The 71197-nt window shown below is 40.6% G+C and overlaps 4 protein-coding genes across 23 annotated transcripts in view; 2 read left to right on the top strand and 2 right to left on the bottom strand.

Moving 5' to 3' along the window:
• Positions 1-2430: 2430 nt before the first annotated feature.
• On the bottom strand, positions 2431-24855 carry mitd1 (MIT, microtubule interacting and transport, domain containing 1). 8 transcript variants are annotated; one of them, XM_078221906.1, is made up of 9 exons: positions 24397-24820; positions 20345-20500; positions 17418-17519; positions 13683-13819; positions 13183-13269; positions 9648-9763; positions 6089-6149; positions 3831-3947; positions 2431-3476 (listed from the first exon to the last, which is right to left on the bottom strand). In XM_078221906.1, the coding sequence occupies exons 1-8, from the start codon at positions 24521-24523 to the stop codon at positions 3852-3854; spliced, it is 882 nt and encodes a 293-aa protein (XP_078078032.1). In that variant the 5' UTR covers positions 24524-24820; the 3' UTR covers positions 2431-3476; positions 3831-3851. The 8 variants fall into 8 exon arrangements, with proteins under 8 accessions (XP_078078032.1, XP_078078037.1, XP_078078034.1 ...); XM_078221911.1 differs by having other exon boundaries at positions 24356-24685; XM_078221908.1 differs by lacking the exon at positions 13183-13269 and having other exon boundaries at positions 24397-24657.
• mrpl30 (mitochondrial ribosomal protein L30) lies at positions 24855-46425 on the top strand. Of its 6 annotated transcripts, none has more exons than XR_013498876.1 (7): positions 25058-25230; positions 26873-26938; positions 28157-28240; positions 34239-34385; positions 37420-37492; positions 40218-40291; positions 40383-40566. XR_013498876.1 is itself a non-coding variant. In XM_078221914.1 (7 exons), exons 1-6 carry the CDS (start codon positions 25195-25197, stop codon positions 40495-40497), a joined length of 522 nt encoding a protein of 173 aa, XP_078078040.1. In that variant the 5' UTR covers positions 25058-25194; the 3' UTR covers positions 40498-40534; positions 43879-46425. The 6 variants fall into 6 exon arrangements, 5 of the variants coding, with proteins under 5 accessions (XP_078078043.1, XP_078078044.1, XP_078078041.1 ...); XM_078221914.1 differs by lacking the exon at positions 37420-37492 and adding an exon at positions 43879-46425 and having other exon boundaries at positions 40383-40534; XM_078221918.1 differs by lacking the exons at positions 26873-26938; positions 37420-37492 and adding an exon at positions 43879-46425 and having other exon boundaries at positions 25046-25230; positions 40383-40534.
• A 4067-nt stretch (positions 46426-50492) lies between these two features.
• txndc9 (thioredoxin domain containing 9) lies at positions 50493-55967 on the bottom strand. Of its 8 annotated transcripts, none has more exons than XM_078221920.1 (5): positions 55766-55967; positions 54138-54350; positions 53685-53803; positions 51996-52250; positions 50493-50947 (listed from the first exon to the last, which is right to left on the bottom strand). In XM_078221920.1, the coding sequence occupies exons 2-5, from the start codon at positions 54324-54326 to the stop codon at positions 50833-50835; spliced, it is 678 nt and encodes a 225-aa protein (XP_078078046.1). In that variant the 5' UTR covers positions 54327-54350; positions 55766-55967; the 3' UTR covers positions 50493-50832. The 8 variants fall into 8 exon arrangements, with proteins under 8 accessions (XP_078078046.1, XP_078078047.1, XP_078078050.1 ...); XM_078221921.1 differs by having other exon boundaries at positions 55762-55935; XM_078221924.1 differs by having other exon boundaries at positions 54613-55777.
• A 7551-nt stretch (positions 55968-63518) lies between these two features.
• Positions 63519-71197, top strand: part of eif5b (eukaryotic translation initiation factor 5B) — a 107939-nt gene continuing 100260 nt past the window's right edge. Inside the window, exon 1 of the mRNA XM_078221931.1 lies at positions 63519-63683. Coding sequence (XP_078078057.1) covers positions 63649-63683 — 35 coding nt within the window. The 5' untranslated portion in view covers positions 63519-63648. The remainder of the gene's footprint in view (positions 63684-71197) is intronic.

A 71197-nucleotide genomic window follows, 5' to 3' on the forward strand; every position in this document is an offset into this window, starting at 1 on the left:
CTGGTTGCCCTTGAGGTAGTGGTGGTGAGCTGTCTTTGAACTGCTACAGTCCATGTACTGTTAGGGAGGTTAAAAAAAAAGTTTTAAGGAAATTTAGGGAGCATTTTTCAGCAGTGGAGGTGTGATAAATAGGGATTTTGAGAAAGCAAGGACATGAATAGCAGGCAGACAAGGAAGTGACAAAAGAAAGCAAAGGTGATTAAAGTCACGATGCTATGAATAAGGCACATTGCGGGCTGTGCTCCTGGTTTTTTTTTCTCCATTTGTTAGCTGCAGCTTTCTGTTTTCTCCAGCAAGGAAATTGTTACTGGGCAGAAAACACTACCTGGCCTTGGTAATATGACCAAAGTGTCTCCTGTCATGGCATTGGCCCAGCTGATTCTGATTCCTGGTGAGTTGGTCCCAGCTGCTACAATGTTTTTTTAATTCCTGTGGAAGAAATTTTGGCTTGGGCAATGCCAAAGCATTGGCACTTTTGATCCAACTTAGTGACCCATCATCACTGGAATTTTTTTGTGAAATCTTGGCATTTGATTTTAAAAAAACATCAGTTTTATCTCTCAACAGCTGCTGAGACCAGTCTTATCTCGACAAATGACTGATGAAAGCAGTCTTCTGTGGGCTCAGCAGCAATATAACAATCTCACCTCACAAGATAGGAATCAATAGTGACCTACTCGGATGTTAAAAGGCACAAGCTTGTACACACATTTTGTATCATTTGACTGGATTGGTCTGTCATGGTAAGAATAGTTCAGGTGGCACCACATTAGTTATGTAATCTAGACTTAGTGGCAGTAGCTATTTTTGTTGTCTTTCTATGCAAGTGCTCCACTTCCCTCAAGTTGCCATTAATAAACTCCGTTACTTGTGGGGTGAACAAAATTTAGATTTGCTGCTTTGGGAACACACATGTTTCAGTTGCAGATGAACAAATGGTTATTATGGGCTCAGAAATTACTATGTTGAAACAAACATTCTGATGGAGTTCTGATTCTGATGATATTCTGAGCCTATACATACTGCAGCCATGGATTGGGTACAAGAAAGTTACAAAATGAATGCCTCTAGATGCCAGCCCAGTTTAATGTAGATTTTAATACTCCATTTGCCAATTTGACATACACTTGGATTCTACACGAAAGTGGTTTTAGGTGATGTATTTCTAAAATATTCATTTCATTTGTCATTCTAAGACTTATTTATATACAAACTGTCTGGCAGCAGATCCATGGAGAGAAAGGCAGTTAGAGAGGCAACCAAGATTGTTTTATTTAAATAGCCTCAATTACAAAGGGGTTTTTAACTCATTGGCCTCATGGAAAATCACAGAATCTCTGCAGTGCAGAAGGAGACCATTCGGCCTGTCGAGTCTGCACCACCCACAACCCCATATATTTACCTTGCTAATCCCGGCACTGGGGTTAATTTTGCAATGCCAATCAATCTAACCTGCACATCTACCGGAGGAAACATTCTAGACACAGGGAGAATGTGCAAACTCCACGCAGTCAGTGACCCGAGGCCGGAATTGAACCCAGGTCCCTGGTGTTGTGAGGCAGCAGTGCTAACCACTATGCCACCGTGCATAGTGGTTAGCACTGTCTTTAGTTTTTTACTCATGTGCCTATATTGCTTTGTGCCTCCATCTCTATGATTGAAGTTATTTTTATAGACAAAGGACTTTTTAATCTGACTTTAGAAAAACCTAGAATCCACAATGAAAATGCATTTTTTTTCATATGCTACCTTTCTTGAGGAAGAATTTATGAAGTAAAGCACTATACACTAATGTTTCCTCACTACTATTAGAAATGGAGACATTGACCCAGATTTTGTGGTCAGTGGCAAAGGACACCATTGACCTCAAAGTAGGCTGTCCAGAAAGATCTAGAGATGTCTTGGTGTGGTTTTCCTCTTTCCCGATGACAGTTTATTTCTGACAGCAAGAATTTTAAAAAGTGGCATTTTATCATAATGGAGAAAATTTACATTCCACAAATATAAAATTGGCTTTCCAGGACTACTGATGGTATTTAGCAGTAATTATGAATTTAGCATTGTTTAAAAATACTTACTCCTTGTTCAACAAGGTGTAATTTTGTCCAGGGTCTCTATGGTGAGAGGACCAGCATATTATACCAATGGATTTGCATTGGTTGCAGTCAGTAGAGGGTGAAGTAGGGGAGAGGTGTATGAACGGCATAAACCTCTGGAGAAGCGAACAATCACTTTACACGTAGATTCCAGATGTTGCTGTCCATGTCAGTTATGACTGCGAACACTGATAACTTACTTGTCATTACCACTGAAAATTTGGACCATTGATTCATTGTGGAAAGGGATAAAATGAAACTTGTAAATTAGCAGTTTTGGGTGGAGAAGAGGAGCCGATTAAGAATTATTTGAAGACCTGACATTGTTTTTCTTAAAATTGAATTTAATATGTTATCATTATCTTCGCTAAATTATTGTACACAGGAAGATGAACCAAATACATTTTTTTTTCATTCATGGGATGTGTGCCAGCAAGATCAGCATTTATTGTCCATCCTTAATTGCCCTCAAGTGGTGGTAAGCCTTTTTGAAGCACTGAAATCTTTGAGCTACTGCTGTCCACGTGGTACAGACACACCCACACTATTGTTAAATAAGGAATTTCCAGATTTTGACCTGGTGACAATGAATGGATAATGATGTATTTGCAGGTCAGGATGGTGTGTGACTTGGAAGGAAACTTGCAGATGGTGGTTTTCCCATGCACCTGCTTTCCTCGTCCTTCTATGGGTTGGATTCGCAGTTTGGAAGATGCTGTTGAAGACCAGTTGATAGTACATACTGCAGCCATCGTTTGCCAGTGGTACAGACTGAATGTTTAGGGGTGAATGGGGTGCCAATCATGTGCGCTGCTTTGTCCTGGATGGGGGTCAAGCTTCTTTAGTGTTGGTGGAGCAGCAGTCATCAAGGCAAATGGAAAATATTTCATTACTCCTGACTTATGCCTTGTAGTTGGTAGAAAGGCTTTGGGGAGTCAGAAAGTGAGTTATTTGCTGTACAGTATTTGTGACTGGTCCTGTTAAATTTCTGTTCGATTAGTTGATTGTATTGCAGAAAAAAAAGGCATGCTGTCAAAGCTTTTCATATTGCGTTCATCAGGACAGCCATAAGAATTTCAAATGATCACAATTATACGGCATGAGAAAAGGGTGCTGATTGCTTGTCAAGTCAACTCATCAGGGTGTTGCCACGGATGTGGACACTGTTTAATTATCTGAATGGAACGCTTTGCAATTGTCAGTAAACATAATTTGTGACACAATGGAGGAAGGCCATTGATGAAGAAAAATAGCTGAGTCTGGGACACTGCCCTGAGGAACTCCTGCAGCGATATCCTGACCTCCAACAGTCACAACCATCTTCTGTACTGGATATGCCACAGCAGAGTTTGCTCCTGATATTTTTGGTATGATTTGACACTAGAATGTACATATAAAATAAAATTTATCCTGTTAGAAGAAAAGCTGTGTTCTGTTTTCAAGGCCATTGTAATGCACCCTCACCCTCATTAAACCTGCTGGTGTTGCTTTAAAGTATTAGCTCTTGCACAGTTTATAGCAGCCATGCACAGGAATCAGCATGGAGTTACTTGGTCAGTGAATAAACTTTTAGTCAGCTTTTATCAAAGTTATTTTTTTTTAAAATCAATCTTGTAAAATTATAAGTTAAACAAGAATTTTTTTGGCAAAAAAAACAAATGGTGCTAGGTATTCAAATAATATTAATTTCCCTATTACAAATGTGCCAGTTTTATACATTGCATAATAAAGTACCCAGTATACAGGATCTGTGAATTATGAATTCTTTGTATGCTTGATATGGAAAATGTCCACTGTAGTTTCATGGCATTGTCTCAAGTCGAAATCACAATAACCAATTGAAAATCGGCCCTGGAAATATAAATGAAAGTGATCTGAGACACATAATCTGTACCATTTTATTAAAAGAAGAAAACTTTCCTCCTTTCAGTAATTAAACTTAAAAAAAAACATATTTAGTGGCATTCATGCCTTGGTCATTTTGTTGAATTTCTGACGAGCGTAGCTGCCAGTTCGTATAGAAAATAATTTAAACCGCCTCCCTTTATGTAACTTTAAGTATGAATTTTAACCTGAACTATTTATATTCTTAAGTTCATTGTATGATTGCTTATTTTTATTTTCATACACATTTCTCTGTTGCTATTTCCTGCTTTTTGCTTCTCATTTGTTGCTGCCATCCCACCTTAGGTTTTATCCTTTATTCTGTCCCTGTTTCTGATGTCCATTAGAATTGTCATGTTTTAGGATGTTTATCTTTCCCCACAGAAAAGATTCAGAGAAATAGTTTTAATGTTAATACTATAAAATTATCAAACATTTCTGATACAAATCGTGGCTGTCAGTAATTTGTAGCTTCTCTCAGTAATTGGAAAACATGTGAAACCCAATTTGTTAGCAAATCTTTGATCCCTATCTGTGAACACAGGTTTTGGAAACAGAAACGGTGGATTACAGAAGGAATCTTGTTTAAGTTAAGTAATTTAATCCAACGTTGGTGCGGAAAAGTGGGAAATGCTTTACTTTATTTGAACAGTACAAGGTATTTTTACGTAATTGAGTTTTGTTTTTGCAACCTCAATAAAGCAATGTATCCATACATATTAAGGCTCATCTTAAATACTTGTTCAGTCCATCTTCAGAGAACAAGAAGCACACAGGTGCAAAACACAAGTTCACATAAGAGATAAATATTATAGTTGTACTATTGTAAGGTAGGGTGAGTCAACTCTGAAAGCAAAACTTCTCTCGGGTTACTTAGCAATGACTAATGCTACAGCAAACAAGCAGCCACCACAGCAGACTCAAATTGCAATAACTGTTAACGACCTTGGACACTGAATTACATTGGTCTGAAAGGCAGTTCAAATAGATAACTTTATACAAGTTAACAAAACCAAGTCAGTAAACTATGAAAAGTCAAACGTCAACGAAAAGCATATATTTTGTTGTTGGTGTAATTGGGACTGAGGTTAAAAATTTGAATAGGGCATTCTAGTTTGAAATTTTAAAGTTGGAGGCTAAGAATACAGGAAACAGGAGCAACAGTGAGAATGAGAAGCGAGAAATGTGAATGAGACAATCGAAAGGGAAAAATCAGTGTTTGCATAAAGCAAATGAAAGGGGAAAGAACTTTGATACTCCTGAACTGGGAGAAACAAAACAGCTGGTCCAGTAAATGGGATCAGTTATCCACCATTTCTCTAAATTTTAACCCCTCCCTCCTGAGAGGAAAATAGGTAGCTTTTATGTTGGAGTGAAAATGTGGCTCATCTCGGGCTCATGTGAACTATCTGATCCAACCTCCAATAGCTGCAAGGGAGAGGCATGAAGTTGTTGTGTGCCTAAAGATGAGGGGTTCAGATTTCCCATTATTTAGTTTTGAGGAAATTGTTATTTATCCAGTACTGGATATTGAACAGACGAGAAGTCGAGAGGTGGAGGTGAGGTAGAGCTGGCTGTCATCAGTGTACATATGGAAACTGATGGTGTACTTTTGAATGACATCAGCACAGAGAAGCATGCAGATGATAAATAAAGAGCCAAGGGTGGATCCTTGAAGGACACCAGAGATAAAAGTGCAAGTCTGCGAAATGAAGCCATTTTAGGTGTGTTTTCTGAAACTGAGTAGAGGGATTGGAACATGAAGTTCCAAGGATGCAAGTTGTTTCGTTCCATATGCAGAATAAAATACAAGAATATCTAAAGAGTTCTGGAAGCATGGTCTTAATGACTTTGTATGAAAATAGAAAGTGGTTAGAAGAAGTTACTTCACTAAACAACATGCCGAAGCTGAATTATTTGTGTCTAGCAGACTCAATAACAATGTGTTTTGATATGTCATTAATTCACATACACAACAGAGCTCAATAACATCTTTCTTATTTACAATATTTAAACCGCATTTATGTATCAAATATAAAAATTTTCACTTGGATTCATTTTTAGCAGCGGTCTTAAAAATCAAACCTCCCTCTTTAACTGAAACAAACCTGTGTTTTTTTAAAGTAATCGAGTCCTCTTCCAATCTTGATCATCCACCCATTGTTAAATCTGTTATAGATAAACATTTTACTCAAACTCAATAAAAATGCATTTTTTTCAGCAACACAGATTTTCTAATTTCTCAAAAATTGCCAACTTCTTGCATTCATAATGCAACACTGCAAAAATGTTCAGAAAAGAGAATGTGAAAGCATAAGTTTGTAAAAGAGCTATTAAATGTTACATTTGAAAACAAATAAAGCTTAGAAACATTGAAATTTAACATCCCCATTCTACTGAAATCATTTAATATAATTTCAATTAGGTAACAAAGAATAAAATGCTGTAGAGTTACAGAAATCTATCTTGGTAGAGATCAGTAACTACTTTTTCCAACCCCCCTCTTCCCAAACCCCCCCCTTCCACTCAACCAGCAGCTCATCTGACCAACCACTCTCCCTCCCTCATTCACTCAGCAGCCCCTCTTCTTAACCACACCATCCACCCTGACCTGCTGAGAAGACTCGGATTCCATTGCTCTCACCCATCGAGACTTGTGTTCTACTACTCCCTGCAATCTCCTATCCCTTCCTTCCACAGGTTGCCAAACGCTTGAAAAGCTCAACCAAGTGGCCAGAGCAAAGCATATCCTTCTGGTTCTGCAAACTTGCTCCTGACAACGTAGGGACTTTCTAGACTTTGAGACTCACTCCTCCCAGCCTTGGTGGAATTGGAGATGGCAGTGTTTGGAGGTGAAGTGAAGGTCAGAATAAAAATTAAAAGGATAAAAATTCTATTATCCAAAAATCACAATTCTGCCAATTAGAGGCAATCGCTGTATACAAGATTTTAGCTTATACCCTATGCTTCTATTTATAAAGCCTGGTGTCCATATGCCCTGTCACCCTCAAATATATATATGCAATAACCCCATGGCGCGCTCTTCTTGCACTCCCTTTTACATTGTAAAAGGGGTGGCACAGTAGCATAGTGGTTAGCATTGCTGCTTCACAGCTCCAGGGACCTGGGTTCGATTCCCGGCTCGGGTCACTGTCTGTGCGGAGTTTGCATGTTCTCCCTGTGTCTGCGTGGGTTTCCTCCGGGTGCTCCGGTTTCCTCCCACAGTCCAAAGATGTGCAGGTTAGGTTGATTGGCCAAGCTAAATTGCCTCTTAGTGTCCCGGGATGTGTAGGTTAGAAGGATTAGTGGGTAAATATGTAGGGATATGAGGATAGGGCCTGGGTGGGATTGTTGTCGGTGCAGACTCGAAGGGCCGAATAGCCTCTTTCTGCACTGTAGGGTTTCTATATGAACCTTCTATATTTGTCTCTCCTCATTCTTCCTACTATATTGCATCATCTCGCACTTTTCTGTTTTTAATTGCATCTGTTGTGTGTCTGCCTATGTTCCACCTGCTTCTCTATATTCTCCTGATGTGCATTTCTATCTTCATCAGTGCTAACTACACTTCCAAGCTTTTGTGTCATCTACAAATTTTGAAATTGACTGGTACCCCCAGTTCAAGATACAAACGTAGATCAAAAAAAACTGACCACTGGGGAATACCACTGTCTCCCTCCCTCCATCCATTTGTTCCATGTGATCTCTTGGTTTTAATCTGCTGAGGGGGTCAAAGCTGAAATTTACAGGATATTTTTTCTTTATTGGCTCTTGTACCTTTTGCTTGTTCAGCATAGCTGGCGTGGGTAGAAAGGGGTCATTGAGCGAGGAAAGAAGTTGTTGTTTAGCCATGGTGGCTTATGGCTAATGATATGGGTCAGGCCTGTTGGATCAGTTAGTCTTTTCCTTTCTGTCAGTTTTATATGTTCATAAAAGTAAATCTGCTCAATCAAAGCATTGAACCTTACAGAGCAACAGAAACAATAGTCATCAACTATTAGGGCGGGGTGGGGGTGTGGTGGCGGGGGGGAGGCAATACTCAGACTTTTGAATTTCTTCCTTTTTGGGAGAAGAATAAGGGGAGGACATACATATCAAAATATTAAAACTTAAAATGGAGTACAGGAGCACAATGTTTAAAAGTAGGAAGAACATTATCCAAGATACCGTGACTTTTTGCAAGCTGTGCCCAGCATACCCTCTAATTCTATGCTTTTAAAACTCTATTCTAACTCATTTTAAACTCTAATAATGCTTTAATTCAATTTCTTACAGATTTGGTACAGACTTCTGAATGGACCTACCTCATATTAAATTGATCTTTCACTACACCCCAGTTATGAATGTAACACTACATTCTGCACCTTCGCCTTTCCTCCTATGTACAGTATGTTTTGCACAGTGCGCAAGAAACAATACTTTTCACTATATACTAATACATAAAGCAGACCAAAAGTCTGCTTCGACCACAAGTTAATGAAGCTATGAAAAGCATTTTTGGACTTTGGTAAGGGGATAAAGCTAAATTTAGATAAACTTTGATTAGGCTGCATCTAGAAATTGTGTCCAGTTCTGGGTCCCCTATTGAAGGTACAAAGTCAGGCCCATAGAAAGGATGCAGAAGAGATTCACTAAGTTAGTACAAGGAATAAAAACTTCAATTATGATTAGAATAAAGGTTAAGAGGAGATCTGGGTAGAGATATTCAAAAATTATGTATTTTGATTGAGTAAATATAACTTCACTGGTCACTAAGTTGGTAAATAGATGGCATAAACATGAAATAAACAAAAGGAAGGTTTGTGGAACAGTGTGTCTCACCAACTATAATAGCTCTTAAAAACAAAATGGATAGTAAAAAAGGGTATGTGGAAAGGACAGCTCTTTCAGAGAGACTACACAAATTTAACAAGTTAAACAATTTCTCTTTGTTCTGTAAATTTCTATGGTTCAGATTTGGCATTCTAGTTTGTTAATTTCAGAAACATTCCAACTTTAAATTGGAAACTGCATTCAATCACTAACCTGTATCAGTTCAGTGAGGGTCAATTTTTTTATCCAGGAGCATTGCCTGGAAACCATGCTAGGTGCTTTATTTGTGTTTATGACACTTAGCTCTCTAGTCCTCCAGCATATCTAACTTGTCAGGCTGCTTGTCTGAATCCCAGTACTAGATGTACAAACATTTTCTTCCAACTATTGGGAAGGCTGAGCTTATTGTCTTTGGCTCCTATCACTTATTTTGTTCTACAGTCACTGACTCTATTCCTTTTTCTTGCAATGATCCAAGGCTGAACCAGACTACTCACTGTATTTGCTCCGAGATGAGCTTTCAACCACATATGCACGCTCTCGCTAAGACTACCTATTTCTATCTCCATAATTGTCTGACTCTGCCCCTGCCACTATGTCTTACAGAGGATGTTTTACTCTGTTAAAGGTACAAAATAAAGTAATATCTAAGCATACCATGCATGCTCAATGATGAAGAAATTTGTTTTGTATAAGACAATGCTAGAGTAGTTTTAATAATTTTGGAGACTCGCGCATCTTAAAGGATTATATTGTGAACATCAGGACCAAATGTTTGAACAAAAACTGAACAATGCTGGAGATGACAATAATACATCAATTAACAAAAATACAGCGATGCTTTAAAGAAACTACCTGATTTCTCGGTCATGTATTGAAGGAGAGTAGTTCACTTCCAAGGTTACCCCATAACTCTGTAATGACTGCTTTATCTCTTCAAGGCTACTGCTCTGCTGTGAATTACCACCATTCTACAGTACATGAAGAAGATAAATGCATACTATCTATATATGTTGTGCATGACAGCAGTAATGTGATATTAGCATAAACACTCCTGCATACAAGTTTACAATAAAGCAGGCTTATTTATAGAATCATCATTAAGTATAACAAACTAATAATTTTTGATATTTTCTGAAGCTATTTTCTCAATTGCCCCCAATTATGTCCTTCTGTAGCATTTATTGACCACAACTGAGTAGGTGAATACTTTGTTATAGGCTTTCTATTTATCAAATATTTCCAGATAATAAATAAGAATTGCCAGGACACTCCTGCTTTCATATTAGATATCCAAATTAAATGCAAGTGCAGTGATTGATTGGACCATACTTCCGGATTTCTTAGTGGCTTGTTACAGGAAAGGAAGTGGACGAGGATGATTACATCATCCAGGCCGCATAGTGCATATTAAATACAGCTATCTTCAGGTCAGCAGCAGAGCAGGAACATCCATCGCTGACTGCAATTTAAACTGCCTATGTCCTTTTTACATTAGAACCGCAGGTGCCATTGACCAGAAACTGAATTGGACTCGCCATATTATTACTGTGGCTACAAGAGTGAGTCAGAGGCTAGGAATCTTGCAGTTAGTAACTCAACTCCTGATTGTCCAAAGCCTATCCACCATCTACAGGGCACAAGTCATGACTATGATGGAATACTCTCCACTTGCTTGGATGAGTACAGCACCAATCACACTCATGAAGCTTGACAGCCCCCAGGACAAATCAGCCCACTTGATTGTCACCTCCTCCATAAACATTCATTTCTCCATCACTAGGAGTGGCAGTGGTGTATGCCATCTACAAAATTCACTGCAGCAACTCACCAAGAATCCTCAGACAACACCAACACCATCTGAAAGGACAAGGGCAGCAGATGCATGCAAACACCATCACCTGCAAGTTTCCCCCCAAGCCACACATCATACTGACTTGGAACTATAGATAAAAGCAAAATACTGTGGATGCTGGAATCTGAAACAGAAAATGCTGGAAAATCTCAGCAGGTCTGACGGCATCTGTGGAGAGAGAAGAGAGCCAACATTGAGTCTGGATGAAGGGTCATCCAGAATCGAAACGTTGGCTCTATTCTTTCTCCATAAATGCTGTCAGACCTGCTGAGATTTTCCAGCACTTTATGTTTTTGTTTGTGACTTGGAACTCTCTCCTTACCAGCACCATGGGTCTACCTACACCACTGGGACTGCAGTGGTTCAAGATGGCAGTCCACCACCATCTTAAATGCAATTAGGGATGAGCAATAAATGCTGGCTTAGCCTGTGATGTCCAGATCCCATGAATGAATATATAAAAAAACTTCTGATCCCACTGGTCCCAACTCCGACAGTTATTCATCAATGAGCAGAGTCAGGAGACGTAATGGTGAAGTGTAACTATAGCAGAGCTGCTTCCTGTTTTTTGTTATGAACTGAAAACATACCCCTTATGATCTGTCTTCAATTCCTTGAATTAGAGATTTTAAATGGACGTATCACCCACAAAACTGCACAGCATTCCCCCCTAACAATTCTCATGCCCTCACCTCAACAACAAGTATCCTCCTTCCCTTACCCATCCTAACAATACCAAATGTATGGTTTGCTAAATTTGCTGATACAAAAAGATAGGTAGGAAATAAAGTTGTGAAGAGGTCATAAGGTCGCTGCAAGGGGATATAGATAGGTTAAGAAAGCGATTTAAAATATGACAGAAAAAGAAAGTGTGAACTTGTCCACTTTGGCAGGAAGAATGGAAAACAGCATGTTAATTAAATAGAAAGAGATTGTGGAACTCTGTGCTACACAGTGATCTGGGTGTCATGGTGCATGCATAACAAAATGCAGGTACAGCAAATTATCAGGAAGGCAAATGGATTTTTGTCATTTATTGCAAGAAGAATGGAATATAGAAGTAGGGAAGTTCTGCTAGAGTTGTACAAGGTGTTAGTGAGACCATATAGGGAGTAATGTATACAGTTCTGGTCTCCTAATTTAAAAAAGGATATAACTGCATTCGCAGCAGTTCAGAGAAGGTTCACTTGATTTAATCCTGAGATGAAGTTGTCTTATGAGGAATGATTGGACATGTTAGGCCTCTATCCTTTGGAGTTAGAAGAATGAGAAGCATATAAGATCCTGGGGAGACTTGACAAGGTGGATGCTGAACAGATGGTTCCCTTTATGAGAGCGACTAGAACCAGGCTATATAGTTTAAAAATAAGGATCTCCCCTTTTAGACGGACATTAGGAGAAATGTTTTCTCTGAGGGTTGTGAGCATTCTCTTCCACAGACAGCAGTGGAGGCAGGGACATTGTATATTTATAAGCCTGAATTAGATAGATTCTTGGCTGACAAGGGAGTCAAAGGGCACAAGGAATAGACAATTAGAGACCACATGACCTTATCAAATGTCGGAACAAGATGAGGGGATAAAAGGTATACTCCTGCTCCTAAATTAGACCCTCCCTCACCACCCAACAATACTTACTCCAGATTCACCCTCTTGGCTCCCTTCCCCTCAAACTATGCTCAATTCCCTCTCTTCCTGACAATGCTGACTCTTTCAACATCAGCCAAATAGGAGTCACTGATTCTGTGCGGTGAGTCATGCAAGGGGGGTACAGAGTTTGCATTGGGGAGGGAAAATGGGAAGAGTACCGTCATTGGGGATGGACGTTATCAGCAGGGAGGTTCTGTATTGGGGTTGTCCTGGTGAGGGAGCACTTTGACACTCATTAATTTATTTGGAGCTGCATTCCTTTACATCTGCGAGGAAAAGCTCCGAGTAAATCAGTTTTTAAAAAAAATGATAAGCAAACAGCTCAAGTCTATTTTATTATGGCCATCTAATTTTGCTGTTGTAGGTAATCATGCAGCATAAAACCCCAACTGGAAGATTAAACTTCATGAGCAATTGCCATGCATGTACATGGGACTTCCTCAGGGTCCCAGTGTACATCAGTACAGTCATTTGCTGCTTCCCATTTTGGAAGATTCAGACCAAAATTTGCTCTTGGGCTCTCTACCAGATTAAGGAATAAAAATCCAATATTTCTTGACTGGTGAAATATGTTTCCTCCTCCCCTAGGATATTTTCCCTTGTTCACCACATTGATACAGCTAAGATTGTGAACAGTGGTGTGTAGGATGTAAAAATATCTCAAATGTTTAAATGAACATTTATTCTCTTTGCAAAGAATTTGAGGGAATACAAATACACAGTTTATTAATTATAAACCAGCATTAGCAACATATATGTCAGAGGCAATGTTTATGTTCCAACACATTGCAGCATCCTCTGGTTGCAGTTCCTATACTGAATTTATTTCTGGTTTGCAATGAAGATCTTTTAACAGTTACACTATAATCCACAGTAAGTTACGTACATTATCAAGTGAAGTCAGTAGATGGATAGTTTTCACTTTGCAAGATCCTTTTAGAAGCAACTCACAAAATCTCAAAAAGTTGTACAGCTATAAAACAAAATATCACAATCAGTATGAATTGCACATTATAGTGTTAAGCTTGCCTTTCATCAAATTAAAAGCAGTATGCTTCAAAATTTTAGTTTACTTTCTTCTCAACAATTAATGTTTCAAAAAGATTTGGAAATTATTCCGACTGCAGCTGATATTCCCCAATTTAGTAGTTCTCCTTTCATTTATCATTGAACCAGTCGCATCCTGTGTCTGGTAAATTGGGTAAAACTGCAGCCTGAGAGACAAATTAGCACTTCCCTTAAATTACCAGCATCAAAATAATAGCATTTGGCAAATTGTTATCAACAGACTGACAGTATCAGTAATCTTGCCAACAAATTGAAGTTATGCTTTAAGTACATGTTGAAGCACTCCATTTCAAAAGGGAAGAGTATGACACTTCTCACCTGATGAACATGTCTGATGTATGGGTCTTCCACCCATACTTCAGTAACAAATGGGTCCAAATATGGTTTGAAAAGTTTTTCATAACTAAACCCAGTCGCATCTTCTGGAATTTTGATCTGTTCATGATATTTCCCTTCTGAAATACAGATAAATAATGAAAGGTTGTACACAAAAATCATAGTTTTAAAATAATTTAGTTAGACACCAAGGGTGGGATTTTCCGGCCGCGCTCGCCCAAAGGCTGTAAATTCCTGCTCAAGGTCAACGAACCTTTGCATGGTCCACCCCCACCTGCTACGATTCCCATGGCAGACGGGACGGGAAAATTCCCCCCCTAAGCCTTTACATGGTTTCAATGGGGTATTCTGCACATATGCATTACAACCTAGTTGATTAGAATTTTAAAATTTTACTTCATAAAATTAATTTGAAGCTGATACTAAACATTCAGGATACAGTACTTAAATCTATTTAGCATCCATTTCGCACACAAAATAAAAATATACCTTCCAAGTGTCATATTTGAAATCTCAGCTTGCAACATTTTAAAGCAGTTCAATTTTTAATGTGAATATTTAATGTTTCTTAGATGTCCAAAGATGTGCAGGATTGGTGGATTGGCCATGTTAAATTCCCCCTCAGGTGTCCCAAGGTGTGTGGGTTAGATGGATTAGCCATGGTAAATGTGTGGGGTTACAGGAGTAGGGCGGGGGTGAGAACCTGGGTAAAATACTCTGTTAGAGAGTCGGTGCAGACTCTATGGGCTGAATGGCCTCTTCTGCACTGTAGGGAATCTTTGATTCTATTGAGAAAAATGTGGGCACTGCTAAGCTATCTGTTTTTTGTACTATTAATTGGACTAAGTTTCACTAAATTCATTGGTTTGTTATCGGGAAGAAATGCATCTTCTTTTCAAAGTGTTAAAAGGTAATAAAGTTTCTAACATTCCTTCAAGTGATTTATTTTATAAAGGTTATTTTACACACTAAATGCAGAGACCTGGACAAATAATTCACAGAACCTTGGTTCAAATTCCACTATGAGTTTCAGAATTTGATTTCAGTTTAAAAAGAAATCTGGAAATTGAAGGGACAAGTCTCTCCACTTGCCCTGACTGAGTGCAGCTCCGACAACAAGAAGTTGACACCATCCAGGACACTTCATCCACCATCTTACACGTTTAGTCCTTTCACCACGCGTGGCAGCAGTAACAAAATGCACTGCAGCAACTTGCCAAGCCTCTTAACAGCATCTTCCAAACCTGAAACCTCTACCAGAGAAGGTTAAGGGAAGCTGACGAATGAGAACACTACAACCTGCAAGTGTCTCTCCAAGCCACAAACCATCCCAACTTGGAACTGTATCACCTAATAGAAACATGGGTGTACCTACACCACATGGACTGCAGCGGTTCAAGAAGGTAGCTCACCATCACCTTCTGAAGTGCAATTAAGGATGGACAACAAATGCTGGCTTTGTCAGGGATACTCACACCCCATGAAATTTTTTTTAAAAAACTGTCTGATTTATATATTTGTAACTTCCATGCAAAATTCATAGTCCCCTTTGAAACAGCGCAGTTAAATTTATCAAACAGCTGCAAATGTATTGTCCCATGTTAAATTGTTCCTATTTCCTTTAGTAGAAAAAAAGATGAAGCCAAATACCCCTTTGAAAGTAAATGTCTAAAGTGGGCAAGGAACAGAGGGATCTGAGTGTACAAAAACAACAATCACCATATACAGTGATTCAGGTTAATAAGATAATTTTTAAAATTGCACAGTAGTTCACCATCTAGAGGGATAGAACTGAAAAACAGAGAAGTTATGTTAAATTTGGATACAGTTGGATCATGCAATGGATAGTTTTGGTCACCATGTTATAAAGGGGATATAGAGACACTGAAGAAAGTACAAGAAAGATTTACTAGTGTAATACCAGAACTGAGAGGTTATACCTATCTGGAAAGATTGAACAGGCTACAGGTTGTTTTACCTAGAAAAAGGAAGACTGAGGTGTAACCTGATAGTGTTCTTCAAGATTCTGACAGGATTTATTCTGGTAGATGTGGAGAAGATGCAGGCAGGACCAGACTTAGGGATATAAATATAAAATAGTCAGCTATAAATCCAAAGAGAATTCAAAATCAGTTTCTTGGGTTAGAATGTGAGTCTCATTACCAAAAGTTGAGGCAAATAGCATTAATTTAAGGAAACTAGAGAAGCACACAAGGGAGACAAGAATAGGATATGTTAATGAGTTGAGATAATGAATTGTGGAATGAGATTTGTGAGTAGTATAGCACTGGCACAGACCAGTGGGGCTGAATAGCTTGTTTCAGTGTTGTAAATACGTCGTAATTTTTCAGCCAAACTGCTCTTGACCTGTGTCAACACCAGTTGTATGCTGTATAGGATAAACTCAAAGTGGCATCATTCAATATCTTTTTTCTTCCTAAGGAAAGCAAATGACCTCTGCTCAACTACAATGGACACTCATGCATCATTCACTGTCTTGAAATTATCCAGACAAACCATCCAAGCATTGTGCAATACTGCAAACATGAGCATTAATGTGCTACATCATCCACATGTTCCATTCGTCCTGTGCCCTCCCCTCCAATCCCCAAAAAATCCCCAGAGGGGGATAATTCCTGTGAGCATATTAGTTCCATGGGGTTAACAGCTGTCTAATATCACAGACAACTGCTCTTTTTGTGATTGTTAATAAGGTATTTGATCATGGAAGAACTATAAGCTGGGGCCAATCTTAATTCTCAACAGCAAAACATGTTTTCTCCAGCAAAAACAATTGTTCAGGAAGGAAGAACTTTGGCTGACAGTTTCCCCCCCACTTTCATTAGTCAGTGAATCCAATTGTATTTAGTACTTTCTTCAGATATGATCAGCTAATTCAGAACAGATCAGGAATCATATGAGGTATGGATTCCCAAACTTTGCCGTCATGAAGCCCTTTTGAATTCCAAAGAGTATGATAAAGAAACAGTCTTTTGTGATGGAGTTAAAACACAAAAAATAATTGTTTTCATGTAATAGGTACAAACAGTAAGACACCTAATTTATGGAAATCTTTATTATTTATTTTATGTATGCATTTAACATAATTAAGTTCTCAATTTAAAAAATTACTTAAGTCTTTAAGTACTGCTGGAAAGTTGGATTCTTGTATCAGACACACACACACACTGTCTCACACATAAACTCACCTGTACCTCACACTCTCACGCATCCACATACCTCTCTCTCAAACACACCCTCGCACTCACTTCTCTCTCTCATGCTCAAAAACAAACTCTCAACCCTCTCTTCCACCGCTCTCCCCAACACTTTGCTGTCTGCACTCACCCTGATCTGGAAACTTGAGTTTCGTGCTGTTCACAGCTCGTCCAGAGGTTGGATTCTGGAGAAGCCAGCCTCTAATTGAACAAGCAGTTTTGTAGCATTTTTCACATTTTATATATCAGCCCGTTCCACGGAGCCCAGTTTGGGAAAGCCTGGGATGAGGGATTTCCCTCATCTTTTTAAAAAAACGTATTATACCATTATCTGATTTATCTAATGAAGTATTTGAAATCCTTACAATTGATGCAGACATAAAATGTGGTCTTTAAATGATTACATCTGACATGCAACAAAATATCCCAAATACAGGAGAGGTAAAATCTCTTACTGCATTTGTAATGTGGCTTCCTTCAGGTTATTCAGTTTAGTTACCTTCTTTCTGCTTATCCAGGTATTTCTTTATTTGTTCAGCTCGATTCATGTAGTTTTCAATCTTCTGTCGAAAGTGGACTTTTTTTGTGTCATCTTTTGTAGCTATCAAAACAAATAAGTCTTCATTTAATCTGCCAATTGTTTTATATATGGTACAGAACATTTTGCATGCAGCATTGTTTTTCCCTGCTCTTTCTTGAAGTCATTGCCTCATGCTAGGATATGGTGCATGGATATTGTGGCACTCTAGAATCTCACCCAAATGGCTATTTCACAATAACAGTCAGAAAGCTGCTTGACATTGTGGAGGGGACAGCATAACTGAGGCCACTATTGTCCTTATTTGTGGAATTTCCAACATGAGGTCATCATTATAATGATCTTGCACTGGAATGATTGCTGTCATTTCCCTTCCAAGTCCAAGGATATTGCAGTGAACTGTCATACATCACAAATAAGGTTCAAACCCAAGATTTGAGTTTATTTGGCTCAGTATCATCTTAGATGGATTCACCCAATGAATAGTCAGAACAGCAAAGATGAATGATGGTACCCACATTATTTTGTATTGCAAGTTTAATATGCATAAACACGATCTCATCGTCACCAAAAACCACAGTATGAGTATTTAATAGCTTTTATACTGTAGAAATGTGATAGAGCAAAAGGAGTTATGAGCAACATGGTGGAGGAAAATAATTCAACTATTAGAAACTTATAAAATTCTAACAGGGTTTGACAGAGTACATTCAAAAAGAATGTTTCCAATGGTGGAGAAGTCCAGAATTAGGGGTCATAGTTTGAGGATAAGGGGTAAACCTTTTAGAACTGAGGTGAGAAGAAATTTCTTCACCCAGAGGGTGCTGAATGTGTGGAATTCACTACCACAGAATGTAGTTGAGGCCAAAACGTTGTCTGATTTCAAGAAGAAATTAGATATAGCTCTTGGGGTTAAAGGGATATGGGAGGAAGGGGGCAGAAAATCAGGATATTCAATTTGATGATCAGCTATGATCAAAATGAGTGGCGGAGCAGGTTCGAAGGGCTGAATTGTCTACTCCTGCTTCTAGTTTCTATGTTTCTATTGAGGCTAGAAGTATATAATATACTTGTTTTTTCTATTTTTCCTCAAGTAAATTTGGTGAGTTATTCTTTCAGATTACACTCTTCTCCAATTAGTTTACATGTGTTCAGTGTGTTTAACTAAATGTGACTCCCCCTACTATAAAGGCTTTGAAGAAAAGGTATCCAGTTGGAAAACTAGATTAGCGGATCTTGATGAATATTTTGGGATTCTCCCAAACAAATTCTCAGTCACTGAGAAAGTGCCCTAGTGGGATTCCCTCGGAAAATCGGGGTGAGGCCGGCAGTATTGCACTGAGTGGGCCACTGCGCATGTGCCAATTGAGCCACTGCGCATGTGCCGATTTGCCAGGCCGGCCTCCCCATCACTGGCCAGCCCTGCAATCCCCCATCATTGACCCACTGATCTCCCCATCACCCGCTCGCTGGCGTCCCAGAACTCCTCAGGCAAGCCCCAAGGCCCCCCCACCCCCTGCCAACCACCACCAATCTCCCCCTCCCTGGATAGCCAGTCCTGATTGCCCTTTTCCAGCCCTCCGCTTACGATTGTGATTGCAGAGTGGCAGCAGGTACTCCCACCAACCAAGCGGGTACCACCCCCCCATAGGCCCCTCTGGCCCTACCGCTTGGCACTGCCCGATGCCCAGTGAAGTGCCAAGGTGCCCCTTGGGCAGTGCCAGGGTGCCACTGCCCGGGGTTACCCCTTCTTAACACCATCTCCTGGGGGTGGCCTCGATGGCCTCTGTTTCCTACAGCGGGGTCAGCTGCCCGATCCCCATTTGTGGGAAGCAGTTGTAAACCCCACAGGATTGAACCACTCCTGGCGGGGAGGTGGAGATGCTAGCGGGCCCGGAGACTTCAGTCCCGGGCCCACTAATGAAATGGAAGTGACGATTTCCATATGCTAATCAGCTCCGCATCAGAAAGCCGATGACACTGGAAATCTTCAGCGGGTGACTCTCGGAACCAGTGGTGCCCAGCAGGAGGCCCGCGAAATGGCATCCATGATGTCACCCAGCTGGGAGAATTGCCCCCACAATATTTTACAAAAGCCAATAATGGACTCGACTTATTCATAATTATGTAAAAACAGGCATAAAATGTATCTCTGTTTACAATAAAGTATTAAACAAATAATGCTCTTGTCTTCTGAGATCAAAATTTTGGCTAAGTAACTTGGGTTTGAACCTTATTTGTGATGTATGACTAAGTATCTTGCCAAGTTATTGACAGTCATTGTCAGACATGGAGACTTTTTCATGTAGTTCATCCATAGATTCAGTGATGCATAATTCCTGCAACCATGCAAAATACACAAGGTCTGAGGAATCAATTGCCAGTGAATCACAAATGACAATATGCTTTCAACCCATACATATATATTATTCTGCAGAAGTCATTGACTTCAGATGAAATATTCTTCCACAATACCATCAGCACTTTGTTACAGTCCAGACTGTATGTGATGGAAGACAATTCAACCACAGAAGCCATCAGAGGTGAATTCTCACTGACAACCACATGCGCACTTTCCAGCAGGCCTCATTAATGAATGATCAGGAGTTGAATGTTTGGCTAATCTATTTCCTCCCATAGTCCAAGGTAGCTGGGATAGCTGTACTACCATCGTTTACATCAGTTTTATTTCTATTTTATGTCCTCCCTGATCAATCATATAATGACTTAATAATACAACACTTGCATTGGTCCACTCGTGTGGGCTAACATGTTATTTATTTAAAGTATGGGGAAAGAATTGTTGTTAATTGAATGTTCTACGACTCCAACTTCAAAGTATGGTTGATAGATCTATTTTCTATGATAATTCACAGAGGCTTTGTTACCTTTCAACACTTGCAAAAGAAGATCAATTCCTTCCTGATAACAAACCAATGAACTCTGAAAACGTGAGTCATTGTCTAATTCTATAGCCCTCTTCAGCACTGTCACAGCTGAATTCTCCTTTTCTGTCAGCGTATTCTGAGACATGGCAGCAGAATCTAGAAATAATAGACAAAGAACTTTATATAGCATATAAAATATAGAAAAATGTTCCAATGCACTTTATAGGTGAAAAATTAAAACGAGCAAACATCAAACCCTGGCTGGACACGGAATGAAAGACAGAACGTTTGATGACCAAGGTAGGTCTAAAAACAGGAACCTGATCTAAAGCCGGAAACAGAAGTAGAGATGTGAGGACATTTAGGGAGGTATTCCAAAAAATCATGGCTAAGTTAGCCAAAAGATCTGCCACTAATGGTAGCTTTCTCGAAGGTCAACCCACGGAAAGCAAATGGCCTGGATGGGGTACCCAGATGAACACTCAGATCCTGTGCGGATCAGCTAGCGGGGGTATTCACAGAAATCTTCAACCACCTCTTTACAACAATCTGAGGTCCCCATCTGCTTCAAGAAGACGACCATCATCCTGGTACCTAAGAAAAACCAAGCAGCATGCCTTAATGACTATCGGCCAGTGGCTCTGATTATGAAGTGCACGAATCAATTCCAGCCTCCCGGACTACCTGGATCCACTACAGTTTGCCTATGTCTGCAACAGTAGACGCCATCTCCCTGACCCTGCACTCAACCCTGGAACACCTATGTCAGACTCCTATTTATTGACTACAGCTCAGCCTTCAATACCATTATTCCCACGAACCTCATCTCCAAACTCTGTCGCCTGGGCCTCGGCACCTCCCTCTGTGACTGGATCCTGAACTTCCTAATTCACAGACCACAATCAGTAAGGATAGGCAAACAACACCTCCTCCACGATCATCCTCAACACTGATGCCCCACAAGGCTGTGTTCTCAGCCCCCTACTATACTCCTTATACACCTATGACTGTGTGGCCAAATTCCCCTCCAATTCGATTTTCAAGTCTGCTGACGACACCACCGTAGTGGGTTGAATCTCAAACAATGACGAGACACAGTACAGGAATGAGATAGAGAATCTGGTGAACTGGTGTGGCAACAATAATCGCTCTCTCAATGTCAACAAAACAAAGGAGATTGTCATCGACTTCAGGAAGCGTAAAGGAGAACATACCCCTGTCTACATCAACGGGGACGAAGTAGAAAGGGTTGAGAGCTTCACGTTTTTAGGTGTCCGGATCACCAACAACCTGTCCTGGTCGTTTCCCCCCCCCCCCCCCCCCCCCCCCCCCCCGCCGACACTATAGTTAAGAAAGCCTACCAATGCCTCTACTTTCTCAGAAGACAAAGGAAATTTGGCATGTCAGTTACGATGCACCACAGAAAGCATTCTTTCTGGTTGTACCACAGCTTGGTATGGCTCCTGCTTTGCCCAAGACTGCAAGGAACTACAAAAGGTCGTGAATGTAGCCCAATCTATCACGCAAACCAGCCTCCCATCCATTGACTCTGTCTACACTTCCCGCTGCCTCGGCAAAGCAGCCGGCATAATTAAGGACTCCACGCACCCCGGACATTCTCTCTCCCATCTTCTTCTGTCCAGAAAAAAATGCAAAAGTCTGAGGTCAAGTACCAACCAACTCGAGAACAGCTTCTTGCCTGCTGCTATCAGACTTTTGAATGGACTAATCTTGCATTAAGTTGATCTTTCTCTACACCCTAGCTATGACTGTAACACTATATTCTGCACTCTCCGTTTCCTTCTCTATGAACGGTATGCTTTGTCTGTATAGCGCACAAGAAACAATACTTATCACTGTATGTTAATACATGTGACAATAATAAATCAAATCAAAAACTGAGTGTATTCTACCGGCCACCATCTAGTGGAAAAGATATAGAGCAAATTTTCAGGGGAACTACAGAGAGGTGCAAGAACTATACAGGAATGATAATGGGGGACTTTAATCATCCTCACATAAACTGGGATAGCAATGGTGAAACAGCAGAGCAGAAAGAGGGAAGAGTTCTTGAATATCCTTTGTTTTAATTCATTTATGGGATGCAGAGTCACTGGCAGGAAGAGCCACATTTGTTGTCCATCCCCAACTGTCCTTGAGAAGTTGGTGGTAAACCACTGCCTTGAACATCTGCAATCTGTATGGTACAGGGACACCCACAGTGTCATAGAAGAAACCCTACAGTGCAGAAAGAGGCCATTCGGCCCATCGAGTCTGCACTGACCTCAATCCCACCCAGGCCCTACCCCCATATCCCTACATATTTACCCGCTAATCCCTTTAACCGATGCATCTCAGAACACTAAGGGGCAATTTTTTTAGCATGGCCAATCAACCTAACCCGCACATCTTTGGACTGTGGGAGGAAACCGGAGCACCCGGAGGAAACCCACACAGACACGAGGAGAATGTGCAAACTCCACACAGACGGTGACCCAAGCCGAGAATCGAACCCAGGTCCCTGGAGCTGTGAAGCAGCAGTGCTAACCACTGCGCTACCGTGCCGCCCGGAAGTGCCATTAGGGAAGGTATTTCAGGTTTTTGACTCATTAACAGTATAGGAATGGTGATATAGTTCAAGTCATGGCTTGACGGGGAACGTTTGAAGTGTGTGCATGAGAATTTGGGCCTGGAACATGCTGATCAAGCAAAGAGAAAGAAGGCATTGCTGGATTTGTTTCTGAAGAATGAGGTAGTCTGAGTGGATCAAACATTTAGGGAATTATGAGCACAGTAATGCAAAGATTAGGTTAGCTTACAAAAAGGACAAATCCAATGGGCTCAGAACTGATCTTTCCCAGATAAATTTGAACCAAAGTATGGCAGGCAAAATTGCAACAGGACAATGAACTGTGCGTAAGGAGATGTTCCGTGTATTGCTGAAGTTCTTCCATAATGAACAAGGTTGATAAATATAAATGAGAATCAGGTTAAGCATCGAAAATTCAGAAGGGAAGTGAGAAAGGAAATAAAGCGAAGCAAAGAGGATGAGATGAGACCTGCAATTAACATAAGTCCTAGGGGTAAATGTGCACAAATCACCGAAGGTGACAGGGCAGGTTGAGGAAAGCATTAAAAAGGTAAATGGGATCCTGGTTTTATAAAAATAGGCACAGAGGACAAAAGCAAGGAAGTTATGATTACACTTTATAATACACTAATTTGGCCTCAACAGTGTATTTTGTACATTTCTCAACACTGTACTTCAGGAATGATATGAAGGCCTTAGAAAGGGTAAAGAAAATAATTACAAGAATGGTTCTGGGACTGGAGAGGTTGGTGGTGTTCTCCTTTGGGAAGAGAAGGTAGAAAGGAGATTTGATAGAGGTGTACTAAATCATGAGGGGTCTATGCAAAATAGATAGGGATTAACAGTTCCTATTGGCAAATATGAGAGAGCATTGATATAAAGGTGTAAGGCCAAAGAACCAATGGTGACACAAGGAAATCCTTTTTTACTCAGCAAGTGGTTAGGATCTGGAAAGCACTGCCTGTGAGCCTGATGGAAGCAGCGTAATTGTGGCTTTCTAAAGGGAATCTGCTAAGCAACTAAAGATTTTGTTTAAATGTAGGGCTACTGGGAAAAGTCAATAGAGTGGGATGAGCTGAGTTGCACTTGCAGAGAGCTGGCATGGACACAAATGGGCTGTTTCTGTGCACAGACTATTCTATGACTCTTTGACCAACTTATTTGTCATCTGCTCTAATATCCCACATGACTGTCAAATTTAGCTTTCTCACACACCTGCGTTGTTTTCTGACATTAAAAGTATGCAACTGTCATAAGTTTCGTTTTGCGATTTCGTTCCCTCCAGCTAATTAATCCATTCACTTATTCCGTATAATTTCTCTCCAGCTATTGTCTAAAGTTTCTATCTCTCATTCCAGTTATTGTCAATAAGGTTTATATCTCTTATTTAAAGTTATTTTAATGTGCCTCTACATGCCCACCTCTCATTCTGTGCTGTTTATTCTTCTATCTCGGTACTCACTGCAGACCCTGAACCCTGTATCTCTCTTTCTGGTACCAGCCCAGGGTGTGGTGTTCTTCTTATTCCCGTCCACTTGAAGCAGCACCTTCCAGAACTCGGAACACACCCATAGGCCTCTCCTTTGCATTGGTCCCTTGAACGATCATAACAGATTTACATTTCGATCACCTGCAAAGACTTGGGGATAAAAATAACATTGTCCAATATGAATAAAAACAGAATTTCCGGCCTGCCCTCAACCGGAACAAGTGTTTACAACGTGCAAATAGAAAAAAATGACGCACGTGACGGGCTGGGCGGGGCCGGCGCTCTGGGCGGAGTCAGCGTCCGGCGCAAACTACAACAGAAAATGCTGGAAAATCTCAGCAGGTCTGACAACATCTGTGGGGAGAGAACAGAGCCAACTTTCGAGTCTCGATGATCCCTTCCATAGAGCGTTCAGGAATAGGCCGGCGCCCTGGGAGGTGCGGAATTTGGGGGAGGGGCCGGGGGCCAGCGTTCGGCGCGGGGGCGGGATCGGCGCGCGGGGGCGGGATCGACGTTCGGGCGGAGCCGGCGCAACGGGCGGGGCCAGCGTAAGGGGGGTGGGATCGGCGCTCGAGACAGGGTTGACGCACGGAAATCTCCACATCACGGAGGTGGGGCCAGCCCTTGAGGGGCGGGGTTAGTGTTTGATTGACGTGTGGTGGGTTGCTGTGGATTTAATGATTCGGAGCCGAGTGTGTGACCTTTTGGCAAGGTCTGAGTTTGTGTTTTGCACTGAGCAGCTCTTTGCTGTTGGCAGTTGTTCCAGAGGTGATGAGCGCCTTATGCAGAAAGATGAATCGACTAACGGTAGGTTGGCTTCATGTTGTAACTGCGCTTGCTGCTGTCTATCTTCCCACTCGAGGCCTACTTCCTGCAGTTTGACCCGCGATATCTCCCTGGTGCTATTGTAGCTTTCAGTGTCTTTTTATTGGCGATGAGGGCGGAACGAGTGTGTGTGTTGCTTATTTAAGAAATAGGCCTTCGGCCGCATGTGCTTGTTATAGTTCCGGAAGCTTTCCAAGTTACCTGTGCTACAGCGGCTAATAGTTTTACTACCACTGGTCCAGAGGTGAGGAAACATTGGAAAGAGCTGTTGCTTGCTCTTCGTTGACTCCTGGTGGAAAATGAATCGTGAGAATGTGATATTTCTCAGACTGCTCAGTTTGTAAATAGTCACTCTAGGCTTACACTTAGCTATGGTATTAGATAATCAGAAGTAATTGCATCTCAATTATAGAATTATTTAAACACCTTCAAATTGTTGAACTGCAGATCGTTTTGAGCATAAGGTCCTCTGTACTCAAACGCCAAAAAATTCTACGTTTCTGACAAATCAACAGCAAGAAAAGCCAGATCCCATTAAACAAAAGACACCACAGGCCAAATTAAAATAGATGAAGAATCAATGGTGGGACACAACAGACAGTTTTTCTATGGTTCTATTCCAAGTGCAGGTCAGTGGGACTAGGCAAAAAATGGTTCGGCACAGACAAGAAGGGCCAAACGGCCTGTTTCTGAGCTGTAATTTTCTATGGTTCTGTGGTTCTATGGGAGAACAAGGCTTCAGAATTTGAATAAGGTGCCTATAATAAGCATAACATGAAAGTCTCAGATCTGTCTATGGTTCCAAAGCCAATGGAACAACACCCTTCCCCTCAGCAGTCAGCTCCTAATGAACAGGTATGAGATACTCTCTCATTCGAGATTATTCTGTTTGAGCTCGTCTTCAATCAGAATGTTGTGGAAGTGATTCAGTGGATTCTCGAAGTCACCATGATTATAAAGCAGCTGTTGGTAAGATCTGAGAGCCAGTGGCATTCCACCAGAGGTATTACGGAAGGGGGTTTAATAGAACATAGAACATTACAGCGCAGTACAGGCCCTTCGGCGCTCTATGTTGTGCCAACCAGTGAAACCAATCTAAAGCCCATATCATCCATATGTTTATCCAATGACCATTTAAATGCCCTTAATGTTGGCGAGTCCACTACTGCTGCAGGCAGGGCATTCCACGCCCTTACTACTCTCTGAGTGAAGTAATAGTCCAGTGATATTACCACTATGCTACCATCTCCCCCAACTGGAGATGCCTCCGTGATTAAACAATACCAACATTTGAAGAGAACAGAGTTGGGTCCGTGCAGGAGAAGCCAGCATGCCACAAAGGCAATACCTTCATCTACACCTCCAATAAATATGTAATATTTGCAATTTGATCTGCAAATCAAGATTTGGCTTAAAATCACATAGGAGATGACACCAACTTAGACGGTGAACACTTGGTCTACATTCATCTAAATCTTGGGAGAATTCATCACTTGCTTAAAAACCTGTTGCAACACTGATCATTTGCAGGTTATTTGCCTGAAATATTAACTTTGTTTCTCTATCCAAATGCTGCCAGACCTGAGTGTTTCCAACATTTTCTTTTTTCATTTCTGATTTCCAGCATCTGCTGTATTTTGTTCTTGGAAGACCAGAAGTGTCACGGGGAAACAATCACCTGCAAATCAGGGCATGGACATAAATATCCTTTCATCATTATAAATTGAAATTTAATATTTCCAGCGTAGCACTGTTACTGTCATCACAGAGCAATGGGGTTCAGCAATAAATGTGGCCTTACCAGCACCACCCACGTGTTAAGAATAAACAACAAAAAAGCTGAAACCAAAAGCTGCTCATGTCATACACAATTGGTGCGCACTTCAAATATTTTTAAGTCCCCTTTTGTATTACTAAACCATGTTTGAACATACAAATTAGGAGCAGCAGTAGGCCACTTGGCGTCAGTTGCTGATCTAATTGCAATCTCAACTGTACATTCCTACCTACTCTGATAACCTTTAATCCTCTTGTTTATCAAGAATCCATCTAGCTCGGCCTTTAAAATGTTCAGGGACTCTGCTTCCACTGCCTTTTGAGGAACAAAGTTCCAAAGGTTCACCACACTCTTAGGACAGGAATGAGGAGAATTTCTTTTTCTCAATGAGCAACCCCCTATTTTAAAAGATTCTGCTACAACAGGAAACATCCTTTCCATGTTAACCCTGTCAAGACCCCTCAGAATCTCAGTATAGCGTATACATATTGACTGCCATATCAGGATAAGCAGCACAGTGATCAGCACTCCTGCCTCACAGCACCAGGGACCCGGGTTCGATTCCCGGCTTTGGGTCACCGTCTGTGCGGAGTTTGCACGTTCTCCCTGTGTCTGTGTGGGTTTCCTCCGGGTGCTCCGGTTTCCTCCCATAGTCCGAAAGACGTGCTGGTTAGGTGCACTGGCCATGCTAAATTCTCCCTCAGTGTACCCAAACAGGTGCCGGAGTGTGGCGACGAGGGGATTTTCACAGTAACTTCATTGCAGTGTTAATGTAAGCCCACTTATGACACTAATAAATATACAAAAAAGCTATAACACAAATGTAAATGTTGTAAGTTAAACTATTGGATTCAATAGCCATTAACTGGAACTAATAAAACATTTCAATTAAAATAAATTACCACGCTGTGCTATCATTTCATAATTTCATTGTGGCTGCATATAAGTAATGTTATTAATTTGAATAATAGTTGCTTTTGTGATTTCTTCAAGCACTACCATCAATAAACAAAAACTCAATTTTTTTCTATGGAATATTTTATTGAATAGGAAGCTAATGCTGAATTTCAATCTTTGGCCTCCTGTAATGTAAATGAATTATTTTTAAGACTTTTAATTCTTGTTTTGCAGAATTTAATGGAACAGTGTTTGATTCCATTATCGTGGCCTGGATTCATACGATTGAAATTTACTAAGGCTCGTATTCCAGAAAAGGTGAGCATATTGTCTAATCAGATTTGTTCATGATCCATTAAATATTGAAGTATTGCTTAATGTACTAATGAAGTCATCATTACAGCCATTACTGAATGAATGTTCTCTTATCTAACAAAGCTGCTTTGTAAACTCTTCTATTTTTTTCTTGTACAAGTCAACTGTCTGCATCACCTGGTGCCATCAGCAAATTTCATGGAAGTGCATGGGTGGTGAAGAGGGATGGAATAGAAGGCTACGTGAAAATAGTGACCACGTTTCAAAAGTACTTCAATACCTGTAAAGCAGCTGGGTCCATCTGTGGCAACGAAAAGCACCATATAAATGCAAAACTTTCATTAAAGTTGAATGTGATAAAGAAGGGTATGAGGAAAGAGTGCTCGGAGTAGGAAAAGTGATAAGGGTTGGTGGAGAATGTGTTTTGGGGAGGGGAAACAGGTCAAGACAGGAGAATGGAGGAGGAGAGAGGTTGGAGAAACAGGGAAAAATGGATTCCCTGGTATACCTGTAATTCTGTTCTTACCATCTGGCAATTGTTATCAGCATGGGAAACAGATGTCCAGCTACTTGTTCCTCCAGGTGGCCCCTTTGTGAATGCTTGTCTGAGCTTCAAAGCTTACTCATGGATTTGCTCAGTGGGGTTCGGTTTACAGAGATTGAAATGGAGTGTTAGCTTTGATGTCTATCAAGTTATAAATTATTCTTTGAATTTGTTTTTCTCAATGTCTTGTTTATTTGAAGAGTAAGAGGTGTGAAGTGAGGTAAAGTTTCTGTTATTGAAACTATGAATGGCAGTGTCTGTTTGACACTTGTATAAGGTTGTAAGAGCAACAGTTTTTAAAACAGATTTCTGTATGGATGTTTTGTCTCATGAACAGTTTAAAACTTGTTGTTGTTATACGGCTCATTGGTTCTCTACATAATGATTCCTGGGTAAGGAGGCATGGGTAAGAGCTTTTAAACTTGCCTCTCAAAAGGTTCCTGAATCCAGATTATGGTTCACTACTCTTCTGAGGGATCAAGAATCACAAGTCCACGAGAATCTGTCTCAACTTAACAAAATTTTGTGGGGGAGGAGGGGATGCATGACTGAGATACCAACCCTTGCAATGAAATCAGCCAGGTTGTGAGTGCAGGGTGTGAGCTTGCTACCTGAATATTGCCAGTGCCAGAAATTGAGGTAAGAATCCTGGAATCTAGTCCTGCCCACCATTTTTAAAGGCCTCCAGAGTTAACCTTGCAAAGATCCAATCCATAAGAGTAGAAAAACAAGGAAGTTAGGTCTAGATTGGCAGCTGTCTGTCTCATGAGACAATAGTTTGTGCCTTGATGGTAACTCTGTTAAAAATTGCCCGGTGAACCTCAGGAGCCACATTCTGGCATTTGCTACACTTGCACTGAGGGTTGAGAAGTTGCATGATTTGCTGTTTTCTCTGGTTTACCTTTGTGCCGAGCTGAGCTTTCTGTTTTTTCTAATGTCTTTCTGAACGGTCAGCCACCAGGGATTCCAGCCGAGCATAGATTGTCCACTTCTCACTACTGTGGAGCAGTGCACTGAGGACACAGACTTGGTTTACTTTGCAGTTTGTTGTGCTCTGTTCAACACAGTTATTCAACTTAGACATAACAGCTGCAGATTCCGCAATGCATGTATTCATTTCAGCATCAAGTGACAAAATGCTATTGGTTGTAGAGCCTCGATCAGTGGTTTTCAACTGGTGTGCCAGTGCTACGAGAAGCATGAAAGTGTGCTACGGCTATCGGCGCTGCTGCATACCTGCTCTTGCATCAAGTCACCCAACAAGCCTCAATCATTACCACAGGACCTCTTCAACTGGGGATGCAGTCATGCCGGTTATTTCTCTCCACTCAAGGAAATGTCACAGAGACTTCTCTCCATTTATTTCTCTTCAAATGAGTATCTGAAAGTCGAAAGGGAGTGACCGGCTGCAGTTTGCATTGTGAGGCTGCCGCAGGGGTTAATGGCACCAGCCAAGGTAGTTGCCATGGGGCCGGAGGCACTGGACAAGGTGGCCAAATTCTTCATGGAGAAAATACCCTGTGAGAAGCTGTGGCTGCTCCTCTGCTTACTGAGAGTCTTTTACTATGGGATTTTACAGAAGGCAGTGTAAGTATTTGGAGCCTGAGAGAGGACTTTTCTGAATGAAATGGCGGTGCAGCCTGTTCCTGGATCATCAGCATTGAGAGGGATTGATGAGATGGATTTGCAGCTGCAAACCCTGGAGTTGCCCCCCACCCGCCCTCCCGCTCATGGGTGAACAGACTTGTTTTGATTATAACTATATAATCAAATGAAATAATACATATATAGAGTCATAGAGGTTTACAGCATGGAAACAGGCCCTTCGGCCCAACTTGTCCATGCCGCCCTTTTTTTAAAAACCCCTAAGCTAATCCCAATTGCCCACATTTGGCCCATATCCCTCTATACCCATCGTACCCATGTAACTAAATGTTTTTTAAAAGGTAAAATTGTACCCGCCTCTACTACTACCTCTGGCAGCTTGTTCCAGACACTCACCACCCTCTGTGTGAAAAAATTGCCCCTCTGGACATTTTTGTATCTCTCCCCTCTCACCTTAAACCTATGCCCTCTAGTTTTAGACTTCCCTACCTTTGGGAAAAGATATTGACTATCTACCTTGTCTATGCCCTCATTATTTTATAGACCTCTATAAGGTCACCCCTCAGCCTCCTACGCTCCAGAGAAAAAAGTCCCAGTCTATTCAGCCTCTCCTTATAACTCAATCCATCAAGTCCTGGTAGCATCCTAGTAAATCCTTTCTGCATTCTTTGTCTGCACTCTATGTCGCAGTGCACACTGTTGACAGCTTTGGTTACCTTAATTATGGAGCTACTAAGAAGCGGGCCCTTTATAATCAAACCAGTTTTAAGAATACAAGATTGCTTCATACTCTGCTTCCTCTCCATTAATCAATCCTCTATGCATGTTAGTATGTTACCCCCACCCCCAACTCCATGCGCCTTTATCTTGTGTGGCATATTTATTTGAATGACTTTTGGAAATCTAATAATACTACATTTACTGATTCATCCTTATCTACGCTACTAATTACATTCTCAAAAAAACACGGGAATAAATTTGTCAAAAAACTTAATTTCCTTTTGTAAAGCTATGCCTGATCATATCATGATATTCCAAGTGCATGTTAAGACTTTCTTAACCAATAGTATTTTCCCAATGACTGATGTCAGGCTAACTGGCTTGTAGTTCCCTGTTTTCTCTCTCCTTGATTAACTTGAATTTCAATTGTATGTTGCAAATGTATCCAGTTCGACTGTAAGCTTAATAAATGTGACATTATGAGCAATGGATTCAGCTGAAAAAACAGTGGGTGTGCTGTGGAATTATTTGTCTCAATGAAGTGTGCCATGATACTGAAAAGGTTGGTAACCATTGACCTGGATATGTGAAGCTATCATCCTCCAGTATTACATTATCAGTGCTAATTGATGGTCGTATTGCAAAGTCCTGGACCATGACATTTGTCTTCCTGATGCTAATGGTCAAACATTTGCAGGTATGAGAGAGACAGTCTATTGACTCCGAAAGATGTTCATTGGTATGGAATGTATCAGCATAGAGCAACACACTGATGAGGACTTGGGGCACTTTTATCTTAAATTTTAGGAAGCCAAGGCTGAACAACTTGCCATCAGTTTTGGTATGCAAGTAGTCAACCTTTGTAAATGAACTGAAGGCAAGTAAAAGCAGCAAATGTGAGAAAATGCCAAACTGTGTTGTCACCAGAATGCAACCTTATTTAACCATATTGCTATTCTTAAAGGTTTCCAGTGCTGCACTGTCATAGCTGACCTTGCCCTCATTTTGTCACAGAAGGAGATCACACAAAATAGATTCAAAAGGCAACCAGTTTTCACCAGCTTAAATAGACTACCTCTGCTTGTATGATAAATATAAAACAGCCTTCTGAGAACCAGAACTTAGGAAATATGTCTGCCGTTAGAGGTGCCAGCTGATAGTTTATAGCATTCTTGTATCTAAGTTTGAAGGTTTTGGGTTCAAGTCTCAGGCCAGAGCACATCATTGTAGTTGATTAAAGTTAATGGGAAACCGTTTCCATTGGCAGAAAGATTGGTGCCCAGAGCGGACAGATTTAAAGCTGGTTGGCAAGAGCCAGAAGTGACATGAAAAAACATTTTTTGCACAGCAACTTGTCATGATCTGGAATGCATTGGCTGAAAGAGTGGTTAAAAAATTCAATAATAACATTCAAGTTGGAATCTGGTAAATATTTTAAGGAAAAAATCTACGAGTTTTGAGGGACATGAGTCCAGTTTTACCAAAGACAGGGCAGAGGTGTGATAGATGGAATAGCCTTCCTCTGTGTTATCATTGTTATTAGATTTGAACTGTCCGCACTTTGACTGAAGAGCTGAAATTTAGTAACTCAACTTTAGGACTTAAACCAAGGCCCCATTTTGGGAGTGCCACATAACTAATTAACTAATTGGAGGATAGCTAATGTGGTCTCGTTAGTGAAGAAGGGTAGGAAGGATAACCCGGGTAATTATAGGCTGGTGAGCTTGACGTCCGTGGTAGGGAAGTTGTTGGAGAGGATTCTTAGAGATAGGATGTATGCGCATTTAGAAAGGAATAAACTCATTAATGATAGTCAGCATGGTTTTGTGAGAGGAAGGTCATGCCTCACTAACCTGGTGGAGTTTTTTGAAGAAGTGACTAGAATGGTTGATGAGGGAAGAGCCGTGGATGTCGTCTGTATGGACTTTAGTAAAGCGTTTGACAAAGTCCCTCATGGTAGGTTGGTGCAAAAGGTTGGATCTCATGGGATAAAGGGGGAGGTGGCTAGATGGGTGGAGAACTGGCTTGGTCACAGAAGACAGAGGGTGGTAGTGGAAGGGTCTTTTTCCGGCTGGATGCCTGTGACTAGTGGTGTTCCGCAGAACTCTGTATTGGGACCTCTGCTGTTTGTGATTTATATAAACGATCTGGAAAAAGGTGTAACTGGGGTGATCAGTAAGTTTGCGGATGACACGAAAATGGCTGGACTTGCAGATAGTAAGGAACATTGTCAGAGGCTACAGAAGGATATAGATAGGCTGGAAATTTGGGCAAAGAAATGGCAGATGGAGTTCAATCCAGATAAATGCGGAGTGATGCATTTTGGTAGAACTAACGTAGGGGGGAGCTATACGATAAATGGCAGAACCATAAAGGGTGTAGATACGCAGAGGGACCTGGGTGTGCAAGTCCACAGATCCTTGAAGGTGACATCATAGGTGGAGAAGGTAGTGAATAAGGCACATGGCATGCTTGCCTTTATAGGACGGGGCATAGAGTATAAAAGTTGGGGTCTGATGTTGCAGTTGTATAGAACGTTGGTTCGGCCGCATTTGGAATATTGCGCCCAGTTCTGGTCGCCATACTACCGGAAGGACGTGGAGACTTTAGAGAGAGTGCAGAGGAGGTTTACCAGGATGTTGCCTGGTATGGAAGGGCTTAGTTATGAGGAGAGATTGGGTAAACTGGGGTTGTTCTCACTGGAAAGACGGAGGATGAGGGGTGACCTAATAGAGGTGTATAGAATTATGAAAGGCATGGATAGGGTGAACGGTGGGAAGGTTTTTACCAGATCGGTGGTGACGTTCACGAGGGGTCATAGGTTCAAGGTGAGGGGGGGAGGTTTAACACGGATATCAGAAGGACATATTTTACAGGGGGTGGTGGGGGCCTGGAATGCACTGCCGGGCAAGGTGGTGGAGGCGGGGACACTGGGAATGTTTAAGACTTATCTAGATAGCCACATGAACGGAGTGGGAATGGAGGGATACAAAAGAATGGTCTAGTTTGGACCAGGGAGCGGCGCGGGCCTGTTCCTGTGCTGTATTGTTCTTTGTTCTTTCTTTGTAATTTATTGATTTATTTGCATAAATGATTTTTTTTGTGTAAACAGTTTAATCTTCTTGGTTGTAGATGTTTGAAGTTGAACCATCTGATCATGAAAAATATAAAGGTAATCCAGACCAGCCACACCAACTGCACATCATTACTCGAATAAAATGTACAAAACGGCGTCCATATTGGGAAAAGAAAATTGTTCATGACCTTGGATTAGATAAGGTAAATTATCTTTTCTGTGTTGTCTATGTAAAAACCCATGTATTTGCCAGTCATATTGTAGTTAGTGGTCCAAACCCACAGAACGGACATTATTAAATCAATTTTGGAACATTTGTTTGCCTCGTGGCTCCAGCTCTAGTTCTGTCACATTGTATTCTCCTGATTGCCATTCAATTGCTGTGTCTAACCCATTCTATCTTTGCCCAAACTGACCTGCTGTCTTCTTGGCCATTCAATCCTGCAATAGTTTGCTTTCCACTTAATGTTCCTCAACCTTCTTTCTCTTGCTTCCTCATATTGGCACAGTGATAAACATTTGTTCATTAAAAAAATTCCTTTTGTCATTTATATATATTTACTTTTTACTTTTGTGTATTTGTGTATAGGCATGCAATGTCTTTTGGTTAGTTTCCATAGTTGGTTTTGTAAGATGTTAAGGCAGACCAGCATATCACAGGATACTTATCAACGAGGAGGGCTGTTGATTCATTGGTCCAGAAAGAGCTTGCTCTCCCTCACCCAATAACTGAATTTAATTGCTGCTTCAAAAGAGTTGGAAGGTGTTCTCGTATATCAGTGTAGGGTGTTCTCATCTACCACTGTGCTCAGGTTCAAGTGTTGATAATTCTCTATGTGACGAACATCAGACCCTGTGTCCCTTTGTCCTGTTCTCAATGTACTGAAAATGTACTGTATCTGGTGGCACAGTGGTTAGCATTGCTGCCTCACAGCACCAGGGACCCGGGTTTGATTCCCGGCATGGGTCACACTCTGTGTGGAGTTTGCACATTCTCCCTGTGTCTGCGTGGGTTTCCTCCCACAGTCTGAAAAACGTGCTGGTTAGGTGCATTGACCCGAACAGCCGCTAGAAGGTGGCGACTAGGGGAATTTCACAGTAACTTCATTGCAATGTTAATGTAAGCCTCACTTGTGGCGAATAAACTTTAACTTTTAACTTTAGTGTATATTGTTCCCAATATGCAGTAATATTAAAGATCAACTTTTTACTAATTTATTACTTTGTGTAGCTTTGTAAAACTTATCTCATGCCTTCTTACAGGCTGAAAAGTTCAGGTTTCTCTGATATGCCCTCATTTTGGCATGGTAAAATAGTGGTAATGTTACAAAATCCGCAGGCCCAGGATAATGCTTTGGGGACACAAGTTTAAATCCCATAGCTCACAGAATTTAATTTAAAAAGAAATCTGAACCTAAAAGCTAGTTTCAATCATGGTGACCGTGAAACTACTGGATTGTCTTTAAAAACTCATCTGCTTCACGAATGCCCTTTTAGGGAAGGAAATCTTTGTCAACATCCTAGATGTTACCATTGACCAGAAACTTAACTGGACTGGCCGTATAAGTGCTGTGGCTGTGGTATAAGAGTGGGTCAGAAACCAGGAATCCTGTAGTGAGTAACTTGCCTCCTGACTTGAAGCCTGTCCACCATTAACAATGCACACGTCGGGAGTATGATGGAATACTCTCCACTTGGCTGGATGAATGCAGCTCCAACACTCAAGAAGTGCACATCATCCAGGACAAAGCAGCCCAATTGATTGGCACCCCATCTACAAAATTAATTCCCTCCACCACTGACCTGCAGTGGTAGCATTGTGTCAGATATACAAGATGCAATGCAGGAACTCGGCCAAAGTTCCTTTGACAGCAACCACAACCACTACCGTCTAGAAGAACAAGGGCAGCAGACACATGGGAACACCACCACCTGGGAGTTCCCCTTGCAGCCACTCACCATCCTGATTTGGAAATATGTTGCTGGGTCCAAGTCCTGGAATTCCCTCCTTAAAAGCACTGAGTGTAACAAAATCACATGGACTGCAGTCGTTCAAGAAGGCAGCTCATCTCCACCTTCTCAAAAGCAATTAGCAGTGGTCAATAAGCCCAAATCCCTTGAATGAATAAATTTAAAAATCCTTACCCAGTATGGCCATGTGTGACTCTAAACTCTTCATTGTTCCTTAAAATTGCTTAGCAAGCTCCATCGTTGTACCAAATCACTATAGAAAAGTCAAAAAGGAATAAAACCTGATGCACCATTGGGATTGACCTAGGCACCGGAAATGACAACTACAGACTCTGCCATTTCCTCCTTACTAGCATTTGGGGGCTTGAGTCAGAATTGGGAGAGCTGTACCACAGACTATTCAACATCCTAAAATAGTCATACTCATGGAATTGTACCTTACAGCCAATGTCCCATTCTTCTCCATTACAATCCCTGGCCGTGCCTTGTCCCACTAATGGGACAGATTTATCTGAGGTAGTGGTACAGTGGTATACAGTCATGAGGGATCTGCCCTCAACATTGACTATGGACTCTGAAGTTGCATGAAATCAAGTCAAACATGGGTAAGGAAATCTACAGATTACCATCTACTGCCCTCTGTCAACTGTTGAATCAGTATTCCTCCAAGTTTGGAAGAAGCACTAAGGGTAGAAAGGTCATAAGAGGCCATGTAGAGACAAAGTCCCATCTTCACACTGAAGACACTCTCGTTTGTGTGGTGAGGCACTACCACCGTGCTAAATGGGATAGATTCAGAACAGAACTACCAGCTTGGGAAAAACAGGAAGTGCTGAGAGACATTCACAAATTAACTATATCCAATCACAATCTCATGGCATGTCCCTCACTTTATCACTACAATCAAGTCAGGCCATCAATCCTGGTTCAATGAAGTGACATGATGGGAGTAACATTAGATGAGATGTCAATCTGGCAAGTTTACAAAACAGAACTTGCCTACATTTCAGACGGCTTTTGATTAAGTCCCACATAAGAGATTAGTGTGTAAAGTTAAAGCGCAAGGGATTGGGGATAGTGTATTGAGATGGATAGAAAACTGGTTGGCAGAGAGGAAACAAAGAGTAGGAATGAATGGGTTATTTTCTGAATGGCAGGCAGTGAATAATGGGGTACTGCAGGGATCGGTATGAGGACCCCAGCTATTCACAATATATATTAATGATTTAGATGAAGGAACTAAATGTAATATCTCCAAATTTGCAGATGACAAAGCTGGGTGGAAGGGTGAGCTGTGAGGAGGATGCAGAGATGCTTCAGTGTGGTTTGGACAAGCTGAGTGAGTAGGCATATGCATGGCAGATGCAGTATAATGAAGATAAATATGAGATTAGCAAAAACAGGAAGGCAGATTAGGTGAATGACCATAAATTAGGAGAGGGGAATGTGTAATGAGGCCTGGGTGTTCTCATGCACTAATCACTGAAGGTAAGCATGCAGGTGCAGCAGGCAATAAAGAGGCAAATGGTATGTTGACCTTCATAGCAAGAGAATTAAAGTACAGGAGCAGGGATGTCTTGCTGCAATCACACTGGGCCTTGGTGAGGCCACCACAATGGGAATATTGTGCGCAGTTTTGGCCTCCTTATTTGAGGGAGTGCAGAGAAGGTTTACCAGACTGATTTCTGGGATGGTGGGACTGACATATGAGAAGGGATTGAGTCGGTTAGGATTATATTCGCTGGTGTTTAGAAGAATGGGGCCGGGGGTGGATTTCATATAACCTATTAAATTCTAACATAACTAGACAGAGTAGATGCAGGATGGATATTCCCGAGGGTGGGAGTGAGGGTCAAAGTCTAAAGGGTAAACCTTTAGGACTGAGATGAGGAGAGATTTCTTCACCCAGAGAGTGTTAAGCCTGTGCGATTCACTCCGACCGAAAGCAGTTGAAGCCAAAACTTTGTATGTTTTCAAGAAGGTATCAAATATAGCTCTTGGGCAAAGGGATCAAGGAAATAGAGGGATATGAAAGTTCAGGCAATTGAATTGGATGATCAGCCGTAACCATAATGAATGGAGAGAAGGCTTGAAGGACTGAATGGTCTACCCCTATTTTCTGTTTCTACGGGAAGCAGTATGCAATTCAGAGCAAAGCAATTGCACAAGCAAAGCTCTGCAGTCCTACCATATTTCATCATGAATAGTAGTGAATGATTAAACAACGAACTGGATGTGTCTCTTGTTGGAGATAGTCATTGCTTATCCTTCTGTGGCATAGATGTTACTTGCTAGTTATCAACCCAAACTGTAATGTTGTCTACGTCTCTGCATGCTGAAGTGGACTGCTTTAGTGTCTGAGGAGTCATGAATGGTACTGAACACTCTGTAATTATCAGCAAACATCCCCACTCTAACATTATGATGGAAGGACTTTTATAAAGCAGCTGAAGATGGACGAGGCTAGGACACTATCTAACCATCTCTCCTTGATGTTCAATGACTTTGTTTTGATCCTGGACCAGACCCCACTTCTGGTACAATCTGCGAGGGACCAAAGGAGACAGTTTGATATTCAAGATATTTACTCAGAGTAAAGCCAGCAAATTCTATTGATTTTGAACAAATAAACTTCACTATATAGGGTTGGAAAGAAAAAACAATTTACAATATCTTAAACTTGAATATTCAAGATTAATGAAGTACATATGAATTAACAGGCAAACTTAGTTGATCATACACTATATTAAATGGTAAATGCGATCAAGACAGGGTCTCACCAACCCACCCAAACATAATTAATCTCTGAGTCAATATATCTCTTAAAACCCTGCCCCCCATGTGAGATTCCACTTTTTACCTTTTGAAGATTTTGCCTTGGAATTCTCTCCTCGAGTTGCTCCAACTCAAATGGTCCCAACGACAGCCCACCTCATAGGGTTTCAATTTCTTCTCCAAGACTCCATTCCCCTGGATGCCCGAATCAGCACTCCAGCACCAAAGCATGTAGACAACTTTAGCTCTTCTGCCGCGCGAGAACTCTACTGCTTCAAAGGGTTACCTTTACCCCAGTGTTCTGCATAATGGAGTCAACAACTTTCTGCTGCCGCCTTAAATCTTCAGGGCCATGTAGATAAACCATGATCAAACTGAATGACAGAACAGGCTTGAGGGGCTGAATGACCTACTGAACACCTGTTTCTAATGTTCCTTCATTGTCACTGGATCAAACTTGGAACTCACTTCCTAACAGCATTGTGGGTTTACCAAATTACATGGATAGCAACACTTCAAGAAGGCAACTCACCACCACCATCTTGAAGGCAATAAGGGATGGGCAACAAATGCTGGCCTTGCTAGTTGTGTTCATGTTTCATTTTTTAAAAAACTGGTTAGATAACTTCAGTACAGAATTTCCTTGTGAAATCATAGCTCGACCAAGATTTTTTTTGGTTTAAAAAAAATTCAGTCATTGCAAATTCAGATTTTTTGGACATAACTATTCTACCTCCTGATAACTATAAAAAGCAATACATTCTTGTGTGACAGTGAGATTGCTTATTCTATTTGAGCAGCTTATTTCTGGTCACATTTACCTTTAGCAATCATAGTTTACATATTGAATATTTTCTATTGCTAGGTTTCTGGATAATTAAAACAAAATAGCTTACTAGTCAGTCATTGAATACATGCTAACCTAAAATGGAACAATGTACACTTTAGTTAACTTATAAATTGTAATATAGCTTTACACTTGTAAAACTTTTTGAGGTCCTAATATACAGCCTTTGCTACCTAGGATCAGAAGGAAGAGGAAACTAGTGATTTGAAAATGTCTCCCTATTTTCAAAGCACTGACTGGTGTGACAAAGGGGGACTTTTTTGATTTGAGCTGGCAACACAAAACCTATCGAGTTATAAGCAAGATATTTAGCATGCTGGTCATGTTAACTTAATTTCTGATGTCTACCATTTGGAAAGTAAATTTGTAGATGCAATTCAACTGAATTATCATTTAATGTTATAATGTATTATAAATTTCAAACAAATCCTTATTTTACCAGTCAAATCAACCACGAATCCATAAGAATGTTCCGTCAGTTAACAATAAACTAAAAATCATCAAGCATCTTATAAGGTTGGTGAATACAAATACAATAAAATTCAATTGTCTTGATTTTAAAATTGCAACTCAGATTTAGTGATAAATATTTAAAATATTTTTGCAGAGTGCAACCCCTGAAATTGCCACAGGGACTTCCAACAGAGCAGGAACTAGCTGACACTTGCCTGAAGAGCACCGGGGAATTAATTATAAGACGCCACCTGCAACCATTGGAGTAAAAAGCCACTGTGTCTAAAGCTGCTGTTTGTGTCTCATGTATGTGAAATAAATATTCAATTTCATATTTTCATAAAGTCAAATGTAAGTTTATTTTTTAAAAATCTAGTGGAAATACTGCTTAGATCATTCATTCTGCATTGACATTTAACTCCCTTACTGCACTGTCCATATACCAAACTACATGGACTGCAATACCTAAAGAAGACAACTCACCACCACCTTTCTCAAGGATGATAAGAATGGGCAACAAATGCTGACCTTGCTAATGGCATTCACATCTCATGAAAGAACTTATAAAAACCTTAAGTTAGATAACGTGATGAAAGTATGTAAACACAGATCTTTCAGATAATTACTTTTCCTTGTGAAATCAGCCCTTGCAAAGTTTTATTTATTTGTTCCTGGAGATGTTATACCAAAGCAAAAGTGTATTATAACATTTTGGTTAACTTATACAGTGACATGTATTCTACTTCAACATTGTATTGCAACCGGATGTTCAGCCCACTTCAGTACTTCCCAACAAGATAAAACAAGTTTAAAATTTTAATAGTTCATGTGTAATTACAGGAAGACAAAGTAATAGTTCAATGTTTTGAATCCCTTGCACATTTTAGAAAGCAGCTTTGTCATTTTAGTTGCATTGCTTTCTCTTCAGGCCAATAAGTTGTCTCATTTTTTCTCTGCCATCTCGGTTCAAAATTTCTTAAAAGACAGTGCTGAAAATGCTCAACAGGTCCGGCAGCAGCTGCAGAAAATGTATTGTTGACGTTCAGGTCAATAATCTTTCATCAGGACTAGATAATGATACAGATTAAGAGCTATTAGATACAGAGTTGAGGAAAAGTAGGCAGGAAAAAGGAGAGATTTGTGATTGGGTGGAGGACAAACATCAAGATGGTATAGGCAAAAGATGGTGATAGAGAAATTAAGTAACAAAGGGTATGTCCAGACTCCCCCTGTCTTCTGTTCTTGGCCTTCTACATTATTCAAATGAAGATCAAAATAAGCTCAGAATTGGATCTTTTTGTTATTGACAGCCTTGTGACCTTAACATTGATTAAACTTCAGCCCTTGACCATTGCTCCGAGGTGCTAGTATATGGGATGGGTGCACTAGAGCTATGGAAAACAGGGGAGGTTTTCTTTAGTATATCTTCACACCCAAACTGTTTTTTGTACCCTTTTGGGAATAGGGAAGTGGTGGATGGATTTCTGACCTGATTTGTCAGCCCATTGAACCCTCCGTCTATGGCCAAAAGCTCCTGGCTTTGGACTCGAATACAGAGCTTCTTGTCCAGTATTCAGGGCACTATCACTGCACCATAATACCACCTTAACAGGACAGGTATGGGCTGGATTTTCTCCATTGATATGCAATTAGCAGGGTGGTCTGCTCTGCTTAAATCTATGATGCATTCTAAGTTCCAAGTTAGTAAATTTGTTAAGCAGACTTTACTATGTATCTTCTGGACAAGCTTCACAAACATTGTGCATCTCTCTTTGCCTTGTGCTATCAACACTCGTGTTATATAATCACTTGCCCTACTGCAGTGACCATCTTTTTCGCCTGCTTTTACCTAGCTCCATACCTACTTAATATTGTTCATTAAGTTCTGATAAAAAAAATTATTGAACTGAAACATCAATTGTTTCTCTCTTCTGATATTGCATGATCTAAATATTTTATTTCAGATTTCCAAGTTCTGCAATATTTTGCTATGTGCTCATGCTTTTTCTGATACTTTTTTGGTACTTGAAAAATAAGCTGCTGATGCAAAATGTTGTTTATCAATCAAATGGAAGTAATGACCCAGATTTTACCGGAGCAGGACAATTTCCAGCATAGCTTTCAACTGAATTTTGTTTGACTGGCAGTTTTGTGGAAGTGCAAGATTGTGGCATGGGCAACCTGGTGAACTATAAACTGTTAACTCTATGTCAACAACAGTTAAGGATTAAGAAACAAGTTCAGTGGAAAAGAAAATAGTGAATTAGTCAAATTAAGTAGACAGTGCAAGAGTGGATTAAAAGAGGAAAGAAAATTAGAAGAGCATTAGCAATAGTATATTGACTATACATTGAAATGTAAAACAAATGCTAACTCATGAATTGGTGGGGACTTTAATGCACACAATGTTACTCAAATGTAAGTCCATTACTGGTCCTTTTCCATTCTGCCTTAACATGTCTGTCCTTTGAGACTCCAGCCCTACACTAATGTGCTTGGTTCTTAAACAGATGCATCAAACTATGATAATGGTTCAAGAAAGCAGCTTACCATGTTCAGACCTTATCAACTACACCCACATCCTGAATAAATGTTTATTATACAATATATGTTTAATCAATTGGCTGTAGAAGAATAGAAGGAAGAAAAACACATGGCCGTACTCCCATTCAGTGTTTCAGTTTGGAACATACCTACACAGCAATGGTTCAGCATGTCACCCAGTGACTATTTTGACAATGAAGTATCACAACCATCCTAATGGTAATGCAATATTCCATCCATATGTGGCAGGATCACTATAACAATCACCTACCAGACCAGTGACTACTTTTGCCTTTTTTCTCAACCAGCTGCTGAGGCACCATTCTAGCTGTGATGGTAAAAAGCAATTAATGAATCATGTTTATTTAATTATCTGTATAACTCAGTACTATAAAGGGTACAATTAGCTACAAAAGTGGCACTTAGGAAACACACAACAGCCAGCACCCATGGAACAGGAAGCAACATAACTAAAACAAAAAGAAAAATGTTCTTCCTCCCACCCTCATTTCAATCTAGTTGTTCCTCATAAGGTTAGAGAAGTTTTTGTAACAAAAACAGATGAATTGGCAGCACAAATAAACATCAGGTATTATGGCTGTAAGATGACAAAGTTGGGACCTGAATAATCAAGTCATTTAGGAAAGACGAAGGGATGGCTTTGTTAATTAAGAATGATATTGGTACAATAAAGAGATTACCTCAGTTTGGGTAGAAATTAGTAAAGGCAAGAAGTTGTGTGTGGGGCAGTATTAAGCCCCCCCACACACACACACAAACTAACCACACTGTAGGACAGGATCTACAGGAATAATGGGGGCTTGTAAAAAAACTACAGCAGTAATCATTGGTGATTTTAATCTACATAGAGATTGGACGATTCAGATTGGCAAAGGTAACCTGGATAATGATTTCATGAATGTTTCTGTGACAGTTTCTTAGAGCAGCACATTCTAGAGCCAACCAGCAAGCATGCTATACTAGATCTAATAATGTACAATGAGGCATGATTAATTAATGATCTCATAGTGAAGGTACCCCTAGACAGAAGTGATCATAATGATTGAATTTCATATTTCAAAATAATCATCATAAATACATTCCAGGGAGAAGAGGAGGATGCACCATCCATGACTAAGCAAGTTAAGAGTATAAAATTGAAAAAGCACACAATTCCACAAAGATTAATGGTAGGTCAGAAGATTGGATAGAATATAAACTTTTGCCCCACTAGCAAAATAGACCCCCTCAGTCTCGCAGCGGACACAGAGGAATTCATCAGGCGACTAAGACTGCGTGAGTTCTTCCACAAACCCCAAGAGGCCAACAGCGAACACAATGAGACAGCTAATGAACCGGAACAGCAGACAGAGAGATCCGCAGTGCAACCGAAGAGGAAAGAGTCGAATTGGACTCCTCCGGAAGGCCGCTGCCCTCGACTTGACATGTATGCCCAAGCCATCAGGAGGTGCGTCAACACGAAATTCATCAGCCGCACTCACAAGACAGCACCGAACATCACCCAAGCACAACGCAACGCCATTCACGCTCTCAAGACCAACCGCAACATTGTCATCAAACCAGCAGACAAAGGAGGGGCCATCGTCATACTGAACAGAACGGATTACTGCAAAGAAGTGTACCGACAACTGAACAACGAGGAACACTACAGATAGTTACCCACAGATCCGACCAAAGAACACACCCGTCAACTCAACACTCTGATCAAAACCTTTGATCCAGACCTTCAAAACACCCTCCGTGCTCTCATCCCACGTACTCCACGCGTTGGAGATCTCTACTGCCTCCCAAAAATACACAAGGCAAACACACCCGGCCGTCCTATCGTTTCAGGAAATGGAACCCTGTGCGAGAACCTCTCCGGCTATGTCGAGGGCATCTTGAAACCCATTGTACAAAGAACCCCCAGCTTTTGTCGCGACACTACGGACTTCCTACAGAAACTCAACACACATGGAGCAGTTGAACCAGGAGCACTCCTTGTCACAATGGATGTCTCGGCACTCTACACCAGCATCCCCCACGATGATGGCATTGCTGCAACGGCCTCAGTACTCAATGCCGTCAACTGCCAGTTTCCAGATGCAATTTTATAACTCATCCGCTTCATCCTGGACCACAATATCTTCACCTTCAACAATCAGTTCTTCATCCAGACACATGGAACAGCCATGGGGACAAAATTCGCACCTCAATATGCCAACATCTTCATGCACAGGTTCGAACAAGACTTCTTCACCGCACAGGACCTTCAACCGATGCTATACACTAGATACATCGATGACATTTTCTTCCTTTGGAGTCATGGTGAACAATCACTGAAACAACTATATGATGACATCAACAAGTTCCATCCCACCATCAGACTCACCATGGACTACTCTCCGGAATCGGTTGCATTCTTGGACACACGCATCTCCATTAAGGACGGTCACCTCAGCACCTCACTATACCGCAAGCCCACGGATAACCTCATGATGCTCCACTTCTCCAGCTTCCACCCTAAACACATAAAAGAAGCCATCCCCTACGGACAAGCCCTCCGAATACACAGGATCTGCTCGGATGAGGAGGATCGCAACAGACACCTCCAGACGCTGAAAGATGCCCTCATAAGAACAGGATATGGCGCTCGACTCATCGATCAACAGTTCCGACGCGCCACAGCGAACAACCGCACCGACCTCCTCAGAAGACAAACAAGGGACACGGTGGACAGAGTACCCTTCGTTGTCCAGTACTTCCCCGGAGCGGAGAAGCTACGGCATCTCCTCCGGAGCCTTCAACATGTCATTGATGAAGACGAACATCTCACCAAGGCCATCCCCACACCCCCACTTCTTGCCTTCAAACAACCACACAACCTCAAACAGACCATTGTCCGCAGCAAACTACCCAGCCTTCAGGAGAACAGTGACCACGACACCACACAACCCTGCCATAGCAACCTCTGCAAGACGTGCCGGATCATCGACACGGATGCCATCATCTCACGTGAGAACACCATCTACCAGGTACACGGTACCTACTCTTGCAACTCGGCCAACGTTGTCTACCTGATACGCTGCAGGAAAGGATGTCCCGAGGCATGGTACATTGGGGAAACCATGCAGACGCTACGACAACGGATGAATGAACACCGCTCGACAATCACCAGGCAAGACTGTTCTCTTCCTGTGGGGGAGCACTTCAGCAGTCACGGGCATTCAGCCTTGGATCTTCAGGTAAGCGTTCTCCAAGGCGGCCTTCACGACACACGACAGCGCAGAGTCGCTGAGCAGAAACTGATAGCCAAGTTCCGCACACATGAGGACGGCCTAAACCGGGATGTTGGATTTATGTCACATTATCAGTAACCCCCACAGCTTTCCCCCTGATCTTGCAGAATCTCACTAGCTGTTCTGTCTGGAGACAATACACATCTCTTTAACCTGTGTTGAATGCTCCCTCCACCCACATTGTCTGTACCTTTAAGACCTGGCTGGCTGTAGAGATTCGTATTCTAATTAGTATTCTGTAACTTGATTTCTGTGTCTGTGCACTGTTTGAGAGCAGATATCTACTCCATCTGACGAAGGAGCAGTGCTCCGAAAGCTTATGGTATTTGCTACCAAATAAACCTGTTGGACTTTAACCTGGTGTTGTGAGACTTCTTACTGTACTAGAATATAAAGAACAGCAAAGAATGATTAAAAGACTAATGAAAGCTAGATTGAAATATAAAAACATAAAGAGTTTCTGCAGGCATTTGAAAAGGAAAAGAGTAAGCAAAGTGAGCAGAGACTGGAGAATTAATAATGGAAAATAGGGAATTAGCAGACTAATTGAACAGATATTTTGTGTCTGTCTTCACTTTAGACCATAAGACATAGGAGCGGAAGTAAGGCCATTCGGCCCATCGAGTCCACTCCACCATTCAATCATGGTTGATTTCAACTCCATTTACCCGCTCTCTCCCCATAGCCCTTAATTCCTCGAGAAATCAAGAATTTATCAATTTCTGTCTTGAAGACGCTCAACGTCTCGGCCTCCACAGCCCTCTGTGGCAATGAATTCCACAGACCCACCACTCTCTGGCTGAAGAAATTTCTACTCATCTCTGTTCTAAAGTGACTCCCTTTTATTCTAAAGCTGTGCCCCCGCGTCCTAGTCTCCCCTGTTAATGGAAACAACTTCCCTACGTCCATCCTATCTAAGCCGTTCATTATCTTGTAAGTTTCTATCAGATCTCCCCTCAACCTCCTAAACTCCAATGAATATAATCCCACGATCCTCAGACGTTCATCGTATGTCAGGCCTACCATTCCTGGGATCATCCGTGTGAATCTCCGCTGGACCCGCTCCAGTGCCAGTATGTCCTTCCTGAGGTGTGGGGCCCAAAATTGCTCACAGTACTCCAAATGGGGCCTAACCAGTGCTTTATAAAGCCTCAGAAGTACATCCCTGCTTTTGTATTCCAAGCCTCTTGAGATAAATGACAACATTACATTTGCTTTCTTAATTACGGACTCAACCTGCAAGTTTACCTTTAGAGAATCCTGGACTAGGACTCCCAAGTCCCTTTGCACTTTAGCATTATGAATTTTGTCACCGTTTAGAAAATAGTCCATGCCTCTATTCTTTTTTCCAAAGTGTACGACCTCGCACTTGCCCACGTTGAATTTCATCAGCGACTTCTTGGACCACTCTCCTAAACTGTCTAAATCTTTCTGCAGCCTCCCCACCTCCTCAATACTACCTGCCCCTCCACCTATCTTTGTATCATCGGCAAACTTGGCCAGAATGCTCCCAGTCCCGTCATCTAGATCGTTAAAATATAAAGAGAACAGCTGTGGCCCCAACACTGAACCCTGCGGGACACCACTTGTCACCGGTTGCCATTCTGAGAAAGAACCTTTTATCCCAACTCTCTGCCTTCTGTCTGACAGCCAATCGTCAATCCATGTTAGTACCTTGCCTCGAATACCATGGGCCCTTATTTTACTCAGCAATCTCCCGTGAGGCACCTTGTCAAAGGCCTTTTGGAAGTCAAGATAGATAACATCCATTGGCTCTCCTTGGTCTAACCTATTTGTTATCTCTTCAAAGAACTCTAACAGGTTTGTCAGGCACGACCTCCCCTTACTAAATCCATGCTGACTTGTCCTAATCCGACCCTGCACTTCCAAGAATTTAGAAATCTCATCCTTAACGATGGATTCTAGAATTTTGCCAACAACTGAGGTTAGGCTAATTGGCCTATAATTTTCCATCTTTTTTCTTGTTCCCTTCTTGAACAGTGGGGTTACAACAGCGATTTTCCAATCCTCTGGGACTTTCCCTGACTCCAGTGACTTTTGAAAGATCATAACTAACGCCTCCACTATTTCTTCAGCTATCTCCTTTAGAACTCTAGGATGTAGCCCATCTGGGCCCGGAGATTTATCAATTTTCAGACCTTTTAGTTTCTCTAGCACTTTCTCCTTTGTGATGGCAACCATATTCAACTCTGCCCCCTGACTTTCCTGAATTGTTGGGATATTACTCATGTCTTCTACTGTGAAGACTGACGCAAAGTACTTATTAAGTTCCTCAGCTATTTCCTTGTCTCCCATCACTAGATTACCAGCGTCATTTTGGAGCGGCCCAATGTCTACTTTTGCCTCCCGTTTGTTTTTAATGTATTTAAAGAAACTTTTACTATCATTCCTAATGTTACTGGCTAGCCTACCTTCATATTTGATCCTCTCCTTCCTTATTTCTCTCTTTGTTATCCTCTGTTTGTTTTTATAGCCTTCCCAATCTTCTGATTGGGAAGGATATGAGTAACATCCTGGAAATAAATGTCATTCAGAAGGTGAAAGGTAGGGAGGAAATAAAAACAATTACAAACTCCAAGGAAAGGGTAGGACAAAAAATATTAGAACTAAAGTCTGACAAGGCCACAGGTCCTGGTGAACTTCTACGGTCTTGAAAGTGGCTGCTGGGATAATAGATGCATTGGTTTTAATTTTCCAAAATTCTGAAAGATCTCATCAGATAGGAAAATAGAAAATGTCCCTCTATTCAAGAAAGGAGACTGAAAGGAAATAACAGGAAAATGCTGTAATCTATTGATAAGCAGGACAGTTAGAAAATCTCACTGCAATTAGGCAGAGTCAACATGGCTTTGTGAAAGGGAAAGCATGTTTGACTATTTTGTTGGAGTTCTTTGAGGAAGTTACAAGCAACATGGATAAAGGGGAACTTATGTACTGTACTTCTGATTTCCAGAAGGCATTTGACAAGGTGCCATATCAAGTTACTATGCAAAATAAGTATTCATAGTGTAGGGGGTAACGCACCAGCAAGAATAGAGGATTGGCCAACTAACAGAAAAAAAGAGTAGACATAAATGGGTCATTTTCTGGTTGGCAAGGTGTAACCGGTGTAGTTTCATAGGGATCATGTTGCTGCCTCAACTATTTACAAATGGTATCAAACTTGGGTGAAAGGACCGAATGTATAGTTGCTAAATTTGCTGACAATACAAAGATAGATTGGAAAGTGGGTTGTGAAGAGGATGCAAGGAATCTGCAAAGGGACATAGATAGGTTAAGTGACTGGGCAAAAAATTGGCAGATGAAGTATAATAATTCTCCACTTCAGCAGCAATAGATAAGCAGCATGTTATTTAAATGGACAGAGATTACAGAACTCGAGATACAGAGGGATCTGGGTTTGCTGGTACATGAATCACAGGTAGTACACAGATACAGCAAATGATTAGGAAGGCAAATGGAGTGTTGTCATTTATTGCAAGGAGAATGGAATATAAAAGTAGAGATAAAAGCAAAATACTGTGGATGCTGGAAATCAGAAATAAAAACAAAATGCTGGAAAGACAACAGGTCTGGCAGCATCTGTGGAGAGAGAAACAATGTTTCAAGTCCATATGACTTCAGAGCTCTGAAAGAATCATATGAACTAAAAACATTAACTGTTTCTCTTTCCAGCATTTTCTGTTTTTATAATAAAGTAGGGATGTTTTGCTGCAGTTGCAAAAGGTGTTAGACCACATCTGGAGTACCGTCTACAGTTTTGATCTCCTTATTTAAGTTCAGACAAGATTTACTTGATTGATCCCTGGGATGGGAGGTTATCTTATGAGCAAAGTTTATGCCTATATCCATTGGAGTTTAGAGGAATGAGAGGTGACCTTATTGAAACGTACAAGATCCTGAAGGGGTTTGATCGAATAAATGCTGAAAGGATATTTTCGCTTGCAGCGGAGGTTAAAATTAAGGGACACAATTTACAAAAATAAGCAATCTCCCATTTAAGATGGCAATAAGGAGAAATGTTTCCTCTCTGAGGGTTGAGTATCTTTGGAACTCTTTTCCCCAGAGAGCAGTGGAGGCAGGGACTTTGATTCTTTTTAAGAAAGGAGGTAGATAAGATTTCTGACAAACAAGAAAATCAAAGGTTATTGGGGCAGCAGTGGAGTTGAGGTCACAATCAGATCCAGCCATGACCTTACTGAATGACGTAGCAGTCTCGAAGGGCAGAATGGCCTGCTCCTAATCTGTATGCAGTATTTAGACAGGAACAGGTTTGACAGTGATGCCCTACCTGATCAAAAAAATCTACCACTTCAATGTTTTTAAGAATAATTGCAAATTTCATTGCAGATAGCACCTAGAACCCTGTAACCTACAGGTCAACAATTCAAGACTTTGAAAATTAGCAAATGTCTTTCCAATTTATTATTAAGTATGATCTTCATTTATCTAATAAGTGATGCAAGTGTTTTGTAGTTGTCCATCTGCTACAAAAAATAGTCTTACAATGTAATTGTAGCAAAATAGGTGACTTTCTACCAACATTCATGGAACATTTAAAACAAAAACAATTCAGCAGTCAATATCTGACAGTCACTGTTTACAATGTAATTGTACTTGCAGTTTTATTAGTCTACAAAAATTAAAATTTGTATGGCATCTGGTAAAATTAAAGATTGACAATGGACAGAAAAAAAGACTAAATTTGAAGCTTGGATCAAGAAACATACTGAGAACAGTCTAATCATCATCCGAATCAGAATCATTGCTCCTTTCTCTAATTGCCCTTTTTTCCATCTTTGTGATGCATCCACTTTTTCTTTGCAGCTGGGAAGGTGGTTCCATCAAATTTCCACTAAAATAAAAGAATCAGATTTCAATCATTTGTTTTATTCTTGAACTGAAACATAAACTCCATTATGTACAAAGTCATATTTTGGAACAAGGTAAAAACAATTGCAACATTTACTTTAAATAGTGTTTTCTCTAAAGCAAGAAATCTGAATCAGAAAATTGCAGTCGTCTCTGGAAGGAATTATATGACAACTATCACTGGCAAAACAGCCTGTTTAACTTCGTAAAAATCTATAACAAACAGTGAACAAATGATGTTCACAGAGATGAGCTATCCTATACAAAACTGACTCCACTTTACTTTTAACTTTTCTACAAAATTTTTTAGAGTCTGTCAATTGGCACTTCACCAGTAGCTGCTGCCTTGTCTCAGTGGTAGCACTCACACTTGGAGTCAGAAAGATGTTATTCATGTTCCAATCCACAGATTACAGCAAATAAGTAAGTATGCAAAGCAATAATGACTCATTGCAGCATTATCAGAGGTGTTGCCCGATGAGATTTCAAACAAAGGTCCCATCCGTCCTCTCGGGTGATATGAAAGATTCTATAGTGCTTTTGGAAGATGAGCAGGAAGTTTCCCTGGTATCCTGCCCAACATTTGTATGAAAAACAGACTCTGGTCATTATTTCATTTGATGGTTGCTCGTGTGCAAATTGGCTGCCATGTTGCTGAAGGAAAGAGCATTTTGATGGCTGTGAAACTCTTCAGTAACATTTGAGAGTGTAAGGGCAGAGTATCACAACTAAGCACTGCCCTCATCAAGAGTGGGCAAATATTTTGATAACAGTATTCTACCTATACTTCCTCTCTAAAGCAGATATATCATTTCTAAAATCCAAAATGTTTAATATGTTTAGCTTTGCATAGAGAAATTAGGCATGTTTTCTCTCTGGAAACCCAAAAGGAACTTGAGATTTTTTTTGTTTTTAAGAACTTCATTTCTATCACACAAACGTAATTAAGATTTTTAAAATATTAATGTCACCCAGATTGAAAATCAAATTTATGCATTAGTGCAGCTAAACTAAAAATCAGGGAGTGTTACCTGTAGTTAATGATAGCAGCACAGCCCAGTCGCCATTCCAAAGTCTCAGTGGTGAAGTTGTCTGTGCAACCAAGGTCATCAAACCCAACTATGTAATCTTTAGCTTTTCCATCTTTCACCAAAACCATTGTTGGAATTATTTTGATTCGTAATCTCTCAGAAAGGAAAGGAGCTTTTTCTGCATTTAATTTAATGAACTTGGTTTCAAAATGCTTTTTAGCTAGAATAGCCAAGTGCTTGTCTACTATCTTGCATCTGTACATAAAAGAGCAAAATAAAATTACACAGCGAATTCACTTCAAAATTTTCACAAACACAGAAATACAAATGCACAAGTTATAAGGAATAAAATAATTCAACCACATTTGAATACTGGGGCAATGCTGTATCAGATGATAGCAGGGTTGAAACAACACCAACCACGGGGTGGTACAGTGGGTAACACTGCTGCCTCACAGCGCCAGAGACCCGGGTTCGATTCCTGGCTTGGGTCACTGTGTGGAGTCTGCATGTTTTCCCAGTGTCTACGTGAGTTTCCTTCAGGTACTCCGGTTTCCTCCCACAGTCCAAAAGACGTGTTGGTTAGGTGTATTGGTCATGCTGAATTCTCCCTCAGTATACCCGAACAGGCGCTGGTGTGGGGCAATTAGGGGATTTTCACAGTAACTTCATTGCAGTGATAATGTAAGCCTACTTGTGACACTAATAAATAAACTTTGAAAAAAAACTATAGTCTTCCAAATTATGAAGGAAAGATCATTTATCAATTATTTACATTGAAGGGTAAGTTGAATACAAAGGCTAATTTCAAGAAAAGCAATATGCAGGAAAACATTTTTCATGCAATGAATCATTGGAATGCTTTTCCACAGTACTGAATGACTGATGTCAGATCAACCGTGGTTTCAAAGAATTACTGGATAATTACTTAATATTTCAAGAAAATAGGAAGGAGGGTGATGCTGTATGAAATCTCTCCAGGGCTAATTTTACATTGCTCTATTTTTATGGGGCATCCGACTTATACTAGACCATGTTGCAAGTTATCCCCCAAAGAAACTAATGGGATGGGCTAGAAAGTCCATTCTTCTCGTTCTCAAATAGCTTATCTCCCAGCTCAAATTCTCTCTCCCATCCACCAGATTCTTTAGGCACTGCTCCATTTGGTCTCATTGAAACTGCAAACTTATGACTTGCTATTATATATACTCCACTCAGCAATGAAATGTGCACATTTAATTAACCTACTCAATTGTCTTTGACGTTCATATGCTGAAATTAGTACTTTGGGGGCTGCTGAATTACTAAGCAGAGACAAACCTTCACTCATGGTGGGGTGCCGATAGAAGGAGTTGGGTGGATCAGATTTAGTGAAGTACTTTGGACCTGGACCAGCAGCCTCCGTCATGTGCACGAGTTAACATCAAGTGATCTTGTCAGCAGCACTGCAATAACGAGCAGAGCTGCTGGCATTTTTTTTTTTATCATCCACCACTTTCCATTATCTGATGTGGAGATGGGAATCTTGAGGATAGTAGGGAAGAATATTTTCTTTTGGTTTAATAAAATTGAAGTCTTGGTAGTCTTATTTGCCAGACACTCAAATAATCACAATTATAAATATCCTCTTTCCCAAGTTCAAACCATATTCGGTTTTGTTGTCTTGCTAGAGAAAATTTGGTTCCTCACCTAAATGTGGTATCTCTATAAAAGTGGCAAACCACATTTTTACTCTCTTTGACCTCTTGAAAAAAATCTTTTTCACTGGGAATCTCTTTGTATTCACCATGGCCCTTGGAAAGCCATTCCTGCATATGAAAAAAATATTAGTGTAATATTTGTATCAAAAAAGTGCAAAATTATGTTTAAATTGTTATACTAAAACAAGTTAATTTGAAAGCTACATTTCATTCCCACAGCCCACCTGAGAGATAAATCAGTCAGTAGTTTAAAAACTGAAATATTTGCTCGAGTTAATACTGCACTTTACGTTATTTGATGAACTTATGAAAAATATTTTAGGACAATAAAATTAACGCAAAATTTCTTGGATGCCACAAAATACTATTCTAGTTCTCGAACATTCTAGTTCTCTATTTCGAACCAATAAACCAATTGTTGTTGCTTAATGAAAGTTTCCACCTGTTTCTGGTGCTGTGCTTTCTTCATTGATTCAAGCCTCTTTTCTCTGAGTTTCTCTAGTTCATCTGCGTCCATCTTTTCAAACTTCTCAATCTCTGTATCTAGTTGTTGTTCAACTATTTCAGTTGTCTGCAGCATTTGCTGCTCAAGAGCTTTACTGAGCATAGCCATCGAGGGGTTACTTGCCATTCTTGCGAATTAGGAATACAATGCCTAAAGGAAAATACATGCGGACATACATGTTTAAACAAAAAAAAGCATATTACAATACTAAGTTTATTATTGTCATGAAGCTGTATTTTACCAAAATTAGGTAGCAGTTTTAATTACACAGTTCTAACCATCTAATTAAATCTTCAGTATAGCGCACATTAAAGTTTTTGGTACACAAAAATCAAACTATTTCTACTTAAAACGTCATAATTAACTTCAATACCAATATATCTACAAAAATAATTTCCTTCCAATTCCGCACCCTCCTCTTCCTGACCCAGTTTCTTCAGTGGACCTATTGACATTCTTTCCACCCTCAGCTGCTGCAGTTTTAAAATTCTCCCCTCCATCGGTTGCTGCACTTCCTTTGTTTCCATAAGTGCTGCTCTCTCACTGAGTAGTGGTTCTTGTTTTCTCCACCCTTTTTTCCTCGGAGTACTCCCAAGGGAAAAAATATCCAAAGAGGATAAAAAGAGGACCAATTCAATAAAAAGGAGACAGACAATAAATATGATGCAAGAAGGGGAAATATACTGTCACCTTCCCGACTGTCGGACGTATTAATTATCTTTCACCACGCAGATGACCTGTTACAAAAAGCTCCTAAAGCCTTCTTCAGTAATCGAAAAAATACAAGGCGTCAACACTAAACCCATTTAAATCAAATGACTCAATATACAATATAACTAAAATGGATATTATATTTAGGTTTGAATATGTCTACAATATTTTAAAAGGGATTAAATTCAAATTTTACCAAAAGTTAGGATTTTGGTTTCAATTTAAAATATGGGGATTATTTCCTTTTTTGCATGGTTTCTCCCGCATTACATAGAGCAGCCAATGTTGAATATGCCAGCCTCGAAAAAAATAATTTTATACTTAGCCTGTTTTAATGTGGTTATGTCTTATTTTAAAAGTAACCCAGAATTGTAACTATTAAAGCATATTCTTAACTGTCGTGTGCCGGAGTAGTTAGCACACAAGGAAAGGAATGAAGAAGTCTATTTGGACAAAACCAGGATCGATTATCATTAACCCGAACAGGACAATCGTATGATAAAACTTCACCAAAAAAACTCGACGATCCCATGACGTAGGCTGCACTTTACAAATACCGAAAATTCGGACCGTGAACATTAGAGGCTTAACCCCACGACTCAAAGTATTGAACCTCTATCTAAGTGGCTCAGAGGGGGGAAGAAATCAAACCAAAGCGAGCTGGCGTTTTTGTGTGCACGGTGAAGCCGCAACTTTCCAACTGCCACCGCTATGCTGAGGCTTAGTCACGCAGCAGCCCGGCCTCCGCCCAGCGCTAAACATGGAGCCTCCACCCTCGGCTCTCTTTGTAAATACAGCGGCATCACGGCTCGGGGCAGCGGCAGACACTGGGCCCTCCTTCGCTCGCTACTTACCCGGTTTGATACGGCCCGAACTCTCCCACCGACCGTTTCCTGCCACAATCTGACAGCGAGGTTAAAGGTCACTGTCAGCTTCCCTGGCAACAGACTCAGATCCGGTCCAAACCGAAATAGAGCCGGGCTGCAGGATGGAGCAGTGAGCCCTCTCTCCTCCTTTCATATCTATCTTTATGTTCCAATAAAGTCACTTGTAGGTGGAGTTAATACCAAAAATTACGAAGTGTTTATCTCAGCTTCTCCTGCAAACGGTTTGCTCGCAAAAAGGGAACATTACAACATAAAGTATTCCAGTGCAGGAGGATGTGTGAAAATTTCAATTCTGTTCTGCTTTCCACACCTATGAGAGATTTTACTGTCGGCTCAGGGAGAATGTCATTGAACCAATAAAGGGACATTTTAGCAATAAGAGAAAACTCCCCCAAATGTTTCAAGCCTGTTTAAAAAAACTTCTAACAACTGGTTTATATAGCACCTTTGGCGTCGTAAAACGACCTAAGATGCTTCATATGATGGGGAGATGCCGGCGTTGGACTGGAGTGGGCACAGTAAGAAGTCTCACAACACGAGGTTAAAGTCCAACGGGTTTATTTGGAATCCTCAGGTGAGTCTCACAACACCAGGTTAAAGTCCAATAAGTTTTGGAATCCTCAAGTGAGCCCTCATCTGACGAAAGAGCAGTGCTCTGAAAGCTTATGATTCCAGAAAAACTTGTTGGACTTTAACCTGGTATTGTGAGACTTCTGACTATGCTTCACATGGGTATTATGAAACAAGGTTTGGCAACGGGCAACATAAGGGCAGATAACCAAAGGTTGGTTAAAGAGGTAAGTTTAAGAAATACTGTATCTTAAAGGCGAGTGAAATGGAGGGGCTGAGGGGTTCAGGAAGGAGGAGTTAAAAACATTCTTACATTTCTTATCTTCTGCTCAGAAAGTTCATCAAACTGAAATGTTAAATATTTTTATCTCTATAGATGCTGCCTAACCTAAGTAGTTCCAACACTTTTTTAGTTTTTATTTCAGATTTCCAGCATCTGCAGTATTTTGCTTTTCTGAATGGACAGTTATTTTAACAAAACTAAACTAAAAGTCACAAATTAATAATTCCAAAATCAATACTTCTACAGAGATGGGGAGAAGGATGAATGGAAATAATAACATGAAAATCATTTAAAGAATGATAGCAACATGTTTTTCTTCATTAAACATTTTCTACAAATTGTAGGATCATAAAATGCAATCAATCATCACTAACATCTTACAGTTCTGATGAAACATCAAATTATGTTTTACTCTTGCCATGGATGCTATGTGACTTCCTGAGAGTTTTAGAAATTCAGATTTCCAAATTTGCACTATTTTGCTTTTGTAGTACTACAAAGGAAGAGAAATCCCTACAGAGTAGTCGTATAACTGACAAGATAGATGGGTCAAAGATAGTGTGGCCAGTAGAATGGAGGAAATTTATGGTATTGGATGATGGATAAGCTATCTGATTATTTAGGATCAATGGAGGAATCTTGAGAGGTGATTATGATGTAGAATTGTGTCAACGTCCATGTGACTAATGCTGTATTTTTGGATAATGTCATCGAAGGGCAGAGGTCCAAGGATAGATCTTTGGCAGATACCTGAGGTAATGGTGGGAGTGGAAAGAGAAGACAGTGCAAGCAATTCTCTTACTAGGATTAGGCAGATAAGAACAGAGCCAGCTGAGGGCAATCCCACCCAGATGGACAACAGTGGAGAGGAGGATAATGTGGTCGACAACATCAACAGCTGCAGACAGATCGAGAGAGGAGAAGAGATAGCTTATCTTTATCATCGTCACATAGAATGCTATTTGTGACTTTGATGAGAAACATTTTGGTGTTCTGCGATGGATAAGTGATTGGAGGAATTCAAACAAGGAGTTTGAGTAAAAATGGACATGGGTTTGGGATGACAACACATTCAAGAGCTTGAAAGGAAAGGGAGTTTGGAGATGTGGAAGTTGTTTGTAAGGCCAATGGAGTCAAGGGTTAGTTTGAGGAAAGGGGTGATGATGGGAGATCTTAAGGGGCGACAGTACCTGGTGAGAGAGAGAGCCATTAAAAAAAGCAGCTGACATGGGGCCCAGGGAGGGAAGTTGGTGATCAACAGTTCAATGGAAATAAGGTCGAGGAAGCAGGAGATGGTTCTCATGAAGAGGATTGGAGAGAAATTGCAGAAAGATGTGAGTTCAGGCCAGGCAAGGGGAGCACTGGAGGAGGTTTGGCACTATGGGCCAGGAAAGTGGAGGGAAAATGGCAGAGTTAGCTGATTGGATGGTCTTAATCTTAAATGACAATAAAGTGCAAGAGCTCCTCTCCCTTGGAGAGGAAGTTTGAGGAGAGAGTGGTTTAAGAAGACAGCTTGCAATAGAGAGACGTAGGCACAGGGGTGGAAGCTTTAGTGAAGGAGTAGGATGGGATGATTGGAGTTGTTGTTTGTATTGTGGAAGTGCCGAGTATCTTGATTAGAGGACATCAAGAGAAGCAGTAGGCTATTTTAGCGACTGTCATATCTGGTTTGGAAACATGAGCAGTAAGTTCAAAGTGCAATGAAGGGGTGCAATATGGATTTGGATTTAGAGAACAACACATTATAAACCCAAAACCTCTACCACCTAGAAGGACATGGGCAGCAGATTCATGAGAATACCACCATTTGCAAGCTTCCCTCCAAACCACACATCATCCTGACTTGGAACTATATCATTATTCCTTCACTGTTGTTGAGTCAAAATCCTGGAATTCCTTCCAAAACAGGACCGTCGATGTACCTACATTATGTGGACAGTAGCGGTTCAAGAAAGCGGCTCACTAACACATTCTTAAAGGCAATTAGGGGTGGGCAACATGAAATGCTGTCTAGCCAAAGATGCCCATGTCCTGTGAAAGAATAAAAAAATACCCTGGAAGGGAGAAGTGAAAGGGGGCATGTTGAAAACTGAAAGGGATCTAGTTGCATCTTTAAAGATAATATCAGTAAGAATCTGTCTTACTGATGCCCAAAATCTAGTTGTGGACTACCTGTTAACCTGTCCCTTTGACATCTTCTGTAAACACTGTTCACTGTTTTGGCTAGCATCTTTGCACTGTCAATAAAGAGTAACTCTTGAGACTGTAAAATTGCTTCATTGGAGACATGTTGACAGGATTTTTCTCACCTTTAGCATCAGTTGAGAGTCATAAGAGAAAAATTGCAAGGAGTTGTTGTAACAGAAATGTGCAGAGCTTACATCCCAAACTCACAGGATCAATGGCGACAGGAGTGCCAACCTCAAACAGGTATGCACATCTTGTAACAGTATACTGGAACAGACCTGCAACAACAACTGCTTTAAGGATCTCTATTTTAAATTGGTGTCTAGGATTGCTAGGTGGCAGTAAATATCCAGGAATTGTCACAGCAAGACAGAGACATCTGGCTTATTGGACATTTACATACTTTTTGCTCTCTTCCACAAACACTTCTGGCATTTAAATTCTTGTGAAACTTTATGCTAATGAAAGAAAGCTATTTATTCTTCCAGCATTCCTTCTCCTCCCTGAATAATGCCTCTGTAGTGTTACAAACACCAACGGATTGCCTAATGATAATTGCTTTGCCGGAAATATATGGTTGAAGAGGAGAACTTTTGATGAATGTAACAGAGGTCAAGTTGCACAAGGGATACTCTGTGTCTACTTGCTAGTATGTGCAAATGTCAACTGATTGAACAGGTCCAGTTAAAGTGACCTAATGAATGCTGTTATGGATAGAGAAAAATGTGGAATAATTTTCCTTTTTTCCCACCTCTCAACTGACCACAAGATATGTTTTTGAAAGTGTTTTAACCCTTAGAGTGCAGTGACTTTTAAGAACAGATACAAAAGAGGCTTTCTTGTGTATTTAAATTAAAGATATATAGATTTTGAACAACACCTTAAGTATAATGGCAACAAACACCCACTTTTCATTCACACAAGATCCACACACATGCAAGAAAGGGTGATTATAGACAAAAGAGAGTATGCATTGATATCTTTAAGAAGAGTTCAAGAATCACTATTACGCTGTTTCTTCGAGATGGTTGTCAGAAACACTGCGGGTCTGAAAATTCTCTCTTGAAGAAGATTCATTGAAGAAAATATGGAGAGTAGGAGTTTCTGTTGATAAACAAATTCCTGTATTGAAGATATATCCTGCAGTTTAAAAGAACTAGCCCCACTTCTTCTTTGCCTATGATGGATTATCTAAGCAGCAATCTTTCTTTAGCTAGGCAAGATCTCTCCCTCTGTGGTGTTGATCCCATACTGTCTTCTCTGGGCTGTTTTTAGCACATTAAGATCGCCCCCATCCCAAGCCAGTTTCTGTCATGTGACCACAGAAGTAATACTTCAATTATCCATACAAATTAGTTGATGTCATAAACCATTGCCACACAATGGGAGATGAATGGTAGTCATTTGCATCACTTGTAATAAAGGGTTTCTTCACAACCATCTTTGTTTCATTTCAAGTTTGCTGACACCAAGTCTTGGGTAACCATTATATTTGGGGTTTTGTAAAGATACAGACAATCCTAAGTGTAAATTCCCACGTGATCTTGTTGCATCCTAGTGTCTCTTCAATAGAAAGTCCTCCAAAAGGTTATTTACATCTTAAGGACTTTCCAGAGACATGTTCAGATGTGAGTTCATCCTTAATTGTACAGAAACCACAAAGTAAGTCAACTGATCCCAACCCCTCAAAGTAACTTGTCGATATTTCATTCCACCTTTTTAAAAGCAAACTGTCCATCTTTTTAATAGGTTTTATGGACATTTGATGCAAGCACAGAAATACAAATATTTTAGGAACTGCAAAGGAGCTGTTGCCACTAGAGAAAGTTAATAAGAGTGCTGAATATAAAAATAAGGAAGTCATGCTAAACATTTACAAATCACTGGCTCGGCCTCTGAACAATTCCGGGCACCACACTTTACAAAGGATGTCAAAGTCTTGGGGAAGGTACAGAAATTATTTACAAGGGTGACCTAATAAACACAAAAATTAAACATGTTTGGTTCCATCTTTGTAGTTACTAAAATATGGGTGCTCATTGGATCACTTCAGCCAAACAATGATCTTCCTGCAAAGAGAAAAAGCAGGTGAAATGGTTTCCTCTATCACATGGGCTGATAATTCGAGCTCATTAGGTGAAAAAAATAAAAAAACTAGACAAGAAAAGAAAAATTATTTTCACATGGTGTATTGTTGAGATCTAGAACTGAAAGGATGTTGGAATCAGATTGCATTGGAACTTTCATAAGTTGATCAGATATGTACTTACAAAGGACTAATTTGCAGGGTTAGAGAGAAAAGGTAGGAATATGGGACTAGATTAGACAGTTCTTTCAAGGAACTGGCACAGGCATGATGGGCTGTAGATAATGCAGCTTTTTGATATAATCTATGATCACACCTGAAGGTTGAAGTTGTGGTAATATAAACAGGGCCTAGTTTTAAGGCTGATAAAATTGGATATCCTAAATTAAAGAATTGGGCATATTAAAATCAAACACAGTCAAACCTCGGGCAGGCCAATTGTACAAATACACAAACATGTCTGGGCCTGACCCATCAATCACCCATCAAAGGTCGTTGCACTCTACTGATACTTAGCAGGAGATCATTGCACCCCATTGAAATGCACCGGCCTATTGTTAGAAGCCCAGATCGGGCCAGACTTTCTGTCACCAAGAGTTCCTGCAGTTAGCTTATCTGAAAACAGGTTACATGTAAGCAACAGCATGGAGATGAACACCTGGGGGCGGACCCTGGTGTCCTGTCAGGCAGACGTCAAGAAACCCACTGGGTATTGGAACCCCCTCCTGGGACCTCATTGGCTGGAAGCCAGAGAAGTTTTTGGAAAGGCAGGCAGGGGGATAAAGGGACACATTTTCAGACACACCAGCAGTGAAGACTTGACGAAGGAGGTGAACTTGACCATCTGGAAGACTGACCAGAGAAGGAAGGAAGAAGCTGCCATCGAGACTCACCTTTGTGACGACGGACCAGAGGGACTCAAAGTATCAAGCCTGCAGTTTAACCAAGCCATCTTTGCGGGTAGTATACTTGAATCTAGGGTATCCTCTTGTTTTATGTGGGTAATTTAAGGGTTAATAGTGTTATTATTAATAAACTTGTTGAACCTTTACTTGTGTTTGTCCTTTGTCCATCTTGCAAATAAGGGCACCAGAGTAAAACCTTAGAGTAAGCAAACTGGTCGAAAGTATCTGAGAATTAACAGGTACAACAAAGTATAGGTTACTGAGTAACTAGAATTGGGTTAGAGATAGAAAGACTTTCTATTGGGTAGCTTGGAATAACAAACAACAAAAAAACTGCTGTGAAACTTCTTGAAATTAAATAAAACACAGCTCCTGAACATTATCAAGTGTCTGTCAAATTGCAGTTCACAAAGGCTGCAGAAATAAGCAAAATTTCAATGACCACCGTATGGTTTTGCTCTTGCTCACATCGTAGTTTTAAGTAACAAGATCAATAGTTGGCCTGAAAGATGGAACTCACTATCCTCAACATCAAGGCAGCATCACACCGAGTGTGACACAAAGCAACCCTACCAAAATTTTCACAGTAACTTCATTGCAGTGTTAATGTAAGCCTACTTGTGACACTAACAAACTTAAATAAAATAAACTTAGTTCTATCTGACCATCAAATGAAGAATACAATTGCAGCAGGGATAGAATCTTGAACCAAAATATCTCTTACTTCCTCACTGCCCTCTGATTAATAAGATTAGGAGTGGCAATGTTCACTGATTTCAAAACTCCATTCACAGTTACCGACAGGGTTTGAACAGTATCCTGGACTAATAAATAAGAGGAATTGCATACATAGCAGCTGGTTAGTATCTCAAACAGAAAATAAATCCTATCCACCTCTTTCTGACCTTCAACAACACAGACCTCCCACCATCAACACCTCGAGATCAACAGTGACCAAATAATTAAAAGGGTCGGCTATATCAAAACTGACAACAGGCGCACCGAAGAAGCTAGTTATTCTAGATGACTGGCTTATCTCTAGATAGCTCAAAAACTCAACCATCAACGAGGCACAAGAGTCTAGCACCCTCATCACAAAGATCAACAAAAAGTCAGCATCTCAAGGCAACTAGGGATGGACAATAAATGTTACCTTGTCTGAATCAATCAATATCGAATATTACAAAAATTGCAATTCCTCAAATAGTTTCCAGTATTAAATATTATTAATACAAAGTCACAGTTTAAATAAAGGAAATAGTAGGTCAACTGTAGCCATTTGTTAGGGTAAATAAACTGTATTCTATCTACAATGTATCGAATGAGAAAATAATGCTAATATTTCTTGCAAAGTTTACCTCATTTGAATGCAAAAGGAGAGTAAAATTCAACATTGAAGGTGCAGATTTGACACCGAAGGTAGGGGCCAATTTTCTCATTTAAAAAAAAGGAAAATGACTTTTTCTCTTTTGGACATTTGTTCCCACCCCCCGGGAGGAAAATGTGTCAGAATCCCCTTTGTAAAACAATTAGCATTAAAATAGGATGGAAGCGACACGCTATGTTTGTGTGGACTCCCTCTCTCCAGCCTGGCTTTGTGCAGTATTGGCTGCTCTGCACACTCTCTGCTTCCGCACCAGCTGATTGACAGCTGGCGCCGACAGGTGGAGGCGGCGGCCGGCCGCAACCACTCAGAGAGCAGCTCATGCGACGCGTCAACACGTCGTCGCGCAGGCGCAGAGTTAGGCAACTACCATATGTCTGAAAGAGATTTTAAACAGTGACAGAGTGAGTGAGGAAAGAGGGCGAGGAAAAAAAGATGGGAAAGAAACAGAAAAACAAGAGCGAGAACAAGTGAGTGTTGGGCTGCCCGCAGCTCTGTTTGTTCAGTGTAGTTCGGAGCTGTTGTCGCAGAGGGGAGGAAGCACGTTATGGAAGCTGTTGCTTGCCTAGGCCGCTGGCCGGACCTGCTCAGGCTCCTGCTCGAGTCTAGAGAAAACCAGGTTTCTATCTATCACTAACATGACGCAAGACTGACAGACTGGACTGGCCTGCTTCTAATTGTGCCTAACGTTCATTCGTTTTGTGGAAATGGGAGAATTCGAGGCCCTGTTCTCACCCTTCCCTCGCTGACACTCATTTATTTACCTCCTGGACCTGCTGATTCTTTAAAGGTTCAGAATTTTGCTTCTACATGCGACTTCTATCCAGTATATTCGTAATTTTAGAAGTCGATGTAACGTATGTCGTGATTTTTTTCTATAAAGAGGTCAAGGGCCATATGCCAGAAAATGCTACACTGTTTTGTGCATTTTTGATGCAGAATTTTAAATATACGTTTGAATCATAACTGATTTTAAGTGGCTAAACATTCTTGCCAAGGTAGCAAGCACAGGCACTCTGAATATGTGAAGTAGTCAATCAAATTTTTTTTTACTAACAGTGACTTCTGGGCTCTGATCTTAAAATAAGTCACTGATCATATGATAGTATTGAATGTAACACAACTCCTTCATTATAGCAACAGTTACAAATCTTTGTCAGAAGATGGCTGTTTATATTGCCTTGAACTTATTTATTTGCTTTTGGAGCCTGGACCTTCAGTGAGTGCATTGATTACACATAAGCCTGAATATAATCAAAAAACTCGAACTTAAAAAAATGTGGGTATACTAAATAAAACCTTTAGTATGCCAAGCACATATCAAAAAAGTATTTAGGGTGAGTAAAAGCAAGTATCCAATTAGATTTGTCTTTTTCTGAATCTTGCCCACATTTCAATTTTCCTGTAACACTTTGATTTGATTTATTATTGTCACATGTATTGGGATACAGTGAAAAGTATTGTTTCTGTGCGCTATACAGACAAAACATACTGTTCATAGAGAAGGAAATGAGAGAGTGCAGAATGTAGTGTTACAGTCATAGCTAGAGTGTAGAGAAAGATCAACTTTATGCAAGGCAAGTCCATTCAAAAGTCTGACAGCAGCAGGGAAGAAGCAGTTCTTGAGTTGGTTGGTACATGACCTCAGACTTTTGTATCTTTTTCCCAAAGGAAGAAGGTGGAAGAGAGAATGTCCGGGGTGCGTGGGGTCCTTAATTATGCTGGCTGCTTTGCCGAGGCAGTGGGAAGTATAGACTGAGTCAATGGATGGGAGGCTGGTTTGCGTGATGGATTGGGCTACATTCGTCACCTTTTGTAGTTCCTTGTGGTCTTGGACAGAGCAGGAGCCATACCAAGCTGTGATACAACCAGAAAGAATGCTTTCTATGGTGCTTAATGAAAGGAATAGAAAATCTGTAGGGATTACTAATTGGATCTTTCACCATCCAGTTCCCAAGAATGAAAATACTATTGAAAGTGCAGGTATTTCTGTTTGATTAAGATTTTCTTTTACAAGTACAGCTTTGAAAATTATTTTTCCGTTGTATAATTAATCTCCTGGTCACTTTTGCTGTACCTCTTATTAGTACATCCATGGAATATTTTCCTCCATCAAGATGTTTAAATATTAATTAATTTCACCTTTGCATTACTTGATCAGCAGGAATGGTCCAATGCAATTCACACTTAAGTGAAGTTTCTTGCATCTATCATGCATTCATTCCTGGTATGTAAAACATAAATTAGCCCAGAAAATCTTGCTTTCTGAGTTAGCCAGAAAGTTGAACTCGTCATTATTGCTTAATTTTTGCTCTTGTGCCAGATCTCGCAGCTGGACCGAATTGCACATTGCACTTTGAAACAAACTAGTCATGAAGCAGGCACTCCCAACACCATCACAACCACCACAAGCTCAGCTTTGCAGCACATGTCCTTTTTTAACCAAAAATGAATACGTAAATTCCAGATAAAATGTATTGGGTCAACTCTATGAGACAAGTTGTTACTATTAGCCATTAGACATAATGAGATTCAGTGCAGAAAGTGGACTAGTGGGAAAGGTGAATATATGGTGTTTGTAAAAGGAATGAGTGTGAGGAAAGGACAGTGAGAAAAACTGTTTGTCTGTGTATAGATCAGGAAACCCGAAGCAAGGGAGAAGGGTGCATGAAAGAACAATCTTGATTTAAAAAAATATATATCAGATGTGCTGAGTTTCAAACACAAAAGCAAAATACAGTGGATGCTGGAAATCTGAAATAAACACTTGAAATATCCAGTATGTCAGGCAGCATCTTTGAAGAGAGGAACAGGTCACAACCTGAAATGCTAACTCCATCATCAAAACCAAGAAAGTTAGGAATGTTAATAGCTTTTAAGGAGTGAAATGGGGAGGGTAAAAAAAGAACAGAAAGGAAAGTGTGAGATGGGAGACATTAAATGACAGAAGAGTTGAAGGGACAGAGCCAAAGAGAGAGGTAATGGGATAAGTAAAACAAAATATGAGCGCACAGGAGGTGTGAATGGTTTGAATAATGAACAGCTGCCATCTGAATGCAAAACAGAAAAAAAAATGAAAAGAAAACTAAACACAATGGGAATGCAAGAGATTATGGTCTGAAATTGTTGAGCCAAATGTTGAATACAGAAAGCTGTCAAGTGCCTAATCGAATGATAAGGTACTTGAATTTGCTATGAGCTTCATTGGAAACATTGTGGTAGGCTGAGGATAGATATATCAGTGCAGGAGTAAGGTGGAAGATTAAAATGGTAGGCCATTGAAAGCTCACGGTCGTGCTTGTAAACTAAATAGTGGTGTTCTACAAAGCATCCACCCAATCTATGTCTGTTTGGTCGTCTGTGTCGAGGAGACTGCATTGTGAGCAGTGAATGCAATATACCAAAGTGAAAAAAGTACAAATAAATTGTTGCTTCACCTGGCAGGAAGAAGTCTTTAGGATCGTGGATAGTGAGGAAACAGAAGATAGAAAAGCAAGTGTTCTCTTTGCTTGGAAAGGTTCCAAAGGAAGGGAAAATGAATGTTAGGGTGATTTGAGGAGTGAACTAGACAGTTGTGGAGGGAACAGTCCCTTCAGAATGCAGAAAGGAGAGGGGAGGGAAAGATGTGTTTGGTGGAAGTGGCAGAAATGGCAGAGGATCATCTGTTGAATACAGAGACTAGTTACGTGCAGGGTTAGGACCAGGTGAACTCTGACATAGTTTTCAGAGAGGTGGAAAGGACTGAGAGCAGAAGGGTGGAAAATGGGTCAGACACAATCAAGGGCCCTGTCAAGCACTGTGGAGGGGAATCCTTGGATGAGGAAAAAGGAAGACTCCTATCTAAAGTGCTGTTATGAAGGATTGCATCATCCAAACAGATGTAATGGTGAAATTGGGAGCATGGAATGGAATCTTCCAGGGTGCACTGTGTAAGGAATTGTGTCAAGGTAGCTGTGGGAGTCAGTGGGGTTATCATGAATATTTGTTGTTAACCTGCCCTCAGAAATGCAGATGACCAAGATGGTGGCATAATGGTGCTGTCACTGGACTGGTAATTCAGAGGCCCAGGCTAATGCTCTGGCAACATGGTTTCAAATCCCACCATGGTAGAATTTCAATTCAATTAATTAATCCAAAATTGAAAACTAGTCTGAGTAATGGTGACCATGGAATGATCATAAATTGTCATGAATAAAATTCATCTGTTTCACTAATGTTCTTTAGGGAAAGCAATCTGCCCTCCTTACTTGGTCTGGCCCATATGTGACTTTAGACCCACAGCAGTGTGGTTTGACTCTCAATTGCCCTCTGAAATGGCCAAGCAAGCCACTCGGGTCGAGGGAAATTTAGGGATTTGCAACAAATGCTCGCCTTGCCACCAATGCCATGTCCCATGAAAGAATATATAAAAAAGGTCAAGAAATTGGTGATGAACCCTGTGAAGTTGAGAGAAGGATGGAAATTTGGAAACAAAGTTCGTGAAGTTTTCCAATTCTGGGCAAGAGCAGGAAGCAACATCAATACAACAATTAATGTACCTGAAAAAAGAGTTGGGGGAGGGTGTCCAAGTAGGACTAGAACATTTAATATTCCGCATACCCAACAAAAAGACAGGCATATGGGTACTGGTATCAATAGCTTTTATTTTGAGGGTTTGAAAAGAGGTAACAGACAAATTTTTCAATGAGAGAACAAGTTCAGTCAGGTGAAAGAGGTGGATGGAGACTAGTTGACTTAAGTTTCAAGTTTTTGTGTCAGTTCTAGTTTACAGTGATATTATCAAATTTGCTGGTGCATCTCCGATTTAAAACTTGGTGTTTTGGTTGGATATAATTTATTTTTCAGGCTATTGATGATTTGAAAATTTTGCTACTCATGATAGGGTATTCTGTAATTTTGGCCTTGTTTCCAAACAAGTTAACACTAAATGTGAATATGAGCATTGCAATGTATTTCTAAGCTCCAGTTTTTTTTAAAAGTTACTTATTAAGTATGATAACTTCTTTTGTGGACAAATGATTGAGTTAAGATCAACAAAGAAAGCTTTAAGTGATAGCTTTCCATGGTCTGGTGGGGAAATTAACTTCGGTATCAAAAAGAGAATTATGCTAGAAATTTAAAGTTTATTTATTAATGTCACAAGTAGGCTTACATTAACACTGCAATGAAGTTACTGTGAAGATCGCCACATTCTGGCTCCGGTTCGGGTACACTGAGGGAGAATTTAGCATGGCCAGTGCAGCTAACCAGCATGCCTTTCCGATTGTGGAAGGAAACCAAAGCACCTGGAGGAAACCCATGCAGAATGTGCAGACAGACAGTGACCCAAGCCGGGAAATGAACCTGGGTCCCTGGCACTGCGAGGCAGCAATGCTAACCATTGTGCCGCCCAATTTATACCTGTCCTTGCATTTTGTTTACTATATCCTCTTCAGATTTTCAATGGTGATCTGTAAAATCTGTAAAATCTTCAAAAGGTTGAAGTGGGTTCAAGTCCCACAGACTTGAGCACGAATCTTGGCTGGCCCTTCAGAGCAGGACTGAGGCAGTGCTGCACTGTAGGAGCTGTTGTATTTGGGATGAAACATTAAACTGAGGCTCCTTTTGTCCTCTCAGGAGGATGTAAAAGATCCAAAAGCACTATTTGACGAGTACAGGAAAGCATGGCCCTTGTCCTTCCAATAATAAACCCTAAATTAATGTCACTAAAACAGATTATCTGGCCATTAACTGCTATTTTTGGAACCTTATTGCACACGCATTTACAGCTGTGTTTCATACAGTGCAACAGTGACAGTGCCTATGAAAAGTACTTCATTTGCTGTAAAAGTCATGACTGGTGGAGAAGGGAAGGAAGAGGAACGTGCACCACACGTGCTGTTCCCAGCGCATGGGAGTGGAAATCCCAACTGATATTTTGGCTTTTGAGTTGGAGGCATTGAACCCATTTGTAGTGATCCTGCTGATACCCCAACTGAAATCAACAATAGCAGTATAAATGGAGATCAGGTCTAGAACCTTCCTGATTTCTATGTTTTTATTTCAGATGAATAAATTATTTGTGAGCACATGCTTTACTGTTGTCATTTATCAACAGAAGCACTTTGCAATTCTTGCACAAATTACAGCCAGATATTTTCTGAAGCAGATTTTTACAAGTTTGAGATAATCTAATTCACTTTTCGGTGGAAACCAGAATTATCTTTGGTTACATTGAAAATTACAATAAGCATGCTGAATTGAAGGGGGTAGTGACGCTGAGTACGTTAATGTGTGTTTGTCCTTACGGTGACAAATTCCTTTTGTTGTCCACCTATGAGATGTGGAAGTAACATATTTCTCTAAGCTTGAACTTTGTTACCATTTATTGATGTTGCATGATGTTAGGATATTGGGAGTGTGGGAACAAGCGACTTTCATTTTGGTTACAAAATTATTCCTCTTATTTACAAAATAAATGTTTCAGTATTTAACACCAGTTGACTTTTCGCAGGACAATGAGCATCTATTTCAGGGGCAGGGAAACCCATGGTATTGCAAAAGTTAAAGGTATATAGAAGACTTTTGAAGGCATGGAGAGAAATGAAAGGAAAAAGAAATGCAGAGGAATGTCGTGACAAGAGAGTGACTTCATGGCAAAGTGGAAGGAATGACTATTGAAAGAACCATTAATGTCAAAGCAGTCCAAGATGCCCGGTGTGGAGACAAATAGCTGGAGAATATTACTCAGAGGAAGCAGAACAAGAATATAGAGGGATTTGACATCAAGGTCATGACATTCTTTCAGTGGGAACAGAAAACCAATAACACAAACGTTCTTTTATATAATACCTGTGTTTTTTTTTGAAATTCATTCATGGGATTTGGGCATTGCTGGCTCGGCCAGCATTTATTTCCCAACCCTAGCTTTCCTTAGAGAAGGTGGTGGTGAGTTGCCTTTTTGAACCGCTGCAGTCTCAGGTGTACACACACGCACAGTGCTGTTAGGAACACCATAAAATAATCTCTAGACTCAAGCCCGAAGCTGAGAGGTATTAATTCTTGAGGTGGTGGAAGTGTAAATTAGCATTTTTTTTTCAAACTGGCAGTTTTCAGAAGTTGAGAAAAATACTCTTGGCAACAAACCAAACAGGAAATTTAAAATAAAAGCCAGATTGCCTGGATTCACTCCAGTTCACTTATTGCTGCAACAGGTCCACAGCAGATGCCATCTCGCTGGTCATACACTCAACCCAGGATAACAAGGACACTTATGTCAGACTTGTATTTATTGACTACAGCTCAGCCTTCAACACTATTATCCCAACAAAACTTATCTCTAAACTCGGTGGCCTAGGGCTTGGCTCCTCCCTCTGCGACTGGATCCTAAACTTTCTAACCCACAGAACACAATCAGTCAAGGATAGGTAACGACACTTCCTGCACGATAACCCTCAAGGCTTTATCGTCAGCCCCTTGCTCTACTCCTTATACACTTATGACTGCGTGGCCAAATTCCACTCCAACTCCATTTTTAAGTTTGCAGATGACACCACCATAGTGGGTTGTATCTAAAACAATGACAAGATGGAGTACTGGAAAGAGATAGAGAATTTGGTGAAATGGTGCAATGACAATAATCTCTCAATGTCAGTAAAACAAAAGAGATGGTCGTTGACTTCAGGAAACGTTGTGGAGGCCATGTCCCTGTCTGCATCAACAGGGATGAAGTGGAAATGGTCGAGAGCTTCAAGTTTCTAGGTGTTCAAATCACCAAAAATCAGTCCTGGCCCCTCCATGCTGATGCTGTGGTTAAGAAAGCCCTCCAACGCTTCTACTTTCATAGGAAGCTAAGGAAATTTAACATATCTGCTATGACTCTCGCCCATTTTTCCAGGTGCACAAGGGGAGGCAATGGCCTAGTGGTATTATCGCTAGACTATTATTCCAGAGAATCAGTTAATGTTTTCTGAACCCGGGTTCGAATCCTGCCACGGCAGATGGT

The sequence above is a fragment of the Mustelus asterias genome, chromosome 10 (genome assembly GCF_964213995.1).
Source record: "Mustelus asterias chromosome 10, sMusAst1.hap1.1, whole genome shotgun sequence".
NCBI lineage: Eukaryota > Metazoa > Chordata > Chondrichthyes > Carcharhiniformes > Triakidae > Mustelus > Mustelus asterias.

What these genes read in the sequence shown, in the direction of transcription:
- mrpl30 (XM_078221915.1), top strand. Translation starts at nt 27,021, where the DNA reads ATGGGGTTCAGCAATAAATGTGGCCTTACCAGCACCACCCACGTGTTA. An exon ending in AGGCTCGTATTCCAGAAAAG is followed by an intron (nt 28,241 to 34,238) that starts GTGAGCATATTG and finishes TCTTGGTTGTAG; the next exon opens with ATGTTTGAAGTTGAACCATC. An exon ending in ATCATCAAGCATCTTATAAG is followed by an intron (nt 40,292 to 40,382) that starts GTTGGTGAATAC and finishes ATATTTTTGCAG; the next exon opens with AGTGCAACCCCTGAAATTGC.
- mitd1 (XM_078221906.1), bottom strand. Translation starts at nt 24,523, where the DNA reads ATGCAAAGGAGAGGCCTATGGGTGTGTTCCGAGTTCTGGAAGGTGCTG. An exon ending in TCTTTTGCAAGTGTTGAAAG is followed by an intron (nt 17,520 to 20,344) that starts GTAACAAAGCCT and finishes TTGTTTTGATAG; the next exon opens with CTACAAAAGATGACACAAAA. An exon ending in ATTACTTTAAAAAAACACAG is followed by an intron (nt 3,948 to 6,088) that starts GTTTGTTTCAGT and finishes TTATATTTCCAG; the next exon opens with GGCCGATTTTCAATTGGTTA.
- txndc9 (XM_078221920.1), bottom strand. Translation starts at nt 54,326, where the DNA reads ATGGCAAGTAACCCCTCGATGGCTATGCTCAGTAAAGCTCTTGAGCAG. An exon ending in AAGCACAGCACCAGAAACAG is followed by an intron (nt 53,804 to 54,137) that starts GTGGAAACTTTC and finishes TTTCATATGCAG; the next exon opens with GAATGGCTTTCCAAGGGCCA. An exon ending in TATAGAGATACCACATTTAG is followed by an intron (nt 52,251 to 53,684) that starts GTGAGGAACCAA and finishes TTTTATGTACAG; the next exon opens with ATGCAAGATAGTAGACAAGC.